Below are 72,089 nucleotides of genomic sequence, written 5' to 3'. Positions count from 1 at the left end.
TTCTAAAGCAGGGAGGGAAACACAGCTGACTTCCTGTTGTGTTTTCAGCTTCAGAGACAAAATGGCTTCCAGATCAGAGGAGGATCTCTGCTGTCCGGTCTGTCAGGAGGTCTTCAGAGATCCTGTTGTTCTGTCATGTAGCCACAGCTTCTGTAAAGTCTGTCTGAAGAGCTGGTGGAGAGAAAAACAAGCACCTGAGTGTCCAGTTTGTAAGAGAAGATCTTCAAAGGATGAACCACCTCGTAACCTGGTGTTAAAGAACCTGTGTGAGGCCTTCTTACAGGAGAGAGATCAGAGAGCTTCAGAGGCTCTCTGCAGTCTGCACTCTGAGAAACTCAAACTCTTCTGTCTGGACCATCAGCAGCCAGTGTGTCTCGTCTGCAGAGATTCAGAAAAACACAGCAACCACAGATTCAGACCCATCGATGAAGCTGCACGACAACACAAGAAGGAACTTCAGGAAACTCTGGAGCCCTTAAAGGAGAAGTTAAAGGTTTGTGAACAAGTTAAAGAGGAGTTTGATCAAACAGCAGAACACATGAAGGTCCAGGCCCGACACACAGAGAGGCAGATTAAGGAGCAGTTTAAGAAGCTTCAGCAGTTTCTAGAGGAGGAAGAGGAGGCCAGGATGGCTGCACTGAGGGAGGAAGAGGAGCAGAAGAGTCAGATGATGAAGGAGAAGATGGAGGCTCTGAGCAGAGAGATAGCAGCTCTTTCAGACACAGTCAGAGCCACAGAGGAGGAGCTGAGAGCTGAAGACGTCTCATTCCTGCTCAACTACAAGGCTGCAGTGGAAAGAGTCCAGCAGCGCCCCCTGCTGGATGATCCACAGCTGCCCTCAGGAGCTCTGATAGACCAGGCCAAACACCTGGGCAACCTGACCTTCAACATCTGGAACAAGATGAAGGACATGGTCTCCTACACTCCTCTCATTCTGGACCCAAACACTGCTGGTCCAAGACTCATCCTGTCTGAAGATCTGACCAGTGTGAGACGAGGAGGAGAGAGACAGCAGCTTCCTGACAATCCAGAGAGGTTTGATGATTACTGTTCTGGGCTCTGAGGGCTTTAACTCAGGGACTCACAGCTGGGATGTCGAGGTTGGAGACAGTGCATGCTGGACACTGGGTGTGTTAGCAGAGTCTGTCCAAAGGAAGGAAGACATACGGTCTGGATTATGGACAATAATGTTCTCTGGAGGTAAATACTCAGCATGGTCACCACCAGCTCCACTCATTGTTCTCAGAGTGCAGAAGAAGCTCCAGATGATCAGAGTGAATCTGGACTGGAACAGAGGAAAGCTGTCGTTCTCTGATCCTGATACTAACACACACATACACACCTTCATACACACTTTCACTGAGAGGATGTTTCCATACATTAACACTGGGTGTGAAGTGAAGCTGTCAGCAGTGAAGGTCTGTGTGACAGTGGAACAGAGCAGTTAGAGATAAAGAGGATGATTATATTCATGATGTTGTTGATTTCTTAAAGGGAAAAGTCTCTGAATTTAACCTGTTAGGCTGCATCTGTCCTCCTGCTGTCTCATTATTCCAAACATAAAGATTTATATTAAATAATGTAATAATAACAACAACAACAATTATTATTACCATTATTTAATAATAGAATGGAGGCAGACTGGGATTCTTACTGCTGACTCATTAATAGTTGGCTATGAAAGTATCAGGCATGTGTGTCTTGTAATAATATTATCATATGAAGCCATTTTGATACAATTACGCTTCACACAACAGCCGTTTGCAACCTGTCTTTCTTTTCTCCATGAGAGGGAAAATTTTGCGTGGCGCTGCAGAGAGCCCCCAGCTGCAGTAGTGCGTAATATTCATCCAGCCAGGCGAACGATCACGAACCGTTCACAGCGCGTCGGCCGTACTAGCGACACAACCCGTAGGTACCTGAGCCGGAGTGGAGCGGACGGTGCCAGGAGATCGCGGAGCGACCGGCCCGCTGCTGACGCTCGGTGATCGTTCTCTGGCTGGTTTAAGTCCTATTTATCAGATTCAATTCAATTCAATTCAATTTATTTATATAGCGCCAAATCACAACAACAGTTATCTCACAGCGCTTTTCATAAAAGAGCAGGTCTAGACCGTACTCTATGATGATATTTACAGAAGCCCAACAGTTCCCACCAAGAGCAAGCACTAGGCGACAGAGGCAAGGAAAAACTTCCTTTTAAGAGGCAGAAACCTCGAGCAGAACCATGGCTCAGGGTGGGCGGCCATCTGCCTCCACCGGTTGGGGTGAGAGAGAGAGAGAGGTTTAACAATACCTTTATTTATACATTTTTACTTCAAGATTATGGACAAAGTAACCATCACCATAAAACCATTTGTACTCTTATAATAAAACTCCTTTTTCCTTTTTTTTTTAAAAAAAATTAAAACTTCAAAACAAACTGATCCTCATGCAACTTACATAACACTTCATCAACACACCATATCTCACAAAACCCAAATAAATTATTTGTCAACCTATAATACGCAAATTCAATCTTAAGCCTCCCCGCTACAAGCCGCTTGCACATCTCTTCAGGATCTATAGTTGCCAATTTTAGACCTTTATTTTTCCGTGTTTTCCACACTGCCAGTTTAGCCGTTCCAATTAGGTAATTTAAAAGACACATTTTTTCCTTTTTGAAAATGAATATTTGATTCCTCCAATAAACACCCTATCCGAAAACTCCTCATCAAATTTCCTAAACCAGCTCCCAAGCAATTTAAAAATACCATTTAATCTCTCACACTTTAAAAACAAATGCTCCAAATCCTCTTTTTTCCCCACAGAATCGACATTCCCCCTTTACCGCTGTGTTCAGGTGTGCCACATGTCCGTCTGTTGCTATCGCCCCATAAATAATCCTCCACTGTAGATCGCCGGAGCGCTTCTCTACAGGAGGCTTATATAGGGCCCTCCACCTGTCTCTTATCAGGAAGTCTGGCCTCAACAAATCTGGCCACTTCGAAGCCTTCTGTTTTCTAAATGGCCTTTACTGTAATGTTGTACATTTCCTTCTTTGACATGCTTTTAAAGGAACAAAACTGAGGATTCCCAAAGGATAGAACGGTTTCGACCACTTCTTCTTCATCATCCTCCTTCACTGCTGGAGAAATAACCAGTTCTGGAAATTGCACATTATCCCCCATGTCCTGGTTATTCTCATGTCTTTTTTGTGCAATAAAACTTCTGTACCCACTTGGTAATGCGTTGTTTATTTCTTCCTTTAGTTTTGACACCAGACGTGAAGATCTCAATCCTGTTGCTTCGTGAAGTTCATCAATCGGTTTCCATCCTTCGTCATTCAATAAATGATCCAGCTTAACAATTCCATTCCTTAATAGACATTGTCGTACAGTCACAGAAGACAATATTCTGGTTTGAATCAATGGATTAAAAAAAAGTGGTTCCTCTGGTGCCCAAAGTTCTAGATTGTCCATATTCCGTTCTGCTCTTATAACAGTTCTCCATGTTTGCAACATAGCCCTGTAAAACACAGTGAGCTCAGACAAGTTCATTTCTTCAAGCTTCATTAAAAAGAGTTGTTTATCCAGTCCAAAGCCACCAACTCTCCTCATGATCGCACTTGCAGTCTTTCCCCAAAGCACATCTTTGTCATACAGAAATTTCTGTGCCGCTTGTATCCTGAAACCACGGACTCTGTTTCTCACATCCACCAGTCCTTGGCCACCTTCTCGCACTGGTAGGTATAACACGGCAGCCCGCAACCAATGTTGTCCATCCCAGAAGAAATTCACTATTTCCCTTTGTATACTGGAGATCAGATCCTCTGGTGGCTCCATGACCATAGTCCTGTGCCACAGAAGAGAAGTAGCCAGATTGTTTATTACCAGCACCCTTCCTCGATATGACAATTGTGGTAATAGCCATCGCCACTTCGACAATCGGGCAGACACCTTCTCTAACAAACCCTCCCAGTTTTTCTTCTGAAATTGATCATTTCCTAAAAAACTCCTAAAATCTTTAGTCCATCTTTCTTCCATTGCAACCTTCCTGGAAGTTGTGGAAAATTTTCCAAATTGCCAATCATAAAACCTTCACTTTTTGTCCAATTGACCTTAGCAGAGGAGGCTTTTTCATACAATTCAATAGTTTTTGTTAAAATTTCAATATCTTCTTTTTCTTTAATAAAAACTGTAATATCATCTACATAGGCTGATAAAACCACCTTAGAATGACCGTTGCCATGAGGAATTAGAATTCCATTTAAATTCTTCCTCAACCTACATAATAGAGTTACGATAATTAGGCTATATAGTTGTCCAGAAATTGGACAGCCTTGCCTAATGCCTCTTGTCACGGGTATTGGAGCACTTAAACCACCCCCTACTTTCACCATCACATAAACATTCGAATACAACAACTTAATATATGAAATAAAAACATCACCAAATCCATAACCCTTTAACACTTTAAAAAGATAATCATGATCAACACGATCAAACGCCTTTTCTTGGTCCAATGACAACACTCCTAAATCATTCTTAATTTTCTGATTAAATTCAATTATATCTCTCACTAAAAAAAGACTATCTATTATAGATCTCTTAGGAATGCAATATGTTTGGTCATTTTTGATCAACAAATCCAGACAGTGCTTAAGTCTATTTGCTAAACACTTCGAAACAATCTTATAGTCCAGACACAACAGTGATACCGGTCTCCAGTTTTTTAGCAGTCCAAGGTCTCCTTTCTTTGGAAGCAATGACAAAACTGCTCGACGACAACTTATCGGAAGTGCATTATTTTTTATGCATTCTAAAATAACTTCATATAAATCTGGTCCTATTAGGTCCCAGAAATGTTGATAAAACTCCACCGGTAATCCATCAATCCCCGGCGATCTGCCGTTAGATAGTTGCCTCATCGCCTCGTAACCTCATGAAAAGTTATTACATCATCCAGCTCTTTTTTCTTTTCTTCTTCCAGCTGAGGTAAGTCCTTAAGCAAGTCTTTAGTGCAGTCAATGTCACAACTCTCAGCTGTATATAATAGTTTATAAAAGTCTCCAGCCAATCTTCTCATTTCTGTAGGATCTGATGTCACGGATCCATCCGAACGACGAAGATGGCACATCATCTTTTGTTGGACATGTTTCCTTTCCAGGTTAAAAAAGAAAGCACTTGGAGCATCCATTTCTTTTACCGAACAGTATCTTGATCTTACCAATGCTCCTTTTGCTTGCTCATGTAGAAGAGAGCTTAGCTCTTGTCTTTTCTTATTTAACCCATGACACTGTACAGCTTCATTATTATTTACAGCTTGTCTTTCAATGAACTCAATGTCACTTTGTAAAGCTTTCACTGTTGCTTTCAGTATAATTGATGAGTGGAAAGCATAGTTTTGACAAAACATTTTTATATTTGTCTTGCCCACATCCCACCATTGACTTAGGTTTTCAAAAGAATTTTTCTTCAATTTCCAAATATCCCAGAAAACTTTAAACTTTTCACAAAAAGAGACATCCTGTAATAACTTAATATTAAAAATCCAGTAATAATTAGATCTGCATGTTTTTTCCAAATTAACATCTAATATGACCATATGATGGTCTGAAAAACCATTAGGTCTAATAAAAGTATTCATCACCTTGTTGTTCCATGTCTTTTTTAGATAAAACCTATCCAATCTCGCTCCACTAATTCTATTATCAACCACTCTTAGCCACGTATACTGCTTTACTCCTTCATTCCTCGTTCTCCATACATCTGTTAACTGAAATTCATTTATAACTTTTTTTAATACATCCCTTGACTTACTATGAGGCTCTTCTCCATTCCTATCAACAACAAAGTCTATTGTACAATTCCAATCACCTCCAAGTATTAGACAAACATTATCATCATATTTTTTTAGCACTTTCTTAACTCCATAAAAAATATCAGCCTCTCTGGACCATTATTAGGAGCATAAACATTAACAAATACAGACTCTATTCCATTATACTCAATTGTGCTAAAAGTAATCTTCCTTTCACAATTTCTTCTACCTTTACAATACTCACACTTTTAGAAAATAAAATAGCTACCCCCGCACTATTTCTTGTGTCATGACTCAAGGCAAATTTTCCTTTCCACCACAACCCCCATTCGACCTCATTATCAGTGTCCGTATGCGTTTCTTGTAAAAAACAAACATTAACCTTTTCATTCTTAAAAACTCAGAAATCTTTGCTAATTTATTCTTGTCCCTACCCCCATTAATATTTAATGAACCCACTCTCCACACATCCATATAGAGAATTAAGAAAAAGACAAACTGAAAAAAAGAGCAGAGAGTAAAGAACACCACTTGTGATTTATTCATATCTAAGCTGTTTTTAAACTTTCGCTTTCCTTCTCCTCAACTTCGTTACCATCTTTTTCAGCCTGAATCTTTCTTTTAACCAAAACTTCATAGCTCACTGTTTTTTGCAGAAACAACACTGATATTATAAATTTGTCCACATCTGGAAAAAAATCTTCTACTTCTACAATTTTACCGAATGTTGTATCCAGAAAGTCATTAATTTCCTCTAAAGGGTACATGTCTTCAATCACTTGTGACCCAATTTCTGAAAACTCAGAAAGAGCATCTTCATCTCTCATTTCTGCATCACCAATATTCTCACTTCCAACACCATTTCCTCCACTACTTGCAACAGTTTCCCTATCTTCACTCATTACTTTGTTTCCCACCATTCCTGTTGTTTCATTATTCACAATCCCACTTTCCTCAGTTTGGTTGTCATTTTCTTCATTTAATTCAACAGCTTCCTCAGCTCCCTGAGGCTCATCTTCCTCTACTACAACAATAGCTTCCTCAGCTCCCTGAGGCTCATCTTCCTCTACTACAACACAGCTTCCTCAGCTCTCTGAGGCTCATCCTCTTCCTCCTCTACAGACTGCACGTTCTCAGGATCTTTCACAGGACCAACGGCCTCATCAGCTTGAGCTTTATGCGGGCATGCTAAACGCTTATGCCCAACGTCTCCACACTCAAAACATTTCATATTCCCAGTATTTGCATAAACCATGTACGCTCTTCCTTCATGCCAAACTTTAAAAGACACGTCTAACGCCTGTTCATTCAGGAACATAAATACATGCTTTAGCGCTTCATTTCTACATCCAAGAGGAACGGTTTTAATTTTTTTTAATTAATCTCATACTCTGGATGAAAGGCGGCACGTTTGACACAGTCACCTTAATAGTTGGAGCAACCAGCGGCAAAACAGTAACAAAGTCTCCACTTCCCACTATTCCGCTGCTTATAAGATGATTCACATGGTTCTCTTCTTTTAAAAACACAACCACTGCTTTATTCATTCGCGAGGCAGATGAAATGTTTTGATAGCCGATCTCCTGTCCAACTGCAAGTAGCACTTCCTCCACATTCACCCGTTCGCCGTCACACACCTGACTCCATGGCGGATGGAGACAGGTGGCGTAAGGGACGCCATCCCGCTCCCTAACTAATCCTCAAAATACTCTTATCACAACAAAAAAGTTTACTCAGGAAACTTGAAACAAAAATTTAGAAAAGTTTGAAACAAGCACACGCTCACCCTCACCTCGTGTGAACCCTCACACGCACCCAAACACTCCCAGCATGCACCGAGAGAGAGAGAGAGAGAGAGAGAGAGAGAGAGAGAGAGAGAGAGAGAGAGAGAGAGAGAGAGAGAGAGAGAGAGAGAGAGAGAGAGAGAGAGGGAGTAAGAGAGAGAGAGAGGGAGGCAGCCTACACAATATACACACAGAGGTACAGACAGCGAAGGTAATGTTGCTATAAACTAAATGAAAAATGGTACAGATATTTATAATAGTGTTAATGGTAACCATCGTAATGTTAATGATTATAATAACAATAATAACAATAAGACTAGCAACAATAGTCGTTGCAGCAGAGGGTGTCGAGCAGGAACACGGGGGCAGCAGGTGACCCGCAACCACAGATCCAGACTCCACAGCTCCAGAGCCAGAAAACCTGCAGGAAGTGATAGGAGAGAGAGGAGAGGGACGAGAAAGCACAAGACTACCAGAAAGGGGAGAAGTTGTGTTAGTAACATGCAATAATGGGATAGGTTGCATACAGAGGGAGAGAAAGTAGAGGAGAGAGGAGCTCAGTGCATCATGGGAAATCCCCCGGCAGTCTAGGCCTATAGCAGCATAACTAAGGGATGGTTCAGGACTACCTGAGCCAGCCCTAACTATAAGCTTTATCAAAGAGGAAAGTCTTAAGCCTACTCTTAAATGTGGAGATGGTGTCTGCCTCCTGAACCCAAACTGGAACCTGGTTCCACAGGAGAGGAGCTTGATAGCTGAACGCTCTGGCTCCTAGTCTACTTTTGGAGACTCTAGGAACCACAAGTAACCCTGCATTCTGGGAGCGCAGTGCTCTGGTGGGGTAGTAAGGTACTATGAGCTCTTTAAGATAAGATGGTGCCTGACCATTAAGAGCTTTGTAGGTAAGAAGAATGATTTTAAATTCTATTCTGGATTTTACTGGAAGCCAATGCAAAGAAGCTAAAACAGGAGAAATGTGATCTCTTTTCCTGGTTCCTGTCAGAACACGTGCTGCAGCATTCTGGATCAGCTGAAGAGTCTTAATGGACTTTTTCGAGCAGCCTGATAATAAGGAATTGCAGTAATCCAGCCTAGAAGTAACAAATGCATGGACTAGTTTTTCTGCATCATTTTTAGACAGGATGTTCCTGATTTTCGCAATATTACGTAGGTGAAAAAAGGCGGTCCTTGAAATTTGCTTAATGTGAGACTTAAACGACATGTCCTGATCAAAGATAACTCCAAGATTCCTCACAGTGGTGCTGGAGGCCAAGGCGATGCCATCCAGGGAAACTATATCTTTAGATAATGCGTCACGGAGGTGCTTAGGCCCCAGAGCAATAACTTCAGTTTTATCTGAGTTTAACATAAGAAAATTACAGTTCATCCAGGTTTTAACATCCTGAAGGCACATTTGAAGTTTAGCTAACTGATGAGTTTCATCTGGCTTGATCGATAGATATAACTGAGTATCATCTGCATAACAATGAAAGCTTATGGAATGTTTCCTGATAATATTGCCTAAAGGAAGCATATATAAAGTGAAGAGGATTGGTCCAAGGACAGATCCTTGAGGAACTCCATGAGTAACTTTGGCGTGCATGGAGGACTCATCGTTAACATGTACAAACTGAAATCGATCTGATAAATAGGACTTAAACCAGCTTAGAGCAGTTCCTTAAATGCCAATGAAATATTCCAGTCTCTGCAATAGGATCTGATGGTCAATGGTATCAAATGCAGCACTAAGATCTAATAAAACCAGTACAGAGACAAGTCCTTTGTCTGATGCAATAAGGAGGTCATTAGTAATTTTCACCAGTGCTGTCTCTGTGCTATGATGAGCTCTAAATCCTGACTGAAAATCCTCAAATAAACTATTGCTCTGTAGAAAGTCACAAAGCTGTTTAGCAACTGCTTTCTCCAGAACCTTAGAGAGAAATGGATGGTTAGATATAGGTCTATAGTTGGCTAAAACATCCGGATCAAGTTTGGTTTAATTACAGCTACTTTAAAGTACTGTGGTACATAGCCTGTTGATAAAGATAGATTGATCATATCTAGTATAGAGGTGCTAACTAAGGGTAAAACATCTTTAAGCAGCCTAGTCGGGATGGGGTCTAAGAGGCAGGTTGATGGTTTAGATGAAGAAATTATTGAAGTTAGTTGGTAAAGATTGAGGGAAGCAAAACAGTCTAAACATGTATCTGGTTCTACAGCTGTTTCTAAGGTTCCTGAGTTAAGAGATAAGTCGGTGCCAATTGAGGGCAGGTCTTGGTGAATTTTGTCTCTAATAGCTAGAATTTTATCATTAAAGAAGCTCATGAAATCGTAACTACTGAGAGCTATGGGAATACTTGGCTCAATAGAGCTGTGACTCTCTGTCAGCCTGGCTACAGTGCTGAAAAGAAACCTGGGGTTGTTCCTATTTTCCTCTATTAATGACGAGTAGTACGCTGCTCTGGCATTACGGAGGGCCTTCCTATAAGTTTTAAGACTATCTTGCCAAATTAAACGAGAATTTTCCACTTTGGTGGAACGCCAATTCCTCTCAAGTTTCCGTGATATTTGCTTTAATTTGCGAGTTTCAGTATTATACCATGGAGCTAACCGTCTTTGTTTTAGTATTTTCTTTTTTAGAGGGGCTACAGAGTCGAGTGTCATTCGCAGCGAGCCTGCAGCACTATCAACGAGATGATCGATTTGGGAGGGACTGAAATTAGCATAGGAGTCCTCCGTTACTTTGTGACTAGATAATGTATTTAGAGCTGATGGAATCGCATCCTTAAATTTAGCTATAGCACTATCAGACAGACATCTTGTATAGAAATTTTTGCCCAATGGCGAGTAGTTCAGCAATACAAACTCAAAAGTTATCAAACAGTGGTCGGATAAAGAGGGATTCTGTGGGAACACCACTAAATGTTCAATTTCAATACCATACACCAAAACAAGGTCAAGGGTGTGGTTAAAACAGTGAGTCGGTTCATGAACACTCTGAGAGAAGCCGATGGAATCTAACAAAGAGATAAACGCAGTACTGAAGCTGTCATTCTCAACATCCACATGAATATTAAAATCCCCTACAATAATAACTTTGTCCGTTTTAAGGACTAAAGTTGACAAAAACTCTGCAAATTCAGATAAGAATTCAGAATACGGGCCAGGTGCTCGGTACACTATAACAAAAGAATTGGTTGCAGTGATTTCCAACTTGGGTGCGAAAGACTAAGAACAAGACTTTCAAATGAGTTATAGTTTAGTTTAGGTTTAGAGCTGATTAGTAGGCTAGAGTCGAAGATAGCTGCAACTCCACCTCCTCGGCCTGTGCCTCGAGGAATGTGAGTATTAATATGACTGGGAGGGGTGGATTCATTTAGGCTAACATATTCTCCATCACCCAGCCAGGTTTCAGTAAGACCAAACAAATCAATATCATAATCTGATATTAGTTCATTTACTAGTACACCTTTAGAAGAGAGAGATCTGATGTTTAAGAGTCCACATTTAACTCTCCTATTCGTTTGCACTATTGCTCTTGTGGTTTTAATTTTTATGAGGTTTTTATGCACAGCTCCTCTTCTGTTTACCTTTTTAAATAATTTCGATGGTCGGGGGGCAGACACCGTCACTATAGGATTTTCACTAAGTAACTCCTGAAATGGAGGAGCAGAGAAGTGTGTTAGACTGCGACTCTGCGTAGGGTTTTGGGTGGGTAACTGCTGAAAAAGAAGGGCAGAGAAGTGTGTTAAACTGCGACTCTGCCTCCTGGTCTCAACTCTGGGTTGTCATGGATTTGGTCCACTAATAAACTTGGCCAGATTTCTAGAAATGAGAGCTGCTCCTTCCCAAGTGGGATGGATGCCGTCTCTCCGGATCAGACCAGGTCTTCCCCAGAAAGTCTGCCAATGATCAACAAAGCCCACATCGTTTGCTGGACACCACCTCGACAACCAGCGGCGGAATGACGACATGCGGCTATACATGTCATCACTGGTCAGATTTGGCAGGGGTCCAGAGAAAACTACGGTGTCCGACATTGTTTTTGCATATGTACGCACCGACTCAACATTAATCTTAGTGACCTCCGATTGGCGTAACCGGGAGTCATTACCGCCGACGTGAATAACAATCTTACTGTATTTACGTTTATCCTTAGCCAGCAGTTTCAAATAAGACTCAATGTCGCCCGCTCTGGCCCCAGGGATGCACTTAACTATGGCCGCTGGCTTCGCTAAATTCACGTTTCTCAAAATGGAGCTGCCAATGATCAGAGTTGGTTTCTCAGCGGGTGTGTCGCTGAGTGGGGAAAATCTGTTAGAAACGTGAACAGGTTGATGATGCCCCGTGGACTTTGAGTGCTTACGACTGTTCCTCCTTCGGACAGTCACCCAGCCCCCCCCTTTCCTGGCTGCTCAGGGGATGCCGGAGGACGGCTACCAGAGGCTAACTCAGACCGTTCCGCACCGACTACCGGGGACTGGCTAGCTACAGTAGCTAAAGACTGATCTACCAAGGTGCGGAGCCGGACTTCTAAATCACTGAGCCTCGCCTCCATGTCTATAAATAAACTACACTTATTAAATGTACCATTACCGCTAAAGGAGGCAGAGGAGTAACTGAACATCTGACACACCGAGCAGGAGAAAGTAGGAGAGAGAGAGGGAGAAGGAGAAGCCATCGCTAGCTGCTAAGCTAAAGTCGCTAACGGCTAAGCTAAAGTACTGTAGCGTCAGCTACCAAAACTTTAGAACAAGTATGAGATTGAACAGCAGTCACTAAAAGATGGAAAGAACTGTGAGTGCTTAGGCAAAATTACTGTAAAGAATAAGTGTTTAGCGAACAGTTGGCCGCTGTAATTAAACAAATGTAACTGTTATTTAGCGAGAGCAGCACAACACGGTATCAACATACAAGCACCGGAAACGGAAATGAGTCGACACGCTTACCGCAATACGTCAGCAATCACCCACTCCTTCCTTCAATATGGGTCTCCAGATCGATTTCAGTTTGTACATGTTAACGATGAGTCCTCCATGCACGCCAAAGTTACTCATGGAGTTCCTCAAGGATCTGTCCTTGGACCAATCCTCTTCACTTTATATATGCTTCCTTTAGGCAATATTATCAGGAAACATTCCATAAGCTTTCATTGTTATGCAGATGATACTCAGTTATATCTATCGATCAAGCCAGATGAAACTCATCAGTTAGCTAAACTTCAAATGTGCCTTCAGGATGTTAAAATCTGGATGACCTGTAATTTCTAATGTTAAACTCAGATAAAACTGAAGTTATTGCTCTGGGGCCTAAGCACCTCCGTGACGCATTATCTAAAGATATAGTTTCCCTGGATGGCATCGCCTTGGCCTCCAGCACCACTGTGAGGAATCATGGAGTTATCTTTGATCAGGACATGTCGTTTAAGTCTCACATTAAGCAAATTTCAAGGACCGCCTTTTTTCACCTACGTAATATTGCAAAAATCAGGAACATCCTGTCTAAAAATGATGCAGAAAAACTAGTCCATGCATTTGTTACTTCTAGGCTGGATTACTGCAATTCCTTATTATCAGGCTGCTCGAAAAAATCCATTAAGACTCTTCAGCTGATCCAGAATGCTGCAGCACGTGTTCTGACAGGAACCAGGAAAAGAGATCACATTTCTCCTGTTTTAGCTTCTTTGCATTGGCTTCCAGTAAAATCCAGAATAGAATTTAAAATCATTCTTCTTACCTACAAAGCTCTTAATGGTCAGGCACCATCTTATCTTAAAGAGCTCATAGTACCTTACTACCCCACCAGAGCACTGCGCTCCCAGAATGCAGGGTTACTTGTGGTTCCTAGAGTCTCCAAAAGTAGACTAGGAGCCAGAGCGTTCAGCTATCAAGCTCCTCTCCTGTGGAACCAGGTTCCAGTTTGGGTTCAGGAGGCAGACACCATCTCCACATTTAAGAGTAGGCTTAAGACTTTCCTCTTTGATAAAGCTTATAGTTAGGGCTGGCTCAGGTAGTCCTGAACCATCCCTTAGTTATGCTGCTATAGGCCTAGACTGCCGGGGGATTTCCCATGATGCACTGAGCTCCTCTCTCCTCTACTTTCTCTCCCTCTGTATGCAACCTTATCCCATTATTGCATGTTACTAACACAACTTCTCCCCTTTCTGGTAGTCTTGTGCTTTCTCGTCTCTCCTCTCTCCTCCTATCACTTCCTGCAGGTTTTCTGGCTCTGGAGTTGTGGAGTCTGGATCTGTGGTTGCGGGTCTCCTGCTGCCCCCGTGTTCCTGCTCGACACCCTCTGCTGCAACGACTATTGTTACTAGTCTTATTGTTATTATAATCATTAACATTACGATGGTTACCATTAACACTATTATACATATCTGTACCAGTTTTCATTTAGTTTATAGCAACATTACCTTCACTGTCTGTACCTCTGTGTGTATATTGTGTAGTCTCTCTCTCTCTCTCTCTCTCTCTGAGTGGATGCGTGAGTGTGGAGTGAGTGTGAGTTCGCGGAGCGAGTGAGTGTTTTTCTAAACTTTTTCTTGTTTCATGTCGGTTTAATGTGTTACTGTGTGTAGTTCTAAGGTTAGTTGTTGTTGTCAGGTGTGTGTGTTTGTTTGTTGTCGTGTATTTTGTGTCGGGCAGCGTTTCGCTGCTCGGCAGCATGGAGTTCTCCAGGCTGACGAGGAAACACGGACTTAAGATCTGTCCGGGTTTCCGCTGCTCTGTAGAGGAGTGTGCGTTAGCGGTGGCGGAGGTTGTCGGGGCCGGCAGCGTGAGATCTGCGGCCAGGATGAACGGGGCGGTGGTGATCTTTGTGGACGAAGTAAAAAAAGCTAACGCCGCCATCACAAGCGGTATTGTGGTGAATGAAACCTTCGTACCAGTGCTGCCTCTGGCCTCACCGGCCAGAAGGGTGATTTTGTCTAACGTCCCCCCGTTCATCAGAGATGAAGTGCTGGAGAGAGAACTCTCCAGGCATGGGAAAATAGTGTCCCCTATTAAAAAAGCCCTGTCTGGGTGTAAGTCTCCTTTGCTCCAGCATGTGGTGTCTCACAGGAGACAGTTATTCATGATCCTGAATAACAGCAAGGAAGAGTTGAACTTGTCTTTTCGGCTGAAAATTGATGGGTTTGATTATGTTCTGTTTGCCACGTCAGACGTTATGAAGTGTTTCGGCTGTGGAAAGGAGGGTCATGTGATCCGAGTGTGTCCAGAAAAACCTGCTGGTACTGAATCTGGTCAGACTGCTGGAGAGGGAACATCAGGGCAGAAGGAAGCTGGAAAAAAGGGAGGAATAAGTGACAAGGAGCAAAGAGGCAGAGCTGAAATGAAGAACAGGGAGGAGGAAACAGGTGGAGACAACAGTGGTGATGGTGAACAGATGGAGGGAGGAAATAAAACTGTTAGCTGCAGAGAAAAGGACACATCAAACTGTCAAAGCATCAGTGATGAGGGAAACAAGGCAGGTGAGTCTCAACAGAGCTGTGAGACTGTGGGTGCTGATATTGAAAATAATGAGGAGGAGGAAAATGGGGAGGATGAGGAGGAGGAGGAGGAGGAGGATGAGACGCAAAATAGTAAGACAGCTGGGCCAGAGGAGATTTTGGCAGGAAGTGCAGATATAGACATGGTTGGTGAGGAGAGCAGCCTGACAATCACTCGGCAGAAAAGAAAATCTGAAGTCGACAGTAAAGGCTCAAAAGCAAAGAAGGTTACAGTCAGCAAAGACAAACAGAAGCAGACTGTGAAGGAGTCGATGGCAGAGTATGACTCCAGTGTGGAAGGCCGTTTTGATGCAGACAGTGAGAGTGATGTCTCACTGAACAAAATAACACCAGGAGAGCTGAATGAACAGATTTATGGGGTTGAGAAAATCAAACTGTTTCTACAGAAAACAAAGAACGTAAAAGGGGTAAAAGTTGAAAGTTTCTTTCCAGACAAAGAGGCTTTTCTTAACTCAGTCAAGTCACAGCTGAGGGCCAAAGGAAGAGAGGGTTTAACTGAGCAGGAGGTTTACAGGTTGAGGAAAATAGTGGTGAAGATCAGACATGAACTTAATGAAGAAGATGGAGAGGAATCAAACTAAAGGTTTTCTTTTTCTCAGTCTGTGTGTGCTGTCTGGTTGTTTTTTTATTTTTTCAATGAGTGATTTTAAAGTTGCTTCATTGAATTTAAATGGAGCTGCGGACATCAGAAAAAGGATGCAGCTATATGAGCTGATGAAGCTGAAAAGTGTTGATGTGATGTTTGTCCAGGAAACACACAGCGACAGGTCCAGTGAAACTGACTGGAGATCAGAATGGGACGGCGAGGTCGTGTTAAGCTCCTTGACCTCAGCGAGCGGGGGGGTAGCCATCCTTTTCTCTCCTTTATGAACTTAAAGAAGTGATAGAAGGAAGGCTGATGATGGTCAGAGCCAAGTTTGAGTGTTTCACTCTCACATTCATTAATGTTTATGCTCCAAATGTCGGCTCAGACAGAGTCCGTTTTATTAATACTCTCAGTGACACTCTGACTAGTTTTGGTTCAGATGATTTTTTGTTTTTAGGGGGAGATTTTAATTGTACTCAGAATGATTCTTTGGACAGGAATCATGTTGAACCTCATGCTGCTTTGAAAAAGGCAATTAATGAAGTAATAAAAACACATGATTTGGTGGACGTTTGGAGGAGGTTGCACACTGAAGACCGACAGTACACCTGGGTGCATACAAGAGAAAATTTTATTTCTTTGGCTCGACTGGACAGGTTTTATTGTTTTAAACATCATTTTAGTGTTTTTAAGGCATGTAGTATTTTACCTGTACATTTTAGTGATCATTTTTTAGTGGTCTGCAGTGCTTTTATTGCAAAAACTGAAAAACGGAGTGCATACTGGCATTTTAACACCAATTTACTCAGTGATGCTAATTTCAAAGATGTTGTGGTTTATTTCTGGAAGGTGCATAGGGCTGAAAGGAACAGTTTTGTTTCTTTAAGACAATGGTGGGACTGTGGGAAGGTTAAAATCAAACAGCTCTGTCTACAGTACACTCTGAATGTCATGAGGGACATTACTAGATCAATGACGACTCTAGAGACTGAGATAGTGGAACTTTTAGGCTTGATTGAGTCCACAGGAAATCGAGAGCATTTTGAAGCCCTCAAATCTAAAAAAGCTTTGTTAGCAGACCTGCTGGGCACCAAAGCCCAGGGAGCACTGGTTCGTTCACGTTTCCAGAGCATCAACCAGATGGACGCTCCGTCCAAGTTTTTCTTTGGCTTAGAAAAGACAAATGGGCAGAGCAGGTACATCCACACATTACAGTCAGCTGATGGGGAAGAACTCACGGAGCCTCATGAGATCCGGAGACGGGTGGTGCAGTTTTACTCTGAGCTGTATAAAGCGCAGCATGTGGAGCATGAACAACTGTTTGAGTGTTTCAGTGAAGGCCTGCCCAGAATTTCTGGAGATGACCATCCTGAGCTGGAGGAGCCTCTGGTTTTGGAAGAGCTGCATGCTGCCCTGCAGGGGATGGATGGAGGGAAGGCCCCAGGTATTGACGGTCTTCCTGTCGAGTTCTACAAGACCTTCTGGAAAGAGCTTGGTCAGGACTTGTTAGATGTGTTCAATGAAAGTTTTGAAAATCAGACCCTGCCTCTGAGCTGCAGGAGAGCTGTAATAACTCTGCTGCCGAAGAAAGGAGACCTCCAGGACGTCAGAAACTGGCGCCCAGTCTCCCTCCTCTGTTCGGACTACAAGATCTTGTCCAAGGCTCTGGCTAACCGGTTGAAGCAGGTGATGGAGGAAATCATTCACCTGGATCAGTCGTACTGTGTGCCTGGTAGGTCCATCACAGACAACGTGTCATTAATCAGGGATGTTTTGGATGTCTCTAGTTCTTTGGGCACTGACCTTGGTCTCATTTCGTTAGACCAAGAAAAAGCATTTGACAGGGTTGAGCACCTTTATCTTTGGAAAGTTCTGGAGCGTTTTGGTCTCAGCCCACGTCTCATTGCTATGATAAAAGTTTTGTACAGAGACATTCAGAGTGTGCTGAAGGTTAACGGGGGTCTGAGTGCTCCCTTCACAGTAGGCAGGGGTGTCAGACAGGGCTGTCCTCTGTCTGGGATGCTGTATACATTGTCCATTGAGCCCTTGTTACACAGAATCCGGTCCTGTATTCATGGTTTGGTTTTACCAGGTTTTAACACACCACACGTTTTATCTGCTTATGCTGATGATGTCATGCTCCTGGTCAGAAATCAAGCTGAAATTAATATTGTTGGAAATATTGTGTCTGAGTTTGGTCTTATCTCTGCTGCAAAAGTGAATTGGACAAAAAGTGAAGCTCTAGCAGTTGGAAACTGGGTTGGTGGTCTTCCGGTCCTGCCGGGGGGGTTGGGATGGAGGAATGATGGTATAAAGTATCTAGGTGTTTATCTTGGCAAAGAAGAAATGGTGAAAAGAAACTGGGAGGGCATGATAGAGACGATGAAAGGAAGGTTGAAAAAGTGGAAATGGCTGCTTGCTCAGATGTCCTTTAGAGGAAGAACTCTAGTAATCAACAACCTTGTAGCTTCAGCACTGTGGCATCGTTTAGCTTGTATGGAGCCACCTGCTGGCTTACTCTCAAAACTACAAGCAGTTTTAGTGGACTTTTTTTGGGACAGGTTACACTGGGTACCTCAGAGTGTGCTTTTTTTACCAAAAGAAGAAGGGGGGCAAGGCCTGGTACACCTAGCAAGCAGAGTGGCAACTTTTCGATTTCAATTTGCACAGAGATATCCGACTGGTTTTAAATACCCAGTGTGGAAAGAGTTTGCAAGCAGCATTTTAAGGAGAGCAGACAGGTTAGGACTTGACACTGCTTTGTTTTTAATGGATGATGGTTATTTAAATTTGTCTGTATTGCCTGATTTTTATAAGGGAGTTTTTAAGGCCTGGCACCTTTTTAAGAAGAGACGGTTGGAGCCGTCAGTCTCCCTGTACTGGTTACTGAACGAGCCTCTGATCAGTGGATCCACAATGGACATACAGGACAGTGGTACACCAGGCCTCCATCACACGCTCCGTTCTGCTGGCGCTACAACTCTCAGACGGATAGTGGATGTAGCTGGACCTGGTTTTATGAACACTGAGGCTGTGGCTGCACTAATTGGACAAAAAATCTGTGCGTCACGTGAGGAACATTCTGAATGGTTGGACTAACAAACTAACAGCAGCGGATAATGAGCTGTTGAGGATGTACTGGAAAGGTGAGGAAGCTCCGGACGAAGAGGACCCTTTTCCAGAGTTGGGACTGGTACCCAATCTTGACTGTTGTTCTAGTCTATTGTTGGATGTCAGGCATCAGAAGGTCCCAGATCTGCACACGGTGACGGGTAAAATGATTTACAGGTGTTGTGTGAAGGTGTTGTGTAAAAACAAGTTAAATGGTAGAAGTGACACGGTGTGGAGGGAGAAACTGGGGGTTAGTAACGCTGTGAAGCCCACCTGGAGAGTCTTTTACAAACTTCCTTTAAAGAAGCGTACAGGTGACTTACAGTGGAGAATATTACATGGGGCTGTTGCAGTGAATTCTTTTATCTCTGTGATTAATCCCTCTGTCTCTGACGGCTGTCCTTTCTGTGGGCTGCTGGAAACTGTTTTTCATTGTTTTTTAGAGTGCAGCAGACTGGGGGAACTGTTCAATGTGTTGGGGTGCTTGTTTTCTTCTTTTAATGAAGTGTGGTCTAACACTGCTTTTGTTTTTGGAGCAGGTTACAGGAAGACCAATGCAACAAAGTGGCAACTGTTAAATTTTATTTTAGCAGAAGCCAAACTGTCCATATACTTGAGTAGGAAGAAGCAGGTAGAAGGACGGCTGTGTGGAGACATAGTCCCTGTGTTCACCTCTCTGGTCAAAGCCAGAGTGTTAGTGGATTTTAAGTTCCATCAGCTGATGAATAGCTTGGATGTGTTTGTACGTCAGTGGTGTTATGATGATGTCATCTGTTCTGTGGTGGATGAAGAAGTAAGTTTTAGTCATGTTTTCAGCTAATTTGATGTTTTTATTCGTGTGGAAGGTTTTTCTTTTTTCTAAATGTCAACCGGTTTTGATTCTCTGACTTATTGAGTGTTGCTATGTTTGTGAATCAGTGATGTTTTATTAAAGTGGTTTTAAAAAGTCAAAAGTCTCTCTCTCTCTCTCTCTCTCTCTCTCTCCCACCCTGAGCCATGGTTCTGCTCAAGGTTTCTGCCTCTTAAAGGAAGTTTTTCCTTGCCTCTGTCGCCTAGTGCTTGCTCTTGGTGGGAACTGTTGGGCTTCTGTAAATATCATCACAGAGTTCGGTCTAGACCTGCTCTTTTATGAAAAGCGCTGTGAGATAACTGTTGTTGTGATTTGGCGCTATATAAATAAAATTGAATTGGCTGAATGAAGTCTGACGCTCCTGAATTTACGCATGAATCCGTAATGATAGAGAAATATAGAAATTAATGGCAATAAAGCATACTGTCAATATTTTAGAGACCCCCCCCCAAAATATCAGAAATCATGCTTTTAGGGGAGCTGATGTCCTCTCTAGGGAGCTAAGCTCCCCCCGGCTCACTTGTAGTTCGCACACAACGATAAAACTTCAATGGAAAAATACATCTGAGGGTTCCTGGGAAAGTGAGTTCAGTGACTCACATGATACAATATCACAAATCAACAACTTCATCTTTGTGAGGTCCCAGTGATCCCAACAACTTGTTGTTTTTTATTGTTTCTATTTTCTTTTTCTTGTTATTTAGTTTGACAATCAGCTTTTTGTTTCTCCTGTCGGCCTTTTCATATGTAAAATGATTTCACTGAGCTTCTTCTATGTTTGGTTGGTTTAGCCGTTTCGTTTTAAATAGTTGTTCATGTTTTATTATTTTGACTTGTGTGTGTGGAGCCATGAAGACCAGCAGCCACTTTGTGGAAGCTGATGAGGATTAAATTTATTACATGAGTGAAATCTTTACAAAATCTTGGTGTTCATCTGACTGATGACCCCTCAGATTGTTAACTGGCAGTAAAGGCTGCTCTGGAGAAGATTGACTGAACAATGTGCTCAGACTTTCTCATGTGTTTAGGGGAGTTTGGTAAAAAGTGTTTGTGTATTGATAACTAGCTGCTTAATAACACTGATAAAACTAAATATCAACCGATGGTCCGAGTTTAATAATAAGGCTAGCTGTTTAAATTTAAGCTTGTATATCAGTGAATTAGTTAGCCTGGGTGGTTATCCATTTTCTTGTTGTGATGGCTTTCGGCCTGGTAATGCCACAGTCTAGTTTCACCCTCTCAGGTAAGCTCCACCCTGCCTCTCCAGTAGCGGCGCACACACCTGGAGACAATCACCTCATTAAGAGTTGACGTTCAGGGAGCACTCAGGATCTCGTTGTGTTGCAGTGTGATCAGGGAGCAGGTTAGGATTTTGGATATTATGCCATCCAACTTTTGTGAACACTTTTTAAATTGTTTTTATTACAGGCATTTTAAGCCACCTGTCGCCAAGACCCTGTAGACTGCTCGGCCTGTTCTGCTAGAGTTCACTGCAGAGATGGCCGCGGAGCTGACTTGCTGTCTTTAGGTGATGGTGCACACCTGTGGGTGGTGGTGTCAGGGCATCCTGGTGGCAGTTGTGCTTTAGTAACAGTTTGCCTTTATCCTTTAGCATCTCTGCAGCATTGGCATTAACTTCTTGTTGGTTTATTGTTTGGGCTTGTGTAGTTAATAAAACTCCTCCTTGTGTGCAATGACTGTTTTATGATGCGAAGACTATTGGATCTGAACGCTCGACATGGGCCTACAAATGTTGTAGATTTTTAACTAAATCTCCATCTGTCCACTGCAGAGGCTCTGACCACAGCCTGGAGGAGGAACTAGTATAAATGACTATTGGTCTAATATACCATAACATTATTTACAGTAGGTTTTAGTCTTCACTGACCCACTGTGCTTGTAAATCATTTAAGGGCATATGTGAGTGAAAGAGTTGCACTGCAGAGCCCTGCTTCACTGTACTGTTGTACATAAAAGCCTACTGTATATGATATAAATGTGTATTAAAAGACATAAGTTGACATCATCCTTATTTACAAAGACAGTGCCACAATTACAAGGTGTGGTTACCATGAATCATGTTGTAAATAACTAACCTTAACCCTGGACATACTACCCCATCCAACAATATTCAACGTAACCCGATTCCCAGAATATCCCTGCGATTTAAACAAGTTCTAATTTTATCTCCACCGCAACCTTAGACGTTCTGCTGCTACATCAGCCTGCTGCAAACCATCAGTCTAAATATCCAGCAATGAATCAGTACTGAGGAATGAAGCAGCTGCAGAGGTCTGACACTGGCGCCCAGGAAACAGTTTGTTCCTGTTCAGTTCTCAGAGAGAAGAGACGCAGCGACAGACAGACGGTAAGATTTACCTTCATTACAAAGCTGTGACTTCAACTGAGGGAGGACAGTTACAGGAGGGAGTACTGAAGTACTCAAGTACTGAAACTGCAACCTGCTGCTGCCTGAAACACTCAGAGACTCACAGTGAAAGTAACTGAGGCAGCTTTCTACAGCAGGGAGGGAAACACAGCTGACTTCCTGTTGTGTTTTCAGCTTCAGAGACAAAATGGCTTCCAGATCAGAGGAGGATCTCTGCTGTCCGGTCTGTCAGGAGGTCTTCAGAGATCCTGTTGTTCTGTCATGTAGCCACAGCTTCTGTAAAGTCTGTCTGAAGAGATGGTGGAGACAGAAACAAGCACCTGAGTGTCCAGTTTGTAAGAGAAGATCTTCAAGGTCAGAACCACCTCGTAACCTGGTGTTAAAGAACCTGTGTGAGGCCTTCTTACAGGAGAGAGATCAGAGAGCTTCAGAGGCTCTCTGCAGTCTGCACTCTGAGAAACTCAAACTCTTCTGTCTGGACCATCAGCAGCCAGTGTGTGTCGTCTGCAGAGATTCAGAAAAACACAGCAACCACAGATTCAGACCCGTCGATGAAGCTGCACGACAACACAAGAAGGAACTTCAGGAAACTCTGGAGCCCTTAAAGGAGAAGTTAAAGGTTTGTGAACAAGTTAAAGTGAAGTTTGATCAAACAGCAGAACACATGAAGGTCCAGGCCCGACACACAGAGAGGCAGATTAAGGAGCAGTTTAAGAAGCTTCAGCAGTTTCTAGAGGAGGAAGAGGTGACCAGGTTGGCTGCACTATGGGAGGAAGAGGAGCAGAAGAGTCGGATGATGAAGGAGAAGATGGAGGCTCTGAGCAGAGAGATAGCAGCTCTTTCAGACACAGTCAGAGCCACAGAGGAGGAGCTGAGAGCTGAAGACGTCTCATTCCTGCTCAACTACAAGGCTGCAGTGGAAAGAGTCCAGCAGCGCCCCCTGCTGGATGATCCACAGCTGCCCTCAGGAGCTCTGATAGACCAGGCCAAACACCTGGGCAACCTGACCTTCAACATCTGGAACAAGATGAAGGACATGGTCTCCTACAGTCCTCTCATTCTGGACCCAAACACTGCTTATCCAAGTCTCATCCTGTCTGAAGATCTGACCAGTGTGAGACGAGGAGAGAGACAGCAGCTTCCTGACAATCCAGAGAGGTTTAATCTCTGCTCTGTCCTGGGCTCTGAGGGCTTTAACTCAGGGACTCACAGCTGGGATGTCGAGGTTGGAGACAGTACAGGCTGGTTTCTGGGTGTGTTAGCAGAGTCTGTCCAGAGAAAGGGAGACAACATAGAGTCTGGATTATGGACAATAATGTTCTCTGGAGGTAAATACTCAGCATGGTCACCACCAGCTCCATCCACTGTTCTCAGCGTTCAGAAGAAGCTCCAGAGGATCAGAGTGAATCTGGACTGGAACAGAGGAAAGCTGTCGTTCTCTGATCCTGATACTAACACACACATACACACCTTCATACACACTTTCACTGAGAGGCTGTTTCCGTACATTTACACTGGGGATGAGCTGAAGCTGTCGTTCTCTGATCCTGAAACACACACATACACACCTTCATACACACCATACACACCATACACACCACACACACTTTCACTGAGAGGCTGTTTCCAATCATCAACATGGAGATGAAGTGAAGCTGTCAGCACTGAAGGTCTGTGTGACAGTGGAACAGAGCAGTTAGAGATAAAGAGGATGATTATATTCATGATGTTGTTGATTTCTTAAAGGGAAAAGTCTCTGAATTTAACCTGTTAAGCTGCACCTGTCCTCCTGCTGTCTCATTATTCCAAACATAAAGATTTATATTAAATAATGTAATAATAACAACAATTATTATTATTACCACCATTATTTAATAATAGAATGGGGGCAGACTGGGATTCTTACTGCTGACTCATTAATAGTTGGCTATGAAAGTATCAGGCATGTGTGTCTTATAATAATATTATCATATGAAGCCATTTTGATACAATTACGCTTCACACAACAGCTGTTTGCAACCTGTCTTTCTTTTCTCCATGAGAGGGAAAATTTTGAAAATTTTGCGTGGCGCTGCAGAGAGCCCCCAGCTGCAGTAGTGCGTAATATTCATCCAGCCAGGCGAACGATCACGAACCGTTCACAGCGCGTCGGCCGTACTAGCGACACAACCCGTAGGTACCGGAGCCGGAGTGGAGCGGACGGTGCCAGGAGATCGCGGAGCGACCGGCCCGCTGCTGACGCTCGGTGATCGTTCTCTGGCTGAATGAAGTCTGACGCTCCTGAATTTACGCATGAATCCGTAATGATAGAGAAATATAGAAATTAATGGCAATAAAGCATACTGTCAATATTTTAGAGACCCCCCCCAAAATATCAGAAATCATGCTTTTAGGGGAGCTGATGTCCTCTCTAGGGAGCTAAGCTCCCCCCGGCTCACTTGTAGTTCGCACACAACGATAAAACTTCAATGGAAAAATACATCTGAGGGTTCCTGGGAAAGTGAGTTCAGTGACTCACATGATACAATATCACAAATCAACAACTTCATCTTTGTGAGGTCCCAGTGATCCCAACAACTTGTTGTTTTTTATTGTTTCTATTTTCTTTTTCTTGTTATTTAGTTTGACAATCAGCTTTTTGTTTCTCCTGTCGGCCTTTTCATATGTAAAATTATTTCACTGAGTTTCTTTATGTTTGTTTGGTTTAGCCGTTTCTTTTTTATCCACACTGTGTCGTTTTAAATAGTTGTTCATGTTTTATTATTTTGACTTTAGACCAGCAGCCACTTTATGGAAGCTGATGAGGATTAAATTTATTACATGAATGAAATCTTTACAAAATATAAAACTTTTCAACACTTTGTGTTGAACAGTGGTGGGAACACAAGGGCTCAGATTAGGGGTGCGATGATGCACTCAGCTCACGAGATGAGACGATATTTTAACGTTATTTTGAAGATGCTTAAATATATGAGCGTGGCTTCTAGGGGTCTTCCCCCTCCAAAAGTTTTGAGCATTAAACTCTTCATTTCCTGAATTCGGCTGATGTTTTTTGCACCAATTTATGATGGAAATGTTTTTACATTTACTCATTTGGCAGACGCTTTGATCGAAAGCGACTTACATTTGAGAAACAACATACAAGCATCAACAAAGATTCAAGCACGAGATCTACAACTGACAATGCATACTAGTAAGAGTATTTTTTTTATTCATATAAAGAGAAACACTAAATTCAGGGAGCAGGTGACAATTCAAAATGTAAAACTAACAGAATATGAGAGTATATGCAGTGCAGTCATTCTGTCTTGCTTACACATATGTTTCTCGCTTTTGTCATGTTCACAAGGAGAGAACGGAAATCTTTGCCAAAAGAAACAGAGAAGTATATATATTTTTTAAGCTTAAGTTCCTTTTATTAGACAATGCACTTTTGTTTCTAATATATTTAAATTGCATCGCAGGTCGTCATTTTGCAAATAAACCTTTTTCAAAGCATTTTTTAAATTTAAAAATGACACAGCTCCAACATGTCCACCCTACCCGGGTCACCCACTTTTAGTACCAATCACCTGCACCCTCTTTACAGACAGCATCTCACATGTGGAGCCTGATACTTGAGGCTTTCAACGTTAAAAGAAAATAATTGCTTCTAAAGCATTTAAAAGTCTCTTTTTGTGTTGCATTGGATTTATTTAAAGAGATTAGAGACAAAACTTGAGTATTGGGGGGAAATCTGCTGTTTACTTGGTCCTGCTGTCTGTTTCCTGGAGGCTGAGTGTAATATGTGATGGTAACTGGATCGAGTTAATGTTCCTGATCATTTGGTGGGTTTTGTGTTTGTTGCAGTTTGCTTTCATGTACAGCACTGTTAATGTGGTTCTATCTTCATCCCTGCAGACATGTTGCGACAGTGTGAGGGACGTGTGTGGACACATTGATTTGTGGGACATGTTTGATATGTTGAGAGGAAGAGAACTCAGTCCTGCTGAGTTTGTATCAGATGTGAGAAAATGTCGTTAGAAGTTGCTGTTGGTATTCTGTGATGTAACAGAGGGAATATCAGAAGGTTCTTCTTCTGAATGAAAGGCTTAATGTCCAAATAAAGCTTGGTGTTCATCTGACTGATGACCCCTCAGATTGTTAACTGGCAGTAAAGGCTGCTCTGGAGAAGATTGACTGAACAATGTGCTCAGACTTTCTCATGTGTTTAGGGGAGTTTGGTAAAAAGTGTTTGTGTATTGATAACTAGCTGCTTAATAACACTGATAAAACTAAATATCAACCGATGGTCCGAGTTTAATAACAAGGTTAGCCGTTTAAATTTAAGCTTGTATACAGTATACAACTTGTAACAGTTTGCCTTTATCCTTTAGCATCTCTGCAGCATTGGCATTAACCTCTTGTTGGTTTATTGTTTGGGCTTGTGTAGTTAATAAAACTCCTCCTTGTGTGCAATGACTGTTTTATGATGTGAAGACTATTGGATCTGAACGCTCGACATGGGCCTACAAATGTTGTAGATTTTTAACTAAATCTCCATCTGTCCACTGCAGAGGCTCTGACCACAGCCTGGAGGAGGAACTAGTATAAATGACTATTGGTCTAATATACCATAACATTATTTACAGTAGGTTTTAGTCTTCACTGACCCACTGTGCTTGTAAATCATTTAAGGGCATATGTGAGTGAAAGAGTTGCACTGCAGAGCCCTGCTTCACTGTACTGTTGTACATAAAAGCCTACTGTATATGATATAAATGTGTATTAAAAGACATAAGTTGACATCATCCTTATTTACAAAGACAGTGCCACAATTACAAGGTGTGGTTACCATGAATCATGATGTAAATAACTAACCCTGGACATACTACCCCATCCAACAATATTCAACGTAACACGATTCCCAGAATATCCCTGCGATTTAAACAAGTTCTAATTTTATCTCCACCGCAACCTTAGACGTTCTGCTGCTACATCAGCCTGCTGCAAACCATCAGTCTAAATATCCAGCAATGAATCAGTACTTAGGAATGAAGCAGCTGCAGAGGTCTGACACTGGCGCCCAGGAAACAGTTTGTTCCTGTTCAGTTCTCAGAGGGAAGAGACGCAGCGACAGACAGACGGTAAGATTTACCTTCATTACAAAGCTGTGACTTCAACTGAGGGAGGACAGTTACAGGAGGGAGTACTGAAGTACTCAAGTACTGAAGCAACCTGCTGCTGCCTGAAACACTCAGAGACTCACAGTGAAAGTAACTGAGGCAGCTTTCTACAGCAGGGAGGGAAACACAGCTGACTTCCTGTTGTGTTTTCAGCTTCAGAGACAAAATGGCTTCCAGATCAGAGGAGGATCTCTGCTGTCCGGTCTGTCAGGAGGTCTTCAGAGATCCTGTTGTTCTGTCATGTAGCCACAGCTTCTGTAAAGTCTGTCTGAAGAGCTGGTGGAGAGAAAAACAAGCACCTGAGTGTCCAGTTTGTAAGAGAAGATCTTCAAGGTCAGAACCACCTCGTAACCTGGTGTTAAAGAACCTGTGTGAGGCCTTCTTACAGGAGAGAGATCAGAGAGCTTCAGAGGCTCTCTGCAGTCTGCACTCTGAGAAACTCAAACTCTTCTGTCTGGACCATCAGCAGCCAGTGTGTCTCGTCTGCAGAGATTCAGAAAAACACAGCAACCACAGATTCAGACCCGTCGATGAAGCTGCACGACAACACAAGAAGGAACTTCAGGAAACTCTGGAGCCCTTAAAGGAGAAGTTAAAGGTTTGTGAACAAGTTAAAGTGAAGTTTGATCAAACAGCAGAACACATGAAGGTCCAGGCCCGACACACAGAGAGGCAGATTAAGGAACAGTTTAAGAAGCTTCAGCAGTTTCTAGAGGAGGAAGAGGTGACCAGGTTGGTGGCACTATGGGAGGAAGAGGAGCAGAAGAGTCAGATGATGAAGGAGAAGATGGAGGCTCTGAGCAGAGAGATAGCAGCTCTTTCAGACACAGTCAGAGCCACAGAGGAGGAGCTGAGAGCTGAAGACGTCTCATTCCTGCTCAACTACAAGGCTGCAGTGGAAAGAGTCCAGCAGCGCCCCCTGCTGGATGATCCACAGCTGCCCTCAGGAGCTCTGATAGACCAGGCCAAACACCTGGTGCAACCTGACCTTCAACATCTGGAACAAGATGAAGGACATGGTCTCCTACACTCCTCTCATTCTGGACCCAAACACTGCTCATCCAAGACTCATCCTGTCTGAAGATCTGACCAGTGTGAGAGGAACAGCAGCTTCCTGACAATCCAGAGAGGTTTAATCTCTGCTCTGTCCTGGGCTCTGAGGGCTTTAACTCAGGGACTCACAGCTGGGATGTCGAGGTTGGAGACAGTACAGGCTGGTTTCTGGGTGTGTCAGCAGAGTCTGTCCAGAGAAAGGGAGACAACATAGAGTCTGGATTATGGACAATAATGTTCTCTGGAGGTAAATACTCAGCATGGTCACCACCAGCTCCATCCACTGTTCTCAGCGTTCAGAAGAAGCTCCAGAGGATCAGAGTGAATCTGGACTGGAACAGAGAAAAGCTGTCGTTCTCTGATCCTGATACTAACACACACATACACACCTTCACACACACTTTCACTGAGAGGCTGTTTCCATACATTAACACTGAGGATGAAGTGAAGCTGTCAGCAGTGAAGGTCTGTGTGACAGTGGAACAGAGCAGTTAGAGATAAAGAGGATGATTATATTCATGATGTTGTTGATTTCTTAAAGGGAAAAAACCCTATCAAAGTGAAAACAGATTTTTACAAACTAATTAATTAAAAATATATAAAATAAAGAAGATGATTGTATAAATCTTCACCCCCCTTTAAAGTGACTGACCTAATTCAACAGAGGTCCAGCTAGTTGATGCCAGCAGTGTCACAATTAGTGAAATGGAGATCACCTGAGTTCAGCTGATGTGTGTCAAGTGGCTGTAGTATAAAAACACACGTGTCTGGGAGGTCCAGTCTCTGGTTCATCAGTATTCCTACTACACTTTTAACATGAAGAGAAAAGAACACTCCAAGCAACTCAGAGAAAAGATCACTGAAAATCACAAGTCAGGACGTCCCACAGAGTTCAGTTCAATCCATCATTCAGAAACAGATGGAGTATGGCACTTGTTTAAATCTGCCTAGAGCTGGACGTCCTCACAAACTGAGAGACCGGGCAAGAAGACGACTGGTGAGGGAGGCCACCAAGACACCTACGAGCACTCTGAAGGAGTTAAAAGCTTCAGTGGCTCAGATGGGAGAGACTGTACATACAACGACTGCTGCCCGGGTTCTTCACCAGTCGAAGCTGTATGGGAGAGTGAAGCCGAAGAGAAAGCCACTGCTGAAAAAAGCTCATATGAAATCTCGCCTGGAATTCACCCAAATGCATGTGCTCGACACCAAGGTCAACTGGAAGAAGGTTCTTTGGTCTGATGAGAGTAAAATTGACTTTTTTGGCCATCAGACTAGACACTATGTTTGGCGAACACCAAACACTGCGCATCATCACAAACGCACCGTCTCCACCATGAAGCATGGTGGCAGCATCAGGCCCTGGAAGGCTTGTCAAGGTAGAGGGGAACACGAATGCAGAAAAATATCGCCAAATCCTGGAGGGTTATCTGACTAGAGAGAAGATTTATTTTACAGCAAGACAACGACCCCAAGCATGCAGCAAAAGCATTTGTTTTACTTAAAGTGAACTATCTGATGTTAGCTATCTGCCCACCCTGTCATTTCATTATCACTGTGTAATTTAAAATTTTGTGTAATTGTCAGCCAACACTGGTGAACCTGGAGGCTTTGTTGTCTGGAGCCTAGTGCTCCTGGTAGGGTCTTCCAAGGCAAAGTGGTTCCAGGTGAGGGGCCAGACTGAGAATGGTTCACAAAGACCCCTAATGACAAAACGAGGAAGAGGAGGAGAGACCCTGCCCGGAGAAAGCCCGGGGCCCCCGTCTGGAGCCAGGCCCAGAGAGAGGGCTTGTTGGCGAGCGCCTGGTAGCCGGGTTTGCCACGGAGCCCGGCCGGGCATAGCCCGAAGAAGCAACGTGGCACCCCCCTCTCCATCTTTTGGAACCACCATCCATCGGAAGATCCGCAGGGGTCGGGTGCGCTGCCAAATGGGTGGCAGTGAAGGTCAGGGGCCTCGACGGACCAGACCCGAGTGGCTTATGCTAGCTCTGGGGACAATGAACTCACCACTCTGTAGGGGAAGCAGCCGGAACTTGTGCGGGAGATGGAGTGCTACCAGTTAGATCTGGTGGGGCTGACCTCCACACACAGTCTCGGTTCTGGAACTGTACTCTGGGGAAGACTCTGGACAGACCTGGTAAGCCCAAACGGGTAGTGCGGGTGAACTGGGAACATCCGGAGGAGGCCCCTGTCTGTGAGATCTTCAACTCAAACCTCCAGCGGAGCTTTTCTGGCATCCCTGGGGAGGTTGGGGACATTGAACATGAGTGGGCAATGTTCAAAGCTTCTATTGCTGAAGCCGCAGCGGAAGGCTGTGGTCTCAAGGTCTTGGGTGCCTCAAGGGGCGGTAACCCTCAAACACAGTGGTGGACACGGTTGTCAGGGAAGCCGTCTGACTGAAGAAGGAGGCCTTCCGGGATTTGTTGTCTCAGAGGACACTGGAGGCGGGTGCAAGGCACCGACGGGCCCGAAGGGCTGCAGCCTCTGCTGTGGTAGATGCAAAGCAGCGGGTGTGGGAGAAGTTTGGAGAAGACATGGAGAAGGACTTTCAGTCGGCACCAAAGTGTTTCTGAAGAACTGTCCGCCATGTCAGGAGGGGGAAGCGGGGAACCGTCCTGGAGGAAGTCACTGAGGTAGTCAAACAACTCCACAGTGGCAAAGCCCCAGGGATTGAGGAGATCTGCCCAGAAATGCTAAAAGCTTTGGGTGTGGAGGGGCTGTCTTGGATGACAAGTCTCTTTAACATTGCGTGGAAGTCGGGTACAGTGCCCTAAAGAGTGGCAGACTGGGGTGGTGGTTCCCCTGTTCAAAAAGGGGGACCAGAGTGTGTGCGAATTACAGGAGTATCACACTTCTCAGCCTCCCCGGTAAAGTCTACCCCAAGGTGCTGGAACAGAGGGTTTGGCCGATAGTCGAACCTTAGATCGAAGAGGAACAATACGTTTTTTGTCCCGGCTGTGGAACAACTGACCAGCGCTTTACTCTCACAAGAATCCTGGAGTGGGCTTTGGAGTATGCCCATCCAGTCTACATGTGCTTGGAGATCTGGAGAAGGCGTATGACCAGGTCCCCCGGGAGATACTGTGGGAGGTGCTGCAGGAGTATGGGGTGAGGGGGGCCATTCTCAGGGCTATCCAATCCCTGTATATCCAAAGCGAGAGCTGTGTCCGAGTACCTGGCAGTGAGTCGGACTCTTTCCAGGTGAGGGTTGGCCTTCGCCAGGGCTGCGCTTTGTGACCAATTCTGTTTGTGATATTCATGTACAGGATATCGAGGCGTAGTCATGGTGAGGAGGGGCTGCGGTTCGGTGGGCTTGGGATCTTGTCACTGCTTTTTGCGGATGATGTGGTCCTGATGGTATCATCGGTCCGTGACCTTCAGCTCTCACTGGATTGGTTCGCAACAGAGTGAGAAGTGGTTGGGATGAGGATTAGCACCTCTAAATCTGTGGCCATAGTTCTCAGCAGGAAACCGGTGGAGTGCCAACCCCAGGTAGGGAATGAATTCTTACCCCAAGTGAAGGAGTTCAAGTACCTTAGGGTCTTGTTTACGAGTAAGGGGAGATTGGAGCAGGAGATTGGCAGGTGAATCGGAGCAGCGGGGGCGGTATTGCACTCGCTTTACCACACCGTTGTGACGAAAAGAGAGCTGAGCCATAAGGCAAAGCTCTCGATCTACTGGTCAATTTTCGTTCCTACCCTCACCTATGGTCATGAAGGCTGGGTCATGACCGAAAGAATGAGATCGCAGGTACAAGTGGCCGAAATGGGTTTCCTCAGGCAGGTGGCTGGTGTTTCTCTAAGAGATAGGGTGAGAAGCTCGGCCATCCGCGAGGAGCTCAGAGTAGAGCCGCTGCTCCTTTGCGTTGAAAGGAGCCAGTTGAGGTGGTTTGGGCATCTGGTAAGGATGCCTCCTGGACTCCTCCCTAGGGAGGTGTGTTCCAGGCACGTCCAGCTGGGAGGAGGCCTCTGGGGAGACCCAGGACTAGGTGGAGAGTTAAATCTCCACTCTGGCCTGGGAATGCCTCGGGATCCCCCAGTCAGAGCTGGTTAATGTGGCTCAGGAAAGAGAAGTTTGGGGTCCCCTGCTGGAGCTGCTGCCCCTGCGACCCGACCCTGGATAAGCGGATGAAGATTGATGGATTTTGACATCAATAGAGGTTATTATTATTATTATTATTATTAAGTCTTTTGTCAGTTTTTGATATTTGTTTTCACTCTGGAATTCCCAAACATTCCCCAACAACAATGTGGGAAAACTGCTTTACTGGATGCAGATTACATTTCATTCACAGTCAACATGAGCAAGAGGAAAGGAGACATTTGCTAACTTAAAACTTAAAATTATAAGAATTAGGAATTAGAGATGATAATGCCGACTGATTTTTTTATGTTAGTGTCCTTGGTTCTGGTTCAACATTGTATGGGTCTGTGTTTGAGCATAAATGAAGGTCTGCTGTTGTATGTGTCTGACTTTCTGACAGCTTTGCTCTAGAATACTTGGTGACCCCTATCTTCAAAGGTTGTCGTGTGGTATGGGGCACCCATGAACTGCTGTAATAAATTTGATTTATAATCATCTACAGACTGATGACATTCTTTAAATAAGCAAGGATATTGTAATGTTTTAGTTTACTGAAGGCCGCACCTGTGCTGTACTGGGTTTCCTTTGTTGACCTGGAAAAAAGAACCCTGACGGTGATGAACTGTATGGGGACGGAAATTAATTCAACAACCGTCTGGTAGTAGAGTCCTCAGAATCCTCTGTAAAGAGACTCGAGGCACAGACAGAGGACCTGATCCTGATTTCACTGCTGGCTGGTTCACTGATGTTCATTCACTCAGAGTCAGTGTTTACATGAAGTGAAAATCCTCTGACCCGTGGTACCTCTTATGGGACACACCATCCCTCTCCAACGATATTCCAAGTTACCCTATTCCCAGAGCATTCCTTGGACTTTACTAAGTTATATTTGAACTCGAACCTCGATCAATCTACTGTGAACATAAACACAGCCTGCTGCACACGATCAGTCTACATATCCAGCACTGAGTCAGTGCTTAGGAATGAAACGCATCCTGTGTTACAGGTGAAGCAACTGCAGAGCAGGTTTGACAAAGCTCCGCCCCTCACATGACTCACCTGCGACAAATGAGGAAAGTTTGTTCCTGTTCAGTTCTCAGAGAGAAGAGACGCAGAGACAGACAAACGGTAAGATTTACCTTCATTACAAAGCTGTGACTTCAACTGAGGGAGGACAGTTACAGGAGGGAGTACTGATGTACTCAAGTACTTCAACTGCAACCTGCTGCCTGAAACACTCAGAGACTCACAGTGAAAGTAACTGAGGCAGCTTTCTACAGCAGGGAGGGAAACACAGCTGACTTCCTGTTGTGTTTTCAGCTTCAGAGACAAAATGGCTTCCAGATCAGAGGAGGATCTCTGCTGTCCGGTCTGTCAGGAGGTCTTCAGAGATCCTGTTGTTCTGTCATGTAGCCACAGCTTCTGTAAAGTCTGTCTGAAGAGCTGGTGGAGACAGAAACAAGCACCTGAGTGTCCAGTTTGTAAGAGAAGATCTTCAAAGTCAGAACCACCTCGTAACCTGGTGTTAAAGAACCTGTGTGAGGCCTTCTTACAGGAGAGAGATCAGAGAGCTTCAGAGGCTCTCTGCAGTCTGCACTCTGAGAAACTCAAACTCTTCTGTCTGGACCATCAGCAGCCAGTGTGTCTCGTCTGCAGAGATTCAGAAAAACACAGCAACCACAGATTCAGACCCGTCGATGAAGCTGCACGACAACACAAGAAGGAACTTCAGGAAACTCTGGAGCCCTTAAAGGAGAAGTTAAAGGTTTGTGAACGAGTTAAAGTGAAGTTTGATCAAACAGCAGAACACATGAAGGTCCAGGCCCGACACACAGAGAGGCAGATTAAGGAGCAGTTTAAGAAGCTTCAGCAGTTTCTAGAGGAGGAAGAGGAGGCCAGGATGGCTGCACTGAGGGAGGAAGAGGAGCAGAAGAGTCAGATGATGAAGGAGAAGATGGAGGCTCTGAGCAGAGAGATAGCAGCTCTTTCAGACACAGTCAGAGCCACAGAGGAGGAGCTGAGAGCTGAAGACATCTCATTCCTGCTCAACTACAAGGCTGCAGTGGAAAGAGTCCAGCAGCGCCCCCTGCTGGATGATCCACAGCTGCCCTCAGGAGCTCTGATAGACCAGGCCAAACACCTGGGCAACCTGACCTTCAACATCTGGAACGAGATGAAGGACATGGTCTCCTACACTCCTGTGATTCTGGACCCAAACACTGCTCATCCAAGACTCATCCTGTCTGAAGATCTGACCAGTGTGAGACAAGGAGGAGAGAGACAGCAGCTTCCTGACAATCCAGAGAGGGTTGATAGTTACCTCTCTGTCCTGGGCTCTGAGGGCTTTAACTCAGGGACTCACAGCTGGGATGTTGAGGTTGGAGACAGTCCAGGCTGGGGACTGGGTGTGTTAGCAGAGTCTGTACAGAGGAAGGGGGACAACATACTGTCTGGATTATGGGTAATAGGTTTCTATGAAGGTGAATACTTAACATGGTCTCCACCAGCTTCATCCACTGTTCTCAGAGTTCAGAAGAAGCCCCAGAGGATCAGAGTGAATCTGGACTGGAACAGAGGAAAGCTGTCGTTCTCTGATCCTGATACTAACACACACATACACACCTTCACACACACTTTCACTGAGAGGATGTTTCCATACATTTATACATGGGATGAGTTGAAGCTGTCAGCAGTGAAGGTCTGTGTGACAGTGGATCAGAGCAGTTAGAGATAAAGAGGATGATTATATTCATGATGTTGTTGATTTCTTAAAGGGAAAAGTCTCTGAATTTAACCTGTTAAGCTGCACCTGTCCTCCTGCTGTCTCATTATTCCCAACATATCTTTATTTTCTTTCACTTGTTGTTTTTTATTCTTTGTATTTTCTTTTTCTTGTTATTTGACAATCAGTTTTTTGTTTCTCCTGTCAGCCTTTTCATATGTAAAATTATTTCACTGAGTTTCTTGGTTTAGGTTTAAGGGGCGGCTGTGGCTCAGGAGGTAGAGCGGGTTGGCCGTTAATCGGAAGGTCGGCGGTTCAATCCCTGGCTCCCCCTGGTTGCGTGTCGAAGTGTCCTTGGGCAAGATACTGAACCCCAAATTGCCCCTGGCGGCTGTTCCGCCAGTGTATGAGTGAGTGTGAATGTTAGTTTCCGTTTGAGCACTTAGGCTCAGTGTGTGAATGGTGAATGCAGATGTAGTGTAAAAGCGCTTTGAGTGGTCAAAAAGACTAGAAAGGCGCTATACAAGTACGGAGCATTTACATTTAGCCGTTTCTTTGTTATCCACACTGTCGTTTCAAATTGTTGTTCATGTTTTATTATTTTGACTTGTGTGTGGAGCCATGAAGACCAGCAGCCACTTTTTGGAAGCTGAGGAGGATTAATTAATAACGTGTGAAATCTTTAAAAAATATGAAATATGTTTTCAATTTCAAGTTTCAGTTTGATGTGATGAAGCCGAGATGATTCTGTCAGTCAAAGTGTTTCATACAGTTTCATCAGCTGGATTCTGCTGTTAGTCGTTTAACAGAGCGACGACTCCTCTGACTAAAGGTGGATTTCTCAGCTTTAAAGGTGGACGTCTCAGTTTGGGTTCAGACTTTATGTAATGATGGTGATTTAAAAAATCTTTCTCTGCTGTATAAAGATCAGAAAATATGTTAAATAACTCAACGTATGAAAAGATACACCATAAAAGGAAATTAAAATCAAAAAGTAACAATTTGTGATGGTTGATGGGAATATCATCAGTTCTGCAGGTATTTGGTCATAAACCACAGTGTTGGAAACATTAACATATTGACCTGATGGAGGCGCTACATGAAAAGTCAGAGGATCACCAAAGTCTGCAGGATTCATCCTCTGGGGAACATGAATACCTGAACAAAATGTCACGGCAAACAATCAAATAGGTGTTGAGATATTTCAGTCTGGAGCAAAGTGGTAGAGCAACAGCCAGACAGACATCAATATCCATATCGATTTTTGAAGAAAATTTATTTCCTTTAAATAAATAAATAATAACTGCATGACTGTATGAGGAATAAGGAGACATGTTTTAATTTTGAAAACAACAAACAGGGTTTGGAATCTTTTATAAAAATTATATCATAAATTCAAAAGGAACTGATTATTACAGGCGAAATGGTTCCACACAGGTGCTCTCTCAGGAATGTTCATCATCAGGGACAAATGAAAACACCTGTGCAGGTGTGCAAGGATTTTATAGGGTAGCCTTGTTAGCTTTGTGGCTAAAATAAGATAAAATAACAGTATGACGGTAAAAGAGGAAAATAAATGATTGAGATTAAGTGCTCTTCTGTCTTCATTCACTTGCTGTGGTTTACATGAAATGTTCCTCATGTCTCAGGAGTCAGATCTGACCTGAAACAGCAGCTCAGCAGTCTGACAGCGCGCTGCTGCCCCCTACAGGACTGTCACCTGCACAACAAGCAGGCTGCAGGACAGATCTGAGTGCTGAGTGTAGTCCTCAGATTATATGATCCAGGATCACAGGAATGTCTGAATGTGAAGTCTGCAGGTGAAGATCAACTCTTTGTTATTTTGTTTAAATGTCTTTGACGTTATTTTTACAAAATATTAAAGAAAATGTTTAGCAGGAACGTTTGATGCATTTCAGGTTCTTGAGGAGACAAACTGATCTGTGTGATCCTGTTGAAGTGGTCAGGCTGCAGGATGAGAAAAAAAAAATACATCAACTACATGTAGTATTATTGTCTAAACAGTCATTTTGAAGCAGCGTGAAACACGACTGACTGTCTAACTCAGTCACATAGTGGTGTCAGTTCAGCCCTCAGGATATCAGCTCAGTGTTACAGAGATGATCTGAAGCTCTTCACTGATTCTCCTCCTCAACTAAAACAATATACTGATACTCAAACACAATAATTTGATGACAGTGGTTTAAAACTACATTATAGATTATGCAGTATCTCACAAAAGTGAGTACACCCCTTTTCATGTGTTGCACACTTAGGCACAAAAGGGACTTCCAGGCGTGCATAAGTTTAAAATAACTCCTTTACTTTCTTTCACCGTAAATACAGAAACACAAGCACATCAGCAGAACGTTGTCTCCACGTACAGCAGTCTGTTTACATCTACTGACTGACGTTATCAACATTCATGTTCCCTCTTTAACTCGCATAAACATAAAATGTCCACCTTCACAAACACACACTGGGAATGCTGTACACACACACACACACACAGAATATTTAGCAGGCTACAGATAGCTAAATTACTGTTGTCCTCATTAGCATACTTGGTGATGTAGGCTATTCGTTAACACAACATGCCGTCTCATTTAACTAGCAAAACTACAATATAAATCTCATGTCCGCATTACCGACAATCCATTATCGTCTTACACATTCATTATGCGTCTGAGTAACCACATTTTACCTCTTTTCATCACTTTTGCTCACCTGTAAATACAGAAACACAAGCACATCAGCAGAACATTGTCTCAGCAGGCTGTTTACGTCTACTGACTGACGTGTGTGCCCTCCTGTCTAACCCGAAGGACCCCTGTGATGGCCACAGCCGTGGCCTCACAACCAGATGAAGAGCGGTAACCTCATGCACTGAGTTTGTTGTGTTCTTTAAGATTAGTTTATATACATTCATACACATTAGACATTTCGTTGTAAATATTTATTTGGTTACAAATAAACTTACAGGACACTTAGTTTATTTCATATTTTATTTTAGTTTACTATACAGAAGCATCTTTTGGAACGCACACCATTAGTTACTCTTGGATTGTCATTTTGTTATAATTCTTGTTTCTGAGCTTACCAGTGTTGGATGCCACACCCAGGAGAGATCCAGGAAGTCTGCTGGCTTAAAGGATTGGTGCTCGGAGCAGGAGCAGCTTTATAGGAGAGGTGGCCTGATTGGACACTACCACTGCTTGCTATGTCTGGGGGGTGGCTTTATTCTCTCCTTAAATATTTTGGGGTTTAGATTTATATTATATTTGAGTATTTTTGAGTTAAGGTTAAGTAAATGTACATTTCTTTTGGAATAAGTTTTTACATAAGTATTGTTGTGTTTGCAGTTATGATTCCCCTGTGTGTCAAAACTGGTCTGATCAGCCAATATATAAGTCCCCTTTGTTTGTTGTATAGTAGGTCAGTTGTATTTTTGAGTCTCTTATGTTCAGAGCTTTAGTTTGTTTGTTTATTTAACCACTTTTATGGGCCCAAAACTTTATCTTTTGTTGTAATGATTTTTTTGGTAAATAAAACCCTTTTGCTTTAAGTTTCCCTCTTGACTCCTCATGCCTAACTGCGTGGTCCCTCACACATGGTGGCAGTGGTGGGATTAGCCAGTTGAGGAGTACAAGATTTTTTTTTTTTTTTTTTTCCTTTCCTCCATTTTTGGGAAACATGCGAGGAGGGAGAGTGACAAGAGGTGGCCGGACAGAGAATAAGAAGACTGAGTCAACCCATATAGAGAGAGGACACCAGGTGGAAGGTGAGGATGCAATGGAAGGTGAAGCACTAAATGGAGCATCAAGTGCTGAGGATGAAGATGGCAAAGAACCAACGCTGAGTGACTTGGCTGGGATTATGCGGTCATTTATGGGTCAACAGGAGACCCGGGAAGCAAAATTGAGAGAGGAAGCCAACCGCCAGGAGTACCAGTTCAAAGCACTACAGCATCAGTTTCGCCTTTTGCAGCAGGAGGTAGAGGTTCGCACATCTCCAGTACCAGAGCCTGCTTCCACAGTGCCAGATCCCTCTGAAAACTATGATTTGAATGTGAATCACCCAGAGGCCGAAGCCTCACCCTCTGTACAGTCAATCCACCCCACCATGTCTTCAGCAGGTCAGTCTCGATCTATTCATGAGCCTAGACTGGAAAAATTAACAGAAAATGATGATGTTGAACATTTTTTAATTACTTTTGAGAGAATTGCAGTAGCATGTCAGTGGCCAAAAGTGGACTGGGTTTTTCGTCTCCTCCCACTACTGACTGGTAAGGCCAGAGGAGCCTATGTGCATATGGATATAGATGATGCTCATGAATATGATAAAGTAAAAATGGCAATTCTGAAAAAATATGATATTAACCCTGAGACCTACAGGCAGAGGTTCAGATCCCTCCATGTGGAACTTGAAGAAAGCCCCAAGGAGCTGTATGTGAGGCTTAAAGAGCTGTATGTAAAATGGATCCAACCGCAAGGTAAAACACTTCATGAAATTAGTGAAATCCTTATCATGGAACAATACTTGAGAATGCTGTCCCCTGAGCTTCAGGTTTGGGTAAAGGAGCATGGGCCAAAATCTGCTGCTGAAGCTGCCACACTGGCTGATGTGTTTGTTGCTGCTCGGAAAAAAGGCCAGCCATGGAGTAGTATGGGTGGGAAGGCTGGTAAGGACAGCCACAGGCCCATACCCCCTCCCTACCAACAGAGGCCAGCGCCAGGAGTGGGTAAGCCTCCCATGAGGGAGAACAAATATGCACCACCTAGAGCTCCTAATAGATTGCCCATTTGTTACTTGTGTGGACAGGAAGGTCATGTTAAACCAATGTGCCCGAAGAATCCAGCCAAGCTGACACAGATGTGTTTTGTTCCACACCAGAGTGCTAACCCTGAACCCAAAGGTAACCACACCATGAAAATGGTTTGGGTTAAACTCAATGGGGAAAACCTCAGAGCCCTGATTGACACTGGCAGCACCCAGACCCTTGTACAGAGAAAATATGTACCAACTAATGCTATCTGTACCCTGGAGACTGTCCCTATTTGCTGTGTACATGGTGATGAGAAGCATTACCCCACTGCTGACATTTATCTGGAGATAGAGGGACAGATGTATCTATTAAATGTGGGGGTTGCAGATCACTTGCCTTTCCCTGTAGTTTTGGGTGAAGATCTACCAGTTCTCTATGACTTGATAAAGCCGGTGCAAAGTTGTAATGTGGTCACTAGAGCACAAGCTCAACAGGTGGAGGTAGATTCCATAGCCCTCAGTGCCTTGCCCTTCTATAAAGAAGAGTTTGAGACCTGTCCCGGGAAAGCTCATAAGACTCGTAGTCAGAGGAGGCAAGACAAATTTCAGGGCACGGCTATACAACCACCAGCTGAGACCACTCCAGACCTGCCCTTGGGTTTTCAAATACCTACAGATATAATACAAATGCAGGAAAATGATCCAACTTTGTCTACACTTTTGCAGAGGGCACAAGGAAGGAAGCAGGAGACTAATACTAAGAGTGAGCAAAATGAGTATGTTCTACAGAACGGTGTTCTTTACCATCAGAATGGCCAGGTGAAGCAGCTAGTGGTCCCACAGGTGGCCCGAGAAATAGTACTTACCTTGGGTCACTCCATTCCCTGGGCTGGCCACTTAGGGAAACATAAGACCACAGCTCGTATTAAGCACCATTTCTACTGGCCAGGTTTGCAAACTGACGTCGCCCAGTTCTGTAGAAGCTGCTCTCAGTGCCAAAAGACATCAATGAAATGCCCCTCCAAAGCTCCACTTTAACCTCTCCCAGTTACAAGTATCCCCTTTGAGCGTCTTGGGATGGACATTGTTGGTCCGGTGGAGAAAAGTAAAACAGGAAACCGCTTTATGTTGGTAGTAACCGACTATGCAACTAAATATCCAGAAGTCTTCCCATTGAAATCAGTTAAAGGAAAAACTGTGGCTTTTTCCTTGGTGCAATTTTTCTCAAGAGTTGGTTTCCCTTATGAAATCTTAACAGACCAAGGTACTAATTTCATGTCTAAACTTTTAAAACAGGTTTACCAACTCCTTGGCATAAAAAGAGTGCGCACTACGCCATACCAACCGCAAACAGATGGGTTGACAGAGCGGTTCAATCAGACCCTCAAGCAAATGCTCCGTAAGTTTGTGAATGAGACTGGATCTGACTGGGATCATTGGCTTCCCTACCTCCTCTTTGCATACAGGGAGGTACCTCAGGCTTCCACAGGTTTTTCCCCTTTTGAACTACTCTATGGTTATGAGGTGAGGGGTCCTCTAGCCTTATTGAGGGACACTTGGGGAGGAGATCAGGGGAAGGAAGGGACTATTAATGTAATTTCCTATGTTGTCCAGATGAGGGAGAAACTGCAGCGAATGGGGGAACTAGCCCAGACACATATGACGGAGGCCCAAAAGCACCAAAAGACTTGGTATGACAAGTCAGCTCGACAGAGAGGCTTTCAACCGGAAAGTCTTGGTTATGTTGCCTACCAGTGACAGTAAGCTCCTTGCAAAATGGCAGGGGCCTTTTGAGGTGAAGAAAAAGTTGGGGGCCACCACCTATCAGGTCTCCACTCCAGGGCATCAGCGTTCTAGCCGGGTGCTTCATGTGAACCTCCTCAAGGAGTGGGTCCCAAGAGCTGAGGTGTTCCTGATTCAGGCTGTAAAGGAAGAGGAGGAGGCAGATGACAATTATCTGCCCTTGCCAGTGTCCAGAGAGCTTGATGTAAGCCATCTGTCAAAGGATCAGCAGTCTCAGGTACAAACTCTACTTCACACAGACATATTTCAAGAATATCCAGGGTGCACAAACCTGGTTGAACATGACATTGTATTAAAATCTGATGCAACAGTGAGACGTATGAGTTTCAGGATACCAGAGCGCCTCCTGGTGTCCTTGAAGAAGGAAGTTGATCTCATGCTGTCTCTGGGGATAATTCAGCGATCAAAGAGTGAGTGGTGCAATCCTGTGGTGCTGGTTCCGAAGAAGGATGGAACAATAAGGTTCTGTATTGACTTCAGGTATCTAAACTCAATTTCAAAGTTTGACTCTTACCCCACCCCACGAATTGATGATCTCATTGACCGCCTTGGAAAAGCAAAATATCTGACCACCATTGACCTCTGTAAGGGCTACTGGCAAGTGCCCCTGGCCCAGCAATCTCAGGAACTGACGGCCTTCCGAACTCCCTGGGGGCTTTTCCAGTTTACAGTGTTACCATTTGGGCTGCATGGGGCTCCAGCAACGTTTCAAAGATTAATGGATCAAGTTCTCTATGGATTGTCTGAGTTTTCTTGTGCCTACCTTGACGATATTGTTGTCTACAGCACAACATGGGAGGAACATGTGGAGCATCTCAAAGTGGTCTTTGACCGCCTCCATTCTGCCGGCTTGACAATCAATCCAGCTAAATGTGTCCTGGCCAAGAAGGAAACAGAGTACCTGGGTTTCGTCATTGGAGGTGGGTTAATTAAACCTCAGGTTCAAAAGATCCATGCAATTGAGTCATGTCCTCTCCCACAGACCAGGAAGCAGTTAAGATCTTTCCTGGGGATGGCTGGCTTCTACAATCGGTTCATCCCCAACTTCTCAGCCAGGGCGGCTCTACTAACAGATAAGACGGGCTCAAGATGTCCCAACCAGGTTCAGTGGACAGGGGAGGCAGTGGCTGCTTTCAAGGACATTCAGAAATCTCTCAGTAAGAGCACTGTTTTACATAGTCCAAACTTTGAGAAACTGTTCATATTACAGACTGATGCCTCTGAGAGGGGTGTGGGGGCAGTGCTTCTACAGGGACCCAAGGAGGAACGACATCCTGTGGCGTATATCAGTCGGAAACTTCTACCCAAAGAGGTCCGCTATTCGACAGTGGAAAAGGAGGCCTTGGCAGTCAAATGGGCCCTGGACTCTTTCAAGTATTACCTGATGGGCAGAGAGTTTACCTTAGAGTCTGATCATAAGGCATTGCAGTGGTTGGAGAGGATGAAATATACCAATGGGCAGATTACCAGGTGGTACCTTGCCATGCAGCCATTCCGGTTTACAGTCAAGTACATCCCTGGCAAGTTCAACACCACTGCAGACTATCTCTCTCGCTGGCCCAGCAGCAGCTCTGAAGGGGGAGGGTGTGTGATGGCCACAGCCGTGGCCTCACAACCAGATGAAGAGCGGTAACCTCATGCACTGAGTTTGTTGTGTTCTTTAAGATTAGTTTATATACATTCATACACATTAGACATTTTGTTGTAAATATTTATTTGGTTACAAATAAACTTACAGGACACTTAGTTTATTTCATATTTTATTTTAGTTTACTATACAGAAGCATCTTTTGGAACGCACACCATTAGTTACTCTTGGATTGTCATTTTGTTATAATTCTTGTTTCTGAGCTTACCAGTGTTGGATGCCACACCCAGGAGAGATCCAGGAAGTCTGCTGGCTTAAAGGATTGGTGCTCGGAGCAGGAGCAGCTTTATAGGAGAGGTGGCCTGATTGCACACTACCACTGCTTGCTATGTCTGGGGGGTGGCTTTATTCTCTCCTTAAATATTTTGGGGTTTAGATTTATATTATATTTGAGTATTTTTGAGTTAAGGTTAAGTAAATGTACATTTCTTTTGGAATAAGTTTTTACATAAGTATTGTTGTGTTTGCAGTTATGATTCCCCTGTGTGTCAAAACTGGTCTGATCAGCCAATATATAAGTCCCCTTTGTTTGTTGTATAGTAGGTCAGTTGTATTTTTGAGTCTCTTATGTTCAGAGCTTTAGTTTGTTTATTTGACCTCTTTTATGGGCCCAAAACTTTATCTTTTGTTGTAATGATTTTTTTGGTAAATAAAACCCTTTTGCTTTAAGATTCCCTCTTGACTCCTCATGCCTAACTGCGTGGTCCCTCACAACCCCACACGCTGACCTACTAAAATATTACAGTTGTTATTGTACAAGAGCAGATACATCAGATTACTAAAGCAAAATCAAAACACTTAAAATGCTACATTAGAATGGGGGGGGGGGGCCCACTGCCATGTGTCCATCAACATGCCAACAGAGTCCATTAACAAGGCCAACATTACTGTGGGTCCCACATATGTGACAACACTGAGGAAATGGCACTTTGCTACACTACTTTACATTGTAGCAAAGTGTCATTTCCTCAGTGTTGTCATGTGAAAGGATTTAATCAAATATTTACTAAAATGCGAGGGGTGTGCTCACTTTTGAGAGATACCGTATACGTGAACACACAGCTGAAGTCCGCATGTCAGACAAGAGGCTTTTTCAGCTGTTTCAGGACTGTTGTTACATTTTTGTTTTATATGATCAAGCTGAGTCAGGGTGATGAATGAGAAGGTTTTTATTCTGCAACTAATCTGACGTGTTCACCAACATTGTTTAGTGTGTGAGCATGCTAACATTACCTAACTGGCAGTAAACACAGCTAAGGCTAAGGCTGCTGAGATGTTTCAGTGTGGACCAAACATGTGAACCCTCCTGCAGAAGAAATTAAACTACATTACATTATTTATTGGTTTAGAAAACTTTGTTCGCCAACATGTAGCTGCGATGCTAACAGGCTAAAATGTCTCATGACTGGACTCTATATGTAATATTTCATCTTATGTGGGGCAACATCATAATTCATGAGAATAAAAGTCAGCAGCTCCTAATGCAACATGCAACAGAAATAAAGCTGCTGGGTCTGTCTGTCTGTTAGAATGAGCCTTCATGTCCGAGTGAAAGTTCTGTAACATTTAGAGCCCGTTTTACTCCCAGAGTCAGCGGCTGGCTGAGATTTGGCTGGGATTTCCTGCAGCACCTCAGTGGAGCAAAGTGGAAGCAGCTGTATATCTTTAATAATCTTTTTACATTCTAAAATTTGAAATGTCAAGATACTATTTTAAAAAAGGCTCACATGCCACAGTGGAAAACAAACCTGTAGTTTATCCAGTCAGTTGACTGAGTTAGTGCGCAGAGGTTCATTCAAACCAGCACAGGATTTTTCTAGAAGAGGTTTTCATTAAGGCTTATTACAGAGCCAGACTGTTTTAAAGGAGGGAGGACTGTAGTGAGGGCACTGCAGCGTCAGGTGTGACTGTGCAGCAAAAGCAAATTTTTTACTTTGCTCACGACTCATGTAGGAGGGCCCTGTGGCAAGATTTTGCTTAGGGAGGTCTTCCTGTTCTAAGTTCAGTTAACAATGGAGGTTGTCATTGGTATTCTTTTTATTTGACTACATTTGATGTGTAATTAAAGAGTGAAATCACTCATAAAAGTAGGCCTACATTTTGAATCTAATTAAGAAAGGAACGCATGTTCAGTTGTTACCGACTGCAGCTTGCATCAGTAATTATAATCCAATAAGATAATTATTCTGAAATGGGCCGATTTGATAATGAGTACTTTTACTTTCAGTACTTTAAGTATAATTTGATGCTTATACTTTTGTCCTACTTAAGTTAGATTTTAAATGAATGAATTTTACTTGTAACAGATTATTTCTACTCTGTGGTATTACTACTTTTACTGAAGTATCAGATCAGATACTTCTTCTGTCACTGTTAAAGTGAGACTGGAGATTCAACCCGCTAACTGCTTCCTGAAGATCCAACAGGCAGACGGGATTTCAGTTTCTCCCTCTTGGGGCCAAACACAGATGATTTCTGTCTCGTCTTGACATGTTTTACGTTTGAAAAGACAAAAACAAGGTTTGGCATCTTTTATAAAATTCCTTCCTTCATTCACTTGCTGTGGTGCCTTGTTCCTCATGTCCAGTGGTGGAAAGTAACGGGGTACAAATACTTTGTAACTGTACTCGAGTAGTTTTTTCCCATATCTGTACTTTGTGTATTTTTAGTTGTTGCAACTTTTTACTTTCACTTCGCTACATTTCTAAGCTAAATATCGACTTTTTACTCCGTCACATTCTGCATGAGACCTCATTACTTTGGTATCAGTAGCCTGTGCAGCGCACCTGAGTGGAGCAGCAATGAAAACCAAATGTAAAACTTCAGCCAGCTGATGCGATACCGGCATAGCCTCACTTTCCTGTCAAATGTGAATGCGAATGTTTACAACTTTGATGAGAGGATGAAGAAGGACTATCCTTCTAGGACACAAGAAGAGCAAAAAGTCAATGAGAGTGAAGTGCGGGCAGGTAGTCAGGTAAACTCAGGTAAGTCAGGTAAACACCACAAGGCGCTCAAAGCACTTTATTGCCCTGACCTCTGTGGACAGACCCACTCCTGGACCCCCTTCAGTTCGCCTACAGAGCAAACAGGTCTGTAGATGATGCAGTAAACATGGCCCTTCACTTCATCCTCCAGCACCTGGACTCCAAGAACCTACGCCAGGATCCTGTTTGTGGACTTCAGCTCTGCTTTCAACACCATCCCACCCTCCCCCATCATCCTGAGTGACTCCCCAGTCGCCACTGTGGACTCCTTCCGCTTCCTGGGCAGAGGATGTACTTCCTGCGGCAGCTGAAGAAGTTCAGCCTGCCAAAGACAATGATGGTGCACTTCTACACCGCCATCATTGAGTCTATCCTCACCTCCTCCATCACCATCTGGTACGCTGCTGCCACCGCCAGGGACAAGGGCAGGCTGCAGCGCATCATTCGCTCTGCAGAGAAGGTGATTGGCTGCAGTCTTCCATCTCTTCAGGACCTGTACGCCTCCAGGACTCTGAGGCGAGCAGGAAAGATTGCAGCTGACTCCTCCCACCCTCTCGCCACAAGAACAGTTTCTTTCCAAGACAACAAGGCCCGGGTCCCCACTGTCTGACTCTCGTGCCCCCACTCCAAACACACATTGCTGTTAATATCCTGTATAGAGGAATGGGACATAAAAAGCAAGGACCCCGCCATTGTCACAGACAACGCGTCAAACATGACCATCGCAGCGCAGCTAGCTGGTATGCTACATATTAAATGTTTTGTGCATACATTGAATTTGGCTTCACAGCTTCACTGCAGCTAACACCAGTCACCCGTTTGCTGGGAAGAGTGAGAAGAATCACCAACCAGCCAGGTACTGCATGAAAAACAAAAACTGCTAGATATGCCTCACCACAAACTGCTCACTGATGTAGTTACCAGATGGAATCGTGCACATGACATGCTGCAGCGCTTCCTAGAACAGCAGCCAGCCATCCATGCTGCCCTCCTCTCAACTGAGGTGAGGAAGAAAGAGAAGGACATCTGCACCCTCAGTGAGGCAGACACAACAGCTGCTGAAGAAGATGTCACTGCTATGAAGCCCATGAAGGTAGCTACACTAGTCATGTCAGAAGAGACCACTCCAACACTTTCAGTTGTAGCATCACTCCTTGCCCAGCTGATCCATGATCTACAAGACAGCCCAACTGATTCCAACTTGACAAAGCAAATCAAATCTGCCATGTGCCAGGATCTCAACAAGAGGTACTTGAACAAGGAGACGCTTTATGAGGCAACAGCTATGGATCCGAGGTTTAAGGCCCTGCCCTTCCTTTCAGAAGACCAACGGCAGGACATCTATGCTACAATCCTTGCAGAAGCTACACGGAGCAAAGCATTACAGGTAAGATAAACAATGCCATATACTAAAACATATTGTTGTCAATATGGATCAACGTTTAAAAATAGTCATGCAAATTTTCAGTATTAAAATCACAAAATCGCAAAATCACCATCTATCTGAAAAGGGCCCAGTCCAAATCTGGAGCCCCTAGTGCCTGTGAACTGTTTAACAGCACATACTCATACAGATGGACCCCAGACAGCATGGGGGCGTACCAAAAGGCACTGGAAAATCAAAACATACACGATTTAACTCATTTATTTCTAACTGAAACATTTCCCCGGAATAATTCTGGTGTAAATTCTGCTGTGGACAAAATCAATTCAATATTTCTATTTTATTTGGCTTCATTGTCTAATTTGAAAGCCTCCAAACCAAAACCTCAACAAATAACAATAACAAATGGTTTGACACTGAATGCAAAAACCTAAGGAAAACTTTGAGGAAATTATCAAATGAAAAGCATAGGGACCCAGATAACCACAACATACGCTGTCAATATGAGGCCACTCTAAAACAATACAAGTACACCCTAAAAACTAAGAAAGAACAACACAGCAAGAACCAGCTCTGTGAAACTGAGGAATCCTTAGAGTCCAACCAGTTCTGGGAGAAATGGAACAACCTAAACAAAACCCAGCAGGATGAACTGGCAATCCAAGATGGAAATACTTGGATTAATCACTTTAGTGAATTATAAAGTTATATTACAAAAAATTATGATCAGTACAAGTTATTCACGAAATGGAAAACTCTGGAGGCGGTGATAAAAAAAACAAACAACCTAAACCCTCTAGATTACCCTGTAACAGAACAAGAATTAACAGAAGTCATCCAGTCCCTGAAAGGAAAAAAGGCTTGTGGTATTGATGGAATCTTCAACGAAATTATCAAATACTCAGACCATAAAATCAGATTGGCTATACTAAGACTATTCAATACTATTCTAGCAACTGGAACTTTTCCAGACATCTGGAACAAAGGTTTAATAACCCCAATACATAAATCCGGAGATAAATATGACCCAAATAACTACAGAGGAATATGGGTATCCAGTAACCTGGGAAAAATATTCTGCAACATCATTAATAAACGACTTGTCAACTTTCTTGACGACCGCAAGATTCTGCATGAATGCCAAATTGTTTTTTGCCATATTGCCGCACAACGGACCATATATTTACCCCCCAGACTCTAATTGATCAAGAATTAAACATTAAGAAAAGAAAGGTATAAGCCTGTTTTGTTGACTTCCAAAAAGCCTTTGATTCCATCTGGCAAGAGGGCCTTTTCTATAGGCTACTTGAAAGTGGCATTGGATAAAAAACATATGACTTGATTAAGAACATGTATAAAAAAAGTGAATGTGCCATAAAGATTGGAAACAAACAGCGTTCTTCTCCCAGGGCCGGGGAGTGAGGCAGGGATGCAATCTCAGTCCAGTTCTCTCCAACCTATATATCAATGAATTAGCAAACCAATTAGAGAGTTCCACGGCACCTGGCCTCCTCCTGAACGAGATCAGAGGTCTGCTATATGCAGATGACTTAGTGTTGCTCTCACCTACTAAAGAAGGTTTGCAGCAGCACCATAATGTCCTGCAGAGATTCTGTCAGACCTGGGCCCTGACAGTAAACACAGCAAAGACTAAGAGAATGATCTTTCAGAAACAGTAATGAAATCAGGTTACACACAATTTTTATTTAGACACCACTAAATTACAACACACAAAAAAACTACATTTACTGGGAGAAATGCCCAAATGTGAAATAATTGCTGCAAAATACGTCTCTTCATGCCATGAAGTGAGGACAACCAGTGGAAACTCAGACTGATAAATAATTGTACAAATTATTAGTATTTTTTAATCAATTAATTATTTTGTTTAAATTTTTTGTCTATTAATACACACACACACACACATTATGGTTTCATTTATTTATTTGAATTTTTTAAACACATTTTTTTTCTCCTCTCTTTCTCCCACCCCTATTGGCTACTGGGGTTCTTGCCTGCCTGTTGTTGTCGGTGTGGCACAGTCGTGGCGTCCCACTCTCACTAACAACTACATTCTTTAACAGGCTTATGCACACACACACACACACACACACAGACAAATTTAGGTTGTCCCTGGTAGAATTATTCCTGATGCTTTTCTTTCAGTTACTTATTAAAATTAATTGATTGAGATTTGAATTGAGATTTCAAGATACAAAGAGGAAGCTCCCCTGCCTCTTGGTGTTGTCAATCCGCTGGACTGGTGGAAAGGGAATCAGAGCAAGTATCCTTTCTTGTCACACATGGCAAAGAAATACCTGTGTATCCCGGGGACTAGTGTGTCCTCAGAGAGAGTGTTCGCCACTGCAGGGGATATTATTACAGCTCAGAGGAGTGCACTTACCCCAGAACATGTTGATCAGATTCTGTTCCTAAACAAAAATCTAAAGTCAAAATAGGCCTGCCATGGAATCAATGCTTTTAACAAGGGTTCATATAAACGCTTAATGGACACATGCAAAAATCATTTGGGTTGTATTTATGTTTACATCACACTGACTATTTTAGTTTTATTAACGTTGATTATAATATTTCACTTCATTGTTTACATGGACAGTACCTGAGCATCTGCACTTTATTTTAAATTGTTTTAACATTTAAGCTCAGCCCCACACAAACCTCAGTGAGTTAACTTAACTGTGCACTTTAAATTCATTTGAAATATCTAATGCACTTTATTTTAATGTTTTCAATATCAGTGTGTCCATTGTTAAAAGTGTTAAGTCTATTTTGTTATGGTAGCTAAAAAATAAATTGGAAAGGAAACTTGTATTATATTGTTTTGACTCAATTTTTCTGCTAATTTATCAGTGTGATCCGATGCAAGACTACTCAGATGGCACACCGTAACTTGTATTTTATTTTTAACTTTTTAGTTAACTGTGTGGAATATCGCAATATTTATCGTATCATGATGCGTATCATATTGTGAAGTCCTTGCCAAAACACACCCCTACTCCTTATACATCATTATAAAACAAGACCGTGAAGTTTAGTTACAACTGTGGACTAATGCAAGATAGGAAGCAGTGGATTCACATCAACATCAACTATCAATATGTTGATTAGCAGGCGGACTGGGAAATATGGACGCACATCTCAGTAAATAATAAGCATCATATTATATTCAGCCAAGTCATTTTATAAATACTTTTTTATATTTGAAAATGTATTCAAGGAAACCTGGAGGGACCAGTTTGAATGTGCCTGATGCAGAAGCATTAATATATAGAAAATATCTATAATTTACAGGAGCTATGCTGAAGTTGTCTGTAGAGTAGATGCTGGATCATCAGCCTCGACCAGTACCAGCACAGACCCAGTCCAGACATCTTTAGCAGGTCCCACAGACCCAGGTGAAATACAGGCAGCCTCAGCCAGTACAAGCTCAGCCAGAGATGTATGGCCAGCAGCTCAGACGCTAATGGAACAGTTACTGCGCCACCGAATGACCCAGCAGATTGGCCCAGACTCTTATCAGACTTCATGAGGTCCGAGTTAGTGCACAGAGGTCTATTCAAACCAGCACTGGATTTTTCCAGAGGAGGTTTCTATTCAGGCTTCTTACAGAGGGAGGATTGTAGTGAGAGCTTTGTGGTGTCAGGTGTAACTGTGCGGCAGGTTTGTTTTTGTGAGTCGCAGCCAGTCCGAGAGGTAACGTAGCTGGAAGAGTTTAGCAATATAAACATCTGAAAAGGGCAGCCAACTTTGCTTTTTTGGGACCGTGAGCTGCATTTGTCCTCTTGTGACTCGGTTGTCCTTATTGTGATTCACTATAACATATAATGCTGTATTCAAACCTGTCTTGAGTGAATTTAAAAATATAGATTGCTTTTTGTTAGATCAATAGTACTTTTTACTTTTGATTACTGATGTATTTTTAAAACCAGGTACTTTTGTAGTAGGTTTATACTGTATGACTTTTACTTGAGTACCATTTTTCGGGCGGTATCTGTACTTTCCTTCCACCACTGCTCATGTCTCAGGAGCCAAATAGGACCTGAAACTGCAGCTCAGCAGTCTGACAGCGCGGTGCTGCCCCCTAAAGGACAGATCTGAGTGCTCAGTGTTGTCCTCAGATTACATACTCAACACATTTCTACATGTTTTTATATGATCAAGCTGTGAGTCAGTGCGAGAAATGAGAAGCTCCGCCCCTACACAACTCACCCGAGACAACCAGGAAACAGTTTGTTCCTGTTCAGTTCTCAGAGAAAAGAGATGCAGCGACAGACAGACGGTAAGATTTACCTTCATTACAAAGCTGTGACGTCAGAGGGAGGACAGTTACAGGAGGAAGTACTGAAGTACTGCAACCTGCTGCTGCCTGAAAGACTCAGACTCACAGTGAAAGTAACTGAGGCAGCTTTCTACAGCAGGGAGAGAAACACAGCTGACTTCCTGTTGTAACCTGCTGTCTGCTGGGTTTTCAGCTTCAGAGACAAAATGGCTTCCAGATCAGAGGAGGATCTCTGCTGTCCGGTCTGTCAGGAGGTCTTCAGAGATCCTGTTCTTCTGTCATGTAGCCACAGCTTCTGTAAAGTCTGTCTGAAGAGCCGGTGGAGAGAAAAACAAGCACCTGAGTGTCCAGTTTGTAAGAGAAGATCTTCAAAGGATCCCCCGCCTAACCTGGTGTTAAAGAAGCTGTGTGAGGCCTTCTTACAGGAGAGAGATCAGAGAGCTTCAGAGGCTCTCTGCAGTCTGAACTCTGAGAAACTCAAACTCTTCTGTCTGGACCATCAGCAGCCAGTGTGTGTCGTCTGCAGAGATTCAGAAAAACACAGCAACCACAGATTCAGACCCGTCGATGAAGCTGCACGACAACACAAGAAGGAACTTCAGGAAACTCTGGAGCCCTTAAAGGAGAAGTTAAAGGTTTGTGAACAAGTTAAAGTGAAGTTTGATCAAACAGCAGAACACATGAAGGTCCAGGCCCGACACACAGAGAGGCAGATTAAGGAGCAGTTTAAGAAGCTTCACCAGTTTCTAGAGGAGGAAGAGGAGGCCAGGATGGCTGCACTGAGGGAGGAAGAGGAGCAGAAGAGTCAGATGATGAAGGAGAAGATGGAGGCTCTGAGCAGAGAGATAGCAGCTCTTTCAGACACAGTCAGAGCCACAGAGGAGGAGCTGAGAGCTGAAGACGTCTCATTCCTGCTCAACTACAAGGCTGCAGTGGAAAGAGTCCAGCAGCGCCCCCTGCTGGATGATCCACAGCTGCCCTCAGGAGCTCTGATAGACCAGGCCAAACACCTGGGCAACCTGACCTTCAACATCTGGAACAAGATGAAGGACATGGTCTCCTACACTCCTCTCATTCTGGACCCAAACACTGCTGGTCCAAGACTCATCCTGTCTGAAGATCTGACCAGTGTGAGACGAGGAGAGAGACAGCAGCTTCCTGACAATCCAGAGAGGTTTAATCACTGGTCTGTTCTGGGCTCTGAGGGCTTTAACTCAGGGACTCACAGCTGGGATGTCGAGGTTGGAGACAGTACAGGCTGGTTACTGGGTGTGTTAGCAGAGTCTGTCCAGAGGAAGGGGGACATAAGGCCTGGATTATGGACAATATGGTTCTTTGAAGGTAAATACTCAGCATGGTCACCATCAGGTTCATCCACTGTTCTCAGTGTTCAGAAGAAGCCCCAGAGGATCAGAGTGAATCTGGACTGGAACAGAGGAAAGCTGTCGTTCTCTGATCCTGATACTAACACACACATACACACCTTCACACACACTTTCACTGAGAGGATGTTTCCATACATTTTGACTGTAGATGAAGTAAAGTTGTCAGCTGTCTGTGTGACAGTGGATCAGAGCAGTTAGAGATAAAGAGGATGATTATATTCATGATGAAGTCTCTGAATTAAACCTGTTAAGCTGCACCTGTCCTCCTGGTGTCTCATTATTACAAACATATCAGTCCAAAGTTTGGACACACCTCCCCATTCACTGTTTCTCTTTATTATTATTATTTTCTACATTGTAGATTAATACTGAATACCTCATGAAGCGGAGTGTGAGAATGCAAAGTGTGCAAAGCTGTCATTAAAGCAAAAAGTGGCCATTTTTTTAAAATGTAAAACATATTCTGGTTTGTTTAACTTTTTATTTTATTTTTTTTACTACATATTTCCATGTGTGTTCTTTTATAGTTTTTTATGTTATCTGCATTGATATACAATGTTTACAAAAATAGAAAAAACAGAAACGCCATGAAGTTGAATGAGAACATGCAGTATATAAGTTCTGTTCATGTAGAAAGCTGCAGTTCCAAGTTGGAGTTATTATCAAATTTTCAAGAACTGTGGACTGAATAAGACACGTGCATTTGGATTCTGCTTATTGATCCTAACTTTTTTCATATTCCAGATGAGCTGCAGTTAACATTGTGAAGTGTGTTACATGATTTCTCACATATATCGACGTTTCATTTAGAAATAAAGCAGCTTTGATGGAAACCAGTCAAAATAAGAGTACACTCTTACACAAAGACCTCTTCTTGTTTCTCACGGAACATGGTGTTCGTTGTGCAACCATGAAATCCTTCCCCCCCCTCAGCTGCTGTTCCCTGTTCTGACAGCAGGTGGGAGTGTTGATCTTCACTGAGGCAGAAACCGCTCTGCTTCTGCTGCTGCTTCTTCTTCTGAATGATTTATCAGCCCCACTGTTTGTGAGGGTGCCCCTCCCTCTCTCCTCTCTGTGTGTTTTCATGTGTGTGTTTGTGTCGACAGGGAGAGCGGTCCAATCAACAAATGTCTGTCATCTGATGATCCTCGTCAGGAAGATTTTACGCCTGTGTGTATGTGTGCTTTACTTTTGCACTCCCTCCTCTGCTGAGCACCCTAAAAATGACATATTGACAGCTCATTTCATTCTGTCTTGAAGAGGACACACTCTCTCTCTCTCTCTCTCTCTCTCTCTCTCTCCAGCTGGATTAAGAGTGTGTGAGAGACAGTTGGTGATACATTTTTTAGTTCTGAATTCTGATTATATTCGCCAAGGCCGCTGATGTAATGAGGTAGATAGAAGCGAGCGCGCACACACACTCACACACACACACACACACACACACCTCTTTCTCTGTAGCTGGAGGATGATTGGTCGGCTGAGCTCTGATTTGCTGCTGCAGAGTTTGCCACGCCAAGGTCACGTCTGCAGCCGAGAAAGAGAGAGAGGGTGTTTGTGTGTACAATGGTGAACCCTGTACATTTTTCATGGGGTCCCAGAGGTTTTGGCAGTGGTGGAAAGTAAAAGTACATCAGTACAGAAGTATTATCAGCTAAATTACTTACGGTAAAAAATAAAAACTGTTTATGAATATTGCACATTGTGGACCAAACTTTTAATGTGACCTCTCTGACCGACCACGACGAGCTCACACTGAAGGTAAAACACTGAACCTCCCCGTCAGGTTTGGTTCAGTGACAATAAAGTTTATTTAAACAAGACGACCGCGTTCTCAGCGTGGACACAAAAATAGAAAGTCTGTCAGACTGATGTGTCACAATGATAAGTTGTTGAAGACTGATGCCTGGTGCACACTCGAGATAAACAACAGAATTTTCATGGTTTGTAATATTTCAATTTTAAGAACGCACTCACCAGACGCTTCAGTCCAGACGCAGGACCACACACCTGGTGTTTATACTAGCCAGTTTCAGAGTGGCCGTTCTGTGGAATCGGGATCTCACAGAAACTCGTGTGATCAAACTGTGGATGAACTCGAGGCCGAAAAGAGGGAAAACAACACGCTGGGGACGCTTCCCGCTCAGCTCGCTCTCATTGGCTGTTGACGGTTTCTGATCAGAGTCTCCCTAATTTTAAATCATAAATCTTGACATTTATGATTCAAAATTGTGGAACCTCTGATCCAGTCGGCGACCTTCGGATTACGTCTGTAAACCGCTCACACTACAGGATCATTTGGGCCCATAATCTGTTCCGACCGGCCTCGGATCATGAATGTCTCTGCGATTGTTGGGAGGGCAAATCAGACCTAAAATCTATTCTCCAGTGCGCAGCCAGCATGAATTAGTTCCTTCGTCCATCTTTCACATTATCGTTCAGTTTTTATTTGGTGAGTTCTAACGAAGAAGACGATCCAGAGACTTCAGTGTTGGTCAGTCAGAGTGTAATAAGTGTGCGTTACTGTAGTCAGCTCAAGCAGACGGAGCGCTCAAGCAGACGGAGCGGACGGGTCAACAAGGAGTTGGAGTTCTGTTTCCTCTAGATTTTGTGAGGTTTAGGTGAAAAGAAGTCCTTCATCAGGACCAGGGTACACCAGAACCAAGACCTACATGTTCTTACAGGTTCGGTATATGAAGCTACAGGTGACAGGTGGCCCTCCGGTCAGCTGTCTCCTCTTTTATACCTTGTCTCAGTTTTATCTCAGGGCTTTCTCCCAACTGATTTGTCTCAGTTATTTACATAAATCATTTTATGTTTTTATGGAATTGTATTAATTTATTCCTTGTTTTACTGTAAAGCACTTCTCTTACTTTGCTTTTGAAACATGCTAAATAAATACAGATAATTATTCTTCTTATTATTATCTTGTCATCAGTGTGCAATAATTAGCGAGCTGAGCGTGTTTGCAGAGAGTCACTTTAATCACTTGACAATTAGAGGAACAGCCTGGACAGATCTGTCAGCAGCGCAGGATCAGCTGTGAGACACTTTTCACCGTTTACAACATCACCTTTTATTTCTGGGGGCCTCTCCTTCACCTGTGTCATCTCTCTTTTATTTTAACTGGTGGATTCAGTTTAAACACGACAGCATCAACTCGTTTCCCCTCAGTGCTTCCAACAAACCAGGAGAACAGATGTTTGCGTTATGTCCCCTCAAACTGGCCCCTGGGGTTTCATTCGTCTTACTCTAACAAACACACGCTGTAATTAAGACTGTGTGTTACTAACCCTGCCAGAGTCACAGTTGGAAGATGTATTAGGAGATCAGTCGTATTCATACAGTGTGTTTTTCCATGAGCAGAGTTTAGGAAAATAAATTCAAGCCCAGATGCTGATTTAAACCTGCAGTGGAGCTAAAGGTCTCCTGTTATAAACCTCGGACACGCGTCGCTGTCCTTTTTATATGATTAACCTTTAATTACTTGGTAATCAGTGGAACACTGTGATTAACTAGAGTCTGGAGAGACTCGTCATTGGGACAGAATCAGAGGTCAGAGATCAGCTTTACTTCACGTTTTGTTCTTGGAGGAGAAAATAGTGAAACTCAAGATTCCAACAGAAGGCAAAGTGAAGGTCTCTAATGTTGGAACAAACAGATTTTGGCTCGTGTTCAGAGAGGTCGCCATCCAGGAGAACCACATCACTCTTCAGAAATATACACCGTCAGTGAAATCATACATCAGCAAGTTTGTTAACGACGTGGTGACTAAAGACATTAAAAACAGAAAGCCTGGATGAACGGAGAGCCAAACCAGCTGCTCCATCTGCCCGGCCTCGGGGAAAGATCGTGGTCTTCACTTATTACTGCAAAAGTTAAGAACAGTTGTATATTTGTGTGGTATCGGAAAATGATTTGAGTTCCAGGGCTGAGACAGAATATTAGCAGTAATGCTACATTACAGAAAAATACAAAACCGTAACAATGAGCCTTTAAAATCTACACTTTAAAAGCAGCGAGGAGACTGAACATGTTCTGAAATCACACAAGTCTCTCTGTTCCAGAAACAGGATTAAATAACTTCCAACTTCACAAGAACAAATACTCACAGACTTCATAACGCTGCTGGGTCCTGGTCTACAAAAACCTCCTCCCTCTGGTGGTTGTACTCCGAGCTCCCAGTCGGGGCAACCAAAGTGCTTTTATTGTCTGAACCGCACTCAGGTCTCAGGATGTGAACCAGGTCTCTGGCTCCACAAACCCGTCTGACCTTCACACTTAACACCATCCAGGCAAAGCTAACCTTTGTGTAGTTTAGTAAGTAGTCGTTTCTGTGCAAAGCGACACACACAAAGCTGCTGGGCCTCCAACAGAGGCTCAATCTGGAACATACGACAGACCTCAGGGGTAAAAACAGTATATGAGCTCTTATTCATCCAGCTCGCAGTTCAAATCAATCAGGTTGATTGACAAACTGCTTGTCGATACAGCGCCCCGCTGTGGGAGTCGCAGGTCTGTTAAATGAGATGGAAAATAAACTCTCCGGGCGTTTGGAGAGAGGCGTCACAATCACAGTCACGGGATCTGAAGTCGATCACACTTCAGGAATCCCATTAAAAGGAACCTTCGGGTCTCGATCTGTGTGTGCGTTTCTAACTGTGCACGGCAGAGGTCATAACCAGCATCCAAAGACATGAACTAGTGAATATTGTACTGAAGGAAGAAATCTAGGGCTGTGTGATCCTGATATATTAAATTTAATATCCCAATAACGATATAGAATTATTTTTTGTAAATTCAGTGAAATGTGGCATTTCCAGCTGTAACTCAGGATATTTCTCTGCATTATAAAGGTGGAGGTAAGTGAGAACTTAGAGGAGAGAAATCACCATGACAAATACCGATAAAACAATAGAACGTCAAACGATGGGTAACGTCATATCGCACAGCCCTAAAGAAATCAAATTTTTTATGTTTAGTAAAAGTCTGTTTAAGTTTGGTTTATAAAATGCTCAGCAGAAAATGTGTTTTCTGTTTTCCCCCAAAGCAACACACACTCAAACACACACACACACACATATAAATTTTCCAAACATTATTACAGAATATGAAACTCACAAGTGTTTAAAATCTAAAGTTCATTTTAAACCCCCAGACACCTTTTAAAGAATGTAAAAAAAAAATAAAAAAACTCTGCTATGATGCATCTTTTGTTTAACATAGCCCTCCTACTAAATTATTACTCCCTCATTGAGAAATTGTGAATGCCCCGCCCACCTCACTGCTCGCCAGGTTGACAGGTGAAATAGCGGTGGCATCACGGCTACTGTAAGTTAGCATCCTTTATTTGTTTGCGTTGTAACTGGCAGCGGCTGACAGAGAGTTAGCGGTGGTGAAACATACGCCAATACCTGCTGCGACGTTACAGGGCGTTCACGTTGTTATTACGTAGCTTTACATGCATCGTTTTTGCATGTGCCCTCTCCTTGATTCTTATACATTTGGCTTCCAGTATCTCTGTTCCTCTGAAAGCTTCAGCACAACGCTCCTCTACCCGGCGCTGTAACCGCCTCTCTTCCTCTCTCTGTCCTTTAAAAGCAGATTTACTGTCAAATTCATCCCTGAAATCTGTGTGAAAAACAGACGTCTCTGTCATTATGTTACGTCCTCCTGAAGGTAAAAATCAATCTGCAGCCTTGCACCTCCTGACACTGAAGAAGCGGCGTTATCGTTGTACCGCCGCCACACAACAAACTCTACATGTTCCTCTTTAACCGACTGCAACAGAGAATATCAGCGTAACATCAAAGTCACATCACTGAAGATAATGAACTGAATCATCTTCAAAAAGCAGTGAGGTATCAGTCAGACTACGACGCGTGGCACTTTCAAATCTTCCATAATTACCCACATCCCTTAAATAAGAGGAGATAGAGGGAAAACACATCACTGATTCGGTTTGATCTGAAAACACTGCAGAGGAAGCTGATTGCAGTGGAGATTGAGTGGATCTCCTGGGAACGCTCAATCACTGCGCTTATTTTCTTATTGACATGAATAACGTGTGTGTGTGTGTGAGACACATTGTAAGTACTTTTATTTGTGCATATCCAATAACTGCATTGAAATCAGTTTTGCAAATGATTGTTACTTAGCCATGTGATACCAGGGGCCTGATGTTTGAGAGGGGCCACTTAAATTAACCCTGCAAGAGGAGAACTGGGGGGAGAAAGACTTCAAGAGAATCTTCATGTTTTTAAAGTTTACTTCAGTATCACAGTAATCCAGCGGGGGTTGCCTGAACATCTATGGGTCCGCTGCTAACAGGAGCCGCTAACGGCTAATTCAACTACTGTTAATGGAGACAGTTTGACTAAATGTGAACAAATACAGGGTAAAATATCAGAGCTAACTAGCAGAATCAAACATTATACTTCCTGTTTACATCCTCCAAATTATGGGAATCACTTCTAAAAGTAAGCGCATAATTATCTCCAATTAAGAGTAAGACAAATAACGGGATTGATTGGATTAAAATCCAAACTGTATCTTTATATCTCAGGCTACATCCACACTACCACGTTTTTGTTTTAAAGCGGAGTTTTAAAACGATCTCCGTCCACTGAAGCTTTTTACCTGCGTATCAGAATTAAACCGCACATCACATGACCATTTACGTCCACTTGGCGGGGGCGTCTACTCCGCACCACTAGAGGGGAACGAAGAACAGCGACGGTGAAGAACCACAGCAGAGGTTTCTTTGCATGGACCGACAACAAAGCGGAAATGTTGAACTGAAGGGAACATGGGAATACAAAGAGAAATGCACAGTACAAGTGTACAAAATATTTTAATAAAAACAGCAAAACTAAAACAGTAGCATCGTGTTTCTGCTTTGCAGAAGCCAATCGCGAGCGTCTGTCATCATTTTTAAAAAGTCCTCCATTGTTCGTCTACCCCGGAGTTTTAAAACCAAAAACAGGGTCAGCAGCGTTTTCAGACTTCTGTTTTAGTCTGAACAGGAGGCGGAAACGTGGCAGAAGGTCTGCGTTTTAAAATAAAAACGTATCAGTGTGGACGGAGCCTTTAAATGAGGAAAAAGCAGGAGGAGGCCGTTTGTCTCCGTCACACTTCTGCCTCCAGTAAACTGTTTGACTCTCTGCTTTCACTTTCTGCTGACCTGCACCGACGCTGACCAACGGGTGACCCATAATGCATCACTTTACTCTCAGACACATAAAGGCTGCAGCTTTCTCAAAGCCTTTACTTCCTCTGTAGAGCGCACACACACACACACACACACACAGTGCGAATGCTCCTTCATCAGTCTGAGAGGTTAATCACAGCCTGTAGGTGGCTGCTACAGTCATACAGAACAAACACACACTCACGTATATACTGTACGTCCAGGCACACACACACAGTTGCATGTACACACAGACAAACACGATGCAATTACAATGCTGCCACCTCCGAGGCTGAGGTGTGTGATTCATGGCTGCAGAGGTGCTGAGAGAGTTTTAGCAGCAGCACTGCAAAATACTGCTCACAGAAACAGACGACAAACTCACAGGACAAAAAAAACTGGGAATGTCTTTAGTTCTGCAGGCGTTTGGTCCGAAAGCAATGCACATGTTGACCTGATGATGGCGCTAGATGCAAAGTCAGAGGATCACCAAAGTTCTTGCAGTTCATCCTGAGGGGAACATGAAGGTCTGAAACACATTTCATCACAATCCGTCCGACAGCTGCTGAGATGTTTCAGTAAAAATAACAACGTGAAGCTCGCGCACTAAATTATACATCGGCAGAACTAAACGCAGTCGGATCATCAAACAGGTAACAGGCAGGACGGATCGATCCTCCTCGCTGCACGCCCCTCCACAGCCTCAAGTCCATGTCTTTGAGAAATGGAGGCAAAATGGATATTCAGCCTGTGTCTCCTCATGGGCTCAACGAGGGGTCAGATCTGTGTGCTTCCATCTGAACCTCTGATGTAATAATCTGTGTGTGTTTGTAGATTTTATATTGTGTTTTTACATGACTTTGATTCGTTTTTACGCATCATTTATATTAGCTCCATTTATTTATTTCCATGTTATGGGTCTATTTTTCTTTTTGCCTTTTATTGTGAAGCACTTTGGGACATCCGGGTCTTTATAAATCCATTTCACTTATTGCTTTATTTGATCTTGAAATAAAATTATCAGATTTATAAGTGGACGTCCTCTAAATTATTACATGTTTCAGTGAGTCTAATCTTGTGTGTGCTGGTATGTTGGAAAATCACAATACTCTTAAATCAATAGAATCCCATTCTTGTTGTGTATTTACAGTTTTATGTTATCAAGTATTTCTCACATCACTTCTGCCTTGTCGAGAAACTGCTGTATCCAATTTCCTGTTTCCCTCCGTTCCTCTGAGAACAGGTTGTGTTTACAGCTCGCTCTGCTGCCTCCAAGTGGTAAAAAAAACAAACAAATTTAAAGCTGCTTTAACGTGTGTGAAGGTTCATTTGAAGGTCAAACTGCAGACCTCACCGTTACAAACGACTCTCTTTAATCTCTGAGTTAACGTCACTAAACTACTCAGAGCTGATCTTCGTCTCCAGGACACTCATCCTCGTCCTCGGCTGTACACCTGTGGGCTTCCTTCAGGATTAACTTCAGGTCACATCTCTTAAACATGACAACGGGGAATTCAGATCGCCCGGCCACTTTGAGAAGTAAAAAAAAAAAACTGATGAAAAGCTGAAATAGGGCCATTATGTTCACAGAACATGAAAAGTCCTGTTCAGCATCAACTCAGCGATCTGTGGGCATGAACGCATCCAGCTGACAGGAACGTATGATTCATCTTTAATGTGACCTTAGCTTTGATGTGAGCATAAAAAGATAATTGTACCTTCCTGTTTCATTCAGTTAAGTAACACGTTCCTACTTTTACCTCCGCCAACCCCGACACCTGGAAATCTCTTTGTTCCTGCCTGAATAAAATCCCTTCATGTCCATTTTTTTTTTTTAATACTGTCAGATTCAGACTAGTTTTCACTCTGTAGACTCAAATTAATAATACATTTTATAAGTTATTATTATAGATTCCAACAAAAAGGGGGAAATCACAAGCTACCCATCAGATAAAGTATATAAAAAAGGTAATTCAGATGAATTTACAGCTCGTGGATACAGCTGCAACATCCAGGTCGAACACCAACACTACAGATGATGAGGAGAAGAACAGTAAAAGCACACATTGTGATTCCATACGTGTCTGGAGTATGAGGAGGATTTCAAACAAACACCACATCCCTGTGGTTTTTAAACCCAAGAACGCACTAAGACAGATACTGGTCCCCCGAAGAAGACCGCACACCCAAACACAAGAGAAGCAATCTAGTGAATTCCGTCCAATGCAGGCAGGAGTGCACAACTCAACAACCACGTTTCAACACATGAAGGGCCAGCTCCTCAGGTCAAGACTCAGCAGTGCACCTGCATACGAAGGATAAGAGACTCTCTTTCAATGACAACAATTTACATATTCTGGACCGGGAGGAAAGATGGTTCAGAAGAGGCCGTTTACACCAAAATAGAAAGACCATCTCTAAACAGAGGAGGGCCAAGACATCACTTATCGCCCACTTACAATGCATTACAACAGCCAGGAGCACTAATGCAGTGTCCATCACCTTGACATCGACCCCACAGAGGTTAAACAGCTGAGACTCCCTCCCAGTCAGTAAGAACTGGAGAAGCCTCTTGGGTGAGAGAAGCCTTCAAGCATCTTCAACAAAGTCCAGTTTGCCCTTTACATTTACTCATTTGGAAGATGCTTTTATCCAAAGCGACTTACAGTTGAGAAACAACACAGAAGCATCAATACAGTAAGAGATCTACAAGTGTCAATAGATACTATTAAGAGCAGCAACTAATACTAGAAGAGCTAATAGCATGTACGGCATCAATGGGCTAAATTCTTAGGGAAAGAAGTAAGAGTTAAAAAAAAAAATAGTGCAATTAATACAAGTGTAAGAGGATAGAGGAAGAAGAAGAAGAGCACAGGAAGTGAATGTTAGAGGTGTTATAACAGAAAGTATTCTCAGAAGAGGAGTCATATTTTACACGTATGAGGAATTTGCTTTGGTGATAAGGTGCACGTAGACAAACACACAGTTGACATAAATCAATGTAAAAATATATAAATATGGAATAAACAGATTAAAGTTCGAAAAGAACAATAGGACTATGTGTAGAGAAAGAACAATATGGCAGATATTTCCATGTGCATTAATTAAAATTTTGAATGCAGGATTTCTACACTGCTGTATTTATACTTTTACTTAAGTGAAAGATCTGATTACTTCAAATAAATCCATGTTAGGCTGACTAAAGTTGAACTGCTTCAAATAAATTAAGGATTATAATAGCGGATCCTCCAGCTCCTCCAGAGGGCAAAACACTGAGCCCCAAACTGAATGTGCGTGAACGTTCATTTCTGTTTCTAAAGAGCAGCACAATCAATATGGGTGAATGTAATGTAGTGTAAAAGCACTTTGAGTGGTCGGAAGACTAGAAAGGAGCAATACAAGTACAGACCATTTAATAATGGGTTCCAAATAGAGGCAAATGAAGATGATGGAGGGGTTTTAATGTTTGGAAATATGAATCACGGCCTTGAGGTGGGTTTTTGTTACCTGAACTACTACCAAACACAATTTTAAGAGCTTCATTATCTCAGTTACACATTTCTAAATCAATGTGTTTAAACACAGCATTTCTAGGCCCAGGTAACGTCCCAGTGTAGAAAAACTGTACACGATGCACACATGCAGTACATCACACTCCTGATCTGCCTGTTAAAGCTAATAACACATCACACAATTTAAAAACACGGCCCGCAACTCAACAAACAGAACATAAAAATCCCTCACGGTACTCATCAGGAAAGCTGGAACCAGATTGATCTACCACAGCTCTACTACAAACCAAAGCAAGGATGAACAGTTTCCAACCCAGCAGACGTCTGCACAGGTCACGCACAGCCGAGCAGGAAGGCCCCTCGACAACCTTTATTAGTATTATTACTGTCCAATTAGTCAAATGAGCCCCAGCAGGCCGGCCCACGCTGATTATCAACCGTATGGACGGCAAGCAGCGAGAAACTGACTGCAACAAACATTACACTGCAACACAGCCACCAAACAGCAGAGGAAGGAGAGGTGACTCACCTGCAGAGTCTGGACTCCACCCTCCTTCATGTCACTTCAATTCCTCCTGGATGATTTCCACCAGAGATGTGTCCATTTATATTTCTCCTCTGCCAGCAGGTGTTCTGACTCAGGTCCAGTTTCTGTCTTTAGTCATGGCCAGAACCCCACCCCCCCCCCCACTGCTGTTCAGCTTCACAGCCTCCCAAAAAGGAGGTAGTTGGTGTCATTAGCAGGAGAACAGCTGCTTTCACTGCTGTGAAGGAGCTCCTCACATCTTCATCCCTGCAGACTCCTGAACAGGTTTCACAGGAGCTTCTAATCATGAAAAAACCAACTTCACCTGACTTCTCTTCAGCACACTTCCTCTTCTTCTTCTTCTTCTTCTTCTTCTATGGTTTTTGGCAGTTTCTGTTATTGCCCTCTGCAGGATGAAACCAGGATGGGAACTGAATCACAACAACTGGTGGTTTTTATTCGGCCCAAGAAAGATTTAACAGAAAAACACATGTGAGAGTATCTTTTATTATTCTATTATAACGGTTACAATAATAAAAACATGCTGTCTCAGGACTAAAACGCACTGGAAGTCAGTCAGAGTCCTGAGTAGTCAGTCTGTGTAATGCTGGTTTCTGCATTTATTAGAATTGTTTATATCTAATAGTTATTAACAACATTTTAAAACAATTTTAGAACATTTAACTCTAAAACAGACAGCAAACCTGAATACCAACGCGCTGTTTGTCAAAGCAGCAACAGCAGCCACGAAGTTAACAAGCATGTGAACAGCGAGCAGATGAACAGAGAGAGAGAGAGATGTTTTTATTATTATAACCTTTATTTGTCTTTACAACAGCGTCCTGACCAAGACATGCAGCAACACAATTAACTGGGTTCCTTGTATGAAAAAAAAACAATTGATATTAAACATAAATAATAAATTACAAGATCATAACATTTCAAAAATAATGATCAATATTCGTTACAAGTCATCGACATCAGGGATCAAACAGGTGCAACATGAATCAGTCAGACCTCTACAGCCAGATGTGCCTTTTCCTGACGCAAATAACGGTGCGCTACAAATAAAAGGAGAAAGAAAAACACACGTTTTAACCTTTTTTTTTGATGGTTTTTGCACAGAGGTCAAATCCCACTAGAGATCACACATCTCCATGCGTCCAACGAGGTCTCTGAGACTTAATCAATACAGATACATGACCCTGAAAAGCCTTTAGCCTTTGGTAAAAAGGTCCCTGCACACCACTGGAGCATAATGACAGGTCTGCATGCAGCGCTGCGTTCACGGTAAGCAGCTTTCTTTGTTGTTTCAGAAGCGGGTACATTTCCTGTTTCCCATCATCCTGACAAGACTTTGAACAAAATCACTGCAGGGAGATACCATCTGCCTCAGCCAATTACCTGGCAGGGAGATACCATCTTCACCCCGTCTGCTTCTATTGATTACTGAATCCACAAAAATGGAACCCGCATATATTTTCACACACAAACAAACGCACACATTCATGCATGTTGCTAGAGGAGAAGAACTTAAATATGACCGAGAGTCTGATTAACCTAATCAAAGTGACGTGTGTGTGTTTCAAGACGTCAAGTGTGTGTGTGCTGGCGGCGTGAAGCAGAGGAAGGTCTGACGCTGCAGATAAGTTTCTGTCTCCGTCTCGTTCTGCAGACGTGGTATCTGTTTCTTGGATCAACTCTGAAGCGGCTCATTGATCGACTGCAGGAAAAGACCAGCAGAGCCTTTTATTTCCGTTTCTTTACCTTAACCGTCCGTTTACTGACAGGAAGGAGAGAGCAGCCCCATCGCTTCTGCTGAGACACAAAGGCTTCGGTTCATCAAGTTCATTGTTTGGAGTTTGGACTGCACATCTGTGCTGAGTTGCTCACAAACCTTTAGTCAGTTAGTTGTTACCTTATGCAGTTAAATTTGTGTTTACTAATGACTAATACAAGGCCTAATGCAAGATTTTAATGTCTAATGGCTTCAAAATACATACTGTGTCATTTCCCCAAAGCAACAACACATCTGAAGGAAAAACATCTGTCACAAAAAGAGACTGTGTTATGCATCAGATGATCACAGACGTAAAACATAACATTTACCGCCAAACTTAAATCAGACTGGTGTGGCTACACATTTTCACAAATAAACGCAGGTCTCAATTGGAAGCCTGGTCGGGTTCTTTGGAAGTTTTAAACCTCTTAAAGCCCACTGGGTCAACTGCTTGAGCTAGTTCCTACACGTACGTATAAATGTTTAAACCTTTGGCAGTATGAACATGCTACACCTCGTGTTTGACTTGTAAATTATTAGGTGCCGGAGCGCGTGAAATGTGCCGCCCGCCTAAAATTAAATAATTATTTAAAATGCATGGAATACCTGCACATTGTTTCAAAGGGCCAACAGAAACCCTCATTAGCCACCAAATCAAATAGGAAATAAGGAAATCCATTTGACTTACAGTCTTTCAGGCTGGATGAAATATTGGATTTTATTCGTGCAGTGCAGTAACAGAGCACACTTTAGAGGTGCCAGAGCGCAAAAGGCTTAAACTCTGGTACCACAAATTAAGCACTGGCTGCACCTCATTAGATCAATTAGATTCTCTAAAATTCAATCATTCAGATCATTTTATGGAAACAACAAGCACAAAGTATTATTCATTCAGATTTACCAGCGTGACAAAATAAACATGAGAAACGAGAAAGAAAGTGACTCCCGACCTTTTAAGAAGCCATTAAGTCTGAATATGTGTCCATGCTTTGATTATTTATGTTCCTCTAGTCCATCAGGGTCCAATCTTTTTTTCCTAAAAATTAATTAAAGTTGAAATAACTACGGTAACCTTCAGCTTTCATCCTTTCTGAGGTCACATCTCTCTCTGCTAATTGTAAGGATATAATATTAATTCTGCTTGAAATAAACAAATTTAAAGTAGCCTATTTCCTATGAAGAGTTTTGTGGGAAAGGAATTAAAGGCCTGACCCAAATATAGGCAGGGTGAGTTCAATATTGAGGCAAATAAAAGCCTGTGCTGTTAATTAAGTGTTACTGTAGTTAGAGTGGCATCTCAAGAACAACTCAATACACAAGAGGAGGCAGTGTCCCAAGTGTGTGGATCCAAAATAACCTTACCATTAATCACTGACTGTCACCATCCAAAGAAGAAATGATGAACATAAACCGCAAAAGTGGAATAATCCAGCAGTCAGATCAATAGCTCTTCATCAGCAGTTCACATTCATTGATTTCAGCTGGATGTTATTTAGCTCTGCTAATCACAGGCTGTGAAAGGGGATATTGTTAGCAAACTAACTTTTTCCCCTTAAAACTAAATCACAATTTCTACTTTTTAAAATGATCTGAGCTTCTCTACAGCCTTCAGACGTAACCTCATCCTGCTCTCCTTTAAAGTAGGGAGTAGTAAAGCCGGACTCGTCCTCTGTCACCTTGAAGTGGCCGCTGCTCGTTGCTGTTGTGCGGGTCAGACATGGAGGCCCCGCAGACTGTAGTAAAGAAAGGGAGGTTATGTCATTGCCATCTGGCTGCACAAAGCTTCCTGGCACAACAGCGTCAGACATCAGGAGGGTGTTGCTGTCTGGTCACAACACACTGTCTCTGTAATGTGTTTCTGTGTGTTCCCCCGCTGCGAGCTGCTGTAGACATCTGCTCTGCTGCACAGCGCTGACCTCCAAACCTGTTTATCCTTCAGCACATCTCTGTAGCTCTGTCGTGCACGTTCACACGGATTCTTACACATTATATACATGTATCAGTACATCTGCATGCAGGCTACGTCCGTCAGTAACTGTTCAACAATCTATGTTTGCACGTCATGTCCATCACCTCCATCTGTGAGTTTTATTAGAAGATTGTTAACGAGCCTCATCTGTTGGTCATTTCTGTACATATTTGACCTCCATCTGTGCATCATAATAACTTACAATAGATATTTACACATGCAGTATGGAGCACATTATGTACAACAGTTTTATTCTTTGCATGTTTGCAATAATAATCTACGAGCAGCTGTGGTGGTCTCAGGGAGGAAAACGGGACTTAGCAAGCACACTGATTGATTTGCGGGAGGGGTGGAAATGAACTTTTTTGGCTCACCTGCCAAGAAAAAATCCACCATTTTTTACCGTCCAAAATAATAGATTGTCTTTTGTGTCACATCTACATTTGTTTCCGTCCTTTTAATTTAGATAAGAAGATATTCTATCAAATACAAACTTAAAGAAGTGCAGACTGAGATCCTCTGGTAGGTTTAGGCTAAAAACCAAAGGGGACAGGGCCCCTACAGTCTGGATCAGTCTACCAGAGGAGATCAGGCTCAAAGTCTAGTCCTGGTTTCATCTCACTCATTTATACAAAATAGCTTTTAATGTATGATAAATAATTTAATTTTGCTTTAATTGTAAAATGACTTGTTTTACATACCCGAGGTGTTTACACTGTAAAATGTCACGCTCAGTGTGTTTTTGAGTCACTTTACTTGAAAAGAAGACGTTTTTTAAGATTGTTTATTTATGTAAAAACAGAAAATGAATAGGTCACATATTTTTTAAATCAGCACGAGCCTCAAAAATCCACTATCGGTGGTTTATACCATGTATCAGTATCATTGTGTGGATCCATCCATCCCACAGAGTTAAAAACAAACAAACCTAAATGCAAGCCAGCCATTTACAACATGTAGAGTGTGTATCCAGCGTCAGGCCTGATGTCCTCCACACAGGGTGAACTTCCTGACGCAGCCTCAGCTCTTTTCACATCGACTGGTCCCTGCAGCCTCCCACCACCGACAGACGGATCATTAGTTCTCTCTACAAAGCCCAGCTCTCCCAGGAGTCCGCCGCCACCTCTCTGCCATCTGTGATGAGCCGCCCCGGCACTGAAGTAGTTAAAAAAAGCCCGAGGCCAGTTAAAGGAGATAAATGCGCCCGCTGCCCCGTGGACGATAACTGTATTTCTTTTCTGGCCGTAAATACCTCTGTAAGAGAAATCAATAGGAGGAGGACCTGATAACTATCCGTCTGTGGTGCTGGGTGATTGGTGTGTTGGTGTGATGGCTGGTGCTTCTCCCTTTGGTGCCTATTATGGAGGCTTCTTGTTCAGGAACCGCTGTGAGGCTCTGCAGAACCCATCGACCCAAACATCCATCTGGAGCATGAAAGTGATTTTGTCTCAGTCCAACAGAGGACTGTAGGTCTCTCTCCCTCTCCCTCTCTCTCTCTCTCCTCTGTGTATTCTGCTTCTCTTTGGATCTCCATCCTTCCTCCACCCACTTACTTTCTCACTTGATGAGATTTGATTTCCCCCCAAATCCCAAAACATAAATATTGTGTTTCTATATGTTCTGTTTATTTCCATGAGAAAGTGTCTACATACAAGTGAAAACTGTTTATCCCACTGCTGATTAGTTAAGGTGAACTACTAACAGCAAATGACGCCACCTGGGCACAGTTTCTGTGTCGCTCGCTGGACATGTTCCAGCAACACAGTCTCACTCCCTACTCGTCAAATGTCTGACGCATGGTCAAGGCCCTTTGTCGTCGCTTTTTAAAGACTTGGGTAGCCCTTTTGCATCAATTATTGATGTTTAGGGATCCACAGTCAAGTTAGCAACGCTTAACAACAATAAATATGCAATATCCGGTTACACTTTCAAGATAAAACGTAACGTTTCGATACATTGCCATGTTGAAACGCGCATAATTAAAGTCGTGAAACGTTGCAGTTTCGTTAGGTTTAGGCACAGAAAGTACTTGGTTGGGTTTAGGCAACAAAACTACTTGGTTAAGGTTAGGAAAAGATCATGGTTTGGGTTAAAATAGCTATGTATGTCAATTAAGACTTAAGTTAACTAACGTTAATGTCAATTTACCTCACTCGCCTAAATAAAAACATTTAATGTTTTGTTTCGCACGGGACACAAACCCTGTTCTCCTGCTTCAAGGTCCAGGTTCTGGCCCTCTATCCACCCCAATCACCTCCTTACTTCGTCTTTTCTCTTAAATATCATACTTGCCTTTACCATCAAAAACTGACACAACAGGGCTTCCCTCAATACGTCGAACTATGACGTCAAAGGGATCCCTAGTGCGTCACAAACTGACGATTATGGCTCTTGACCAAGCGTCCATATGTGACGTCTTGGGAGTGAGTCAGTTGGTTTTATTCTGTTTAGGAATAATTTCAGATTAAATATTTTCTTTTCTTTTGAAAAGACTTCCATTACTTTTAATATCTGGTGTTTACCACCAGATAGGCAACCGGTCTGAACCGATTGAACAGATCTATCTATCTATTTTATTTTAAATTTAAATCTTAAGAACGGTTCAGTCCAGACGCAGGACCACACACTTTCTGGGGACTCGGGATCTTCCAGAATCTCGTGTGAACAAATGTGACAAAAACATGGAGGCAGACTGTCGTTGTCAGCTGCCGACTGAGAAAGCAAAAAAGAAAAGGTCGCAAAGCTCATCCTACACGGCCTCCATCATCCCCCTGCCCTGTGCTGCTGTGATAATCACAAATGATGGAGCCTTTGGGAAAGTCTTTGGTGGCAACAACCCCTGTGGTCAGAAGAAGGTGGCATCAACGTGCTTCTTCGTTTTAGGATTATAATTAACTCGATGTTTGGCTGCTGGATTAATGTTCTCCTGCTCACAGGCAGTTTTACATACTTTGCCCTTCGCTGCTACCGAAATCCTTGATGGCCCGGCCTGTCCACTTCCCTTCTGAGACACGGACCCCTTGGCTGGTTTCCTCTTTGCAACGATGTCCTTTGGACCTCTTTGACCTTCTGGACAGTTGGGGGTGTGTCTTGAACTCTGAGCTGTCAAAGAGAGAACATTCAGATTAAATTCTGGTCCACTATTTGTGAATTCTACGTTGCTTTTGTTTAAAGAAATGTTGTTAATCAGCTGCGAACCCAGCGGCGGTCTGTTGCTTCTTTGTGGGCGCTTGGCCGTTCGCTGTTCCCGGGATAGTGTTGAAGAAACGCAGCGACGTCCCTGTCGTCCTGCTCAGCGGCGTCTCTGCTTCTCTTCTGTCCCCGACCACTCTTCTCTTCCCTTGGCTCAACAGGAGAGCTGCAAGACGGGAAACAAACAAAAACCAGCTGGACTGGAAGCAGCTGTGAGAGAGAGAGAGTAGCTAAACTGTTCGGCAGGTTGGCGGTGGCCACGATACTGGGCGTCCTCAGCAGCGATGTAAAGTAGGCAGTGGAGTGTAAAATCAGTCTCAGCAACCTGTCTGACCTCTTGGCTGGTGATGTTTGGCAATTTGTAGCTGCAAAGAAGAAAAACTCCCAGATAACAATCTCACTCTCAAACCTGAATTATTTTTCTTCTTTCTCTGTACAACACATTAACAGGGCTCTATGATTCTGCTGTTCCAGTTATTCATTTTTCAGCCTGTTGGAGAACTTACCTCCTCACCGCTGAGGGCAAACATCGCTATCTGCATTGAGGCTGTTTTACGCTGTCTGGAAAACAATCAAGGACACAGTGGGAGTT

The 72,089-nt window shown here is 43.1% G+C and overlaps 2 protein-coding genes, 1 long non-coding RNA gene and 2 pseudogenes across 3 annotated transcripts in view; 4 read left to right on the top strand and 1 right to left on the bottom strand.

The window, feature by feature from the left end:
* LOC119885450 overlaps positions 1–1,825 on the top strand; it is a 2,022-nt pseudogene extending 197 nt beyond the window's left edge.
* A 20,089-nt stretch (positions 1,826–21,914) lies between these two features.
* LOC119885452 (nuclear factor 7, brain-like) lies at positions 21,915–26,705 on the top strand. The gene is made up of 2 exons (XM_038695496.1): positions 21,915–22,014; positions 22,210–26,705. The coding sequence occupies exon 2, from the start codon at positions 22,223–22,225 to the stop codon at positions 23,681–23,683; it is 1,461 nt and encodes a 486-aa protein (XP_038551424.1). The 5' UTR covers positions 21,915–22,014; positions 22,210–22,222; the 3' UTR covers positions 23,684–26,705.
* Positions 26,706–27,167: 462 nt separating this feature from the next.
* LOC119885768 lies at positions 27,168–35,436 on the top strand (annotated as a pseudogene).
* Positions 35,437–51,892: 16,456 nt separating this feature from the next.
* On the top strand, positions 51,893–54,165 carry LOC119885456 (nuclear factor 7, brain-like). The gene is made up of 2 exons (XM_038695499.1): positions 51,893–51,944; positions 52,138–54,165. The coding sequence occupies exon 2, from the start codon at positions 52,151–52,153 to the stop codon at positions 53,525–53,527; it is 1,377 nt and encodes a 458-aa protein (XP_038551427.1). The 5' UTR covers positions 51,893–51,944; positions 52,138–52,150; the 3' UTR covers positions 53,528–54,165.
* Positions 54,166–70,651: 16,486 nt separating this feature from the next.
* LOC119886862 overlaps positions 70,652–72,089 on the bottom strand; it is a 1,772-nt gene continuing 334 nt past the window's right edge. Inside the window, exons 1-3 of the long non-coding RNA XR_005441560.1 lie at positions 72,004–72,089; positions 71,504–71,862; positions 70,652–71,407 (exon numbers count right to left, since the gene is read on the bottom strand). The exon at positions 72,004–72,089 is cut by the window's right edge and continues 334 nt beyond it. This is a non-coding gene — a long non-coding RNA (uncharacterized LOC119886862). The remainder of the gene's footprint in view (positions 71,408–71,503; positions 71,863–72,003) is intronic.

The sequence above is a fragment of the Micropterus salmoides genome, unplaced genomic scaffold (assembly GCF_014851395.1).
Source record: "Micropterus salmoides isolate LMB-PRFRI ecotype aquatic unplaced genomic scaffold, ASM1485139v1 Ms_hic_scaffold_4, whole genome shotgun sequence".
Taxonomy (NCBI): domain Eukaryota; kingdom Metazoa; phylum Chordata; class Actinopteri; order Centrarchiformes; family Centrarchidae; genus Micropterus; species Micropterus salmoides.
The sequence above is the reverse complement of the archived record's forward strand: the minus strand, read 5'-3'. Positions and strand labels throughout refer to the sequence as shown.

Bases quoted from the DNA above. Each gene is read 5' to 3' on its own strand.
- LOC119885456 (XM_038695499.1), top strand. From the start codon at position 52,151: ATGGCTTCCAGATCAGAGGAGGATCTCTGCTGTCCGGTCTGTCAGGAG.
- LOC119885452 (XM_038695496.1), top strand. From the start codon at position 22,223: ATGGCTTCCAGATCAGAGGAGGATCTCTGCTGTCCGGTCTGTCAGGAG.